At 41.8% G+C, this 62,667-nt stretch overlaps 2 protein-coding genes across 3 annotated transcripts; one reads left to right on the forward strand and one right to left on the reverse strand.

The window, feature by feature from the left end:
* The first annotated feature begins 9,059 nt into the window (after positions 1-9,059).
* On the forward strand, positions 9,060-23,555 carry NEMP2 (nuclear envelope integral membrane protein 2). The gene is made up of 9 exons (XM_084209802.1): positions 9,060-9,317; positions 11,629-11,744; positions 13,191-13,419; positions 13,593-13,665; positions 14,670-14,763; positions 15,452-15,566; positions 16,216-16,441; positions 18,650-18,826; positions 20,885-23,555. Exons 1-9 carry the CDS (start codon positions 9,188-9,190, stop codon positions 21,108-21,110), a joined length of 1,386 nt encoding a protein of 461 aa, XP_084065928.1. The 5' UTR covers positions 9,060-9,187; the 3' UTR covers positions 21,111-23,555.
* Positions 23,556-23,739: 184 nt separating this feature from the next.
* On the reverse strand, positions 23,740-52,605 carry MFSD6 (major facilitator superfamily domain containing 6). 2 transcript variants are annotated; one of them, XM_084209801.1, is made up of 7 exons: positions 52,560-52,605; positions 42,475-44,071; positions 37,337-37,434; positions 31,792-31,953; positions 31,112-31,210; positions 29,056-29,336; positions 23,740-26,708 (listed from the first exon to the last, which is right to left on the reverse strand). In XM_084209801.1, exons 2-7 carry the CDS (start codon positions 44,016-44,018, stop codon positions 26,526-26,528), a joined length of 2,367 nt encoding a protein of 788 aa, XP_084065927.1. In that variant the 5' UTR covers positions 44,019-44,071; positions 52,560-52,605; the 3' UTR covers positions 23,740-26,525. The 2 variants fall into 2 exon arrangements, with proteins under 2 accessions (XP_084065927.1, XP_084065926.1); XM_084209800.1 differs by lacking the exon at positions 52,560-52,605 and adding an exon at positions 52,116-52,244.
* Between the last annotated feature and the right edge of the window lie 10,062 nt (positions 52,606-62,667).

Consider the following 62,667-nt stretch of genomic DNA (forward strand, 5'->3'; position numbering starts at 1 on the left):
CCATTTAGGGCTCTCAGGATCTCTCCTTGCCCCTAATGCAAAAAAGTCCTGCAGATCCAAGTGCCATGCCCCACACAATACCAGTCTGACATTCTGTTCCCAATACACTGAAAACATACAGCTGAAAACGACTGGGGAGGAATTATTTCAGCCTGAAACTGAAGAATTTCTTTCCTGCAAATGCCAGCAGTGAACAAAGGAGGAATGCTGCCTTTGGACTGGGAAGGGCATGGTGTTTTGCAGCATCAGGGAACAAGGGACCTGACTGAAGAACATCTGCTTCTGAGGAACACCAAACAATCCACAGCAAGGTTTGCACTGGCTACCTGTTAGCCACACTGGAAGTATAAATTCTACTAAATCAGAAACAGCACAGTAGCTGTAACACCATTGCTTTGCATCAAAACAATTTAAATGTCATCCATATTTCTCATGAGGGAGCAAATTCCATTTATGAGTGCTCAGAACAAGAGCAGCAGCAGCAGCAGCTGGTCTGGTTCTCCACTGAAAGCTGGTCCCAGCTGCAGCACAACAGTGGAGACCCAGAGGGTTGTGTTCCACAACAGTGGAAACCCAGTGTGGAACATCTCAGCACTCAGCCCCACTGCTGGGCATCCTAATCACTCATTAGCCACCTAGGTAAGACTTCAAAGCTCAACAGCTAGTTATCCTTCAAATAAAGGGAGTCAGTGGACCCAAATGTTTTCCACCTTTCTGCTTGGAAGGGCTGAGGAACACCCCAGCCATTGCTCCCCCACAGTTTCCCTGTTCCCCCATTTTTAAGTTCTGTGACGGGTCACCCTTCCACAACCTTTCCATTTTTCTTCTTCAAAGGTTTGAAGCCTCCATTTTCAGTGGATGTAGCAATGGTCTCTCTCAGGGCTGTGGTGCTATGACTCACAGCAAAAGAAACTAATATAGCACCTGGCTTGGACGCACAGCTTGGAAGCAAAACCAACAACAGGGAACATTTGCAGGGCAATACATGCCTACAGAACATTGGACAACGATTTAGAGCACAGCAAGTCTTGGCCACTTAGAGATGTTTTAGAAGTTTCTTAATACTCAGCAAGTGGCAATAGTCTGTCTTAAGGCATCCTGTGGCCACACACGATCAGCTTAGTGAAGATGGGTGTTTTGGGCTGGGAGATGCTGTTGCTGACAACAGGCAGTGTGGATTGGAAGGGCAGGACCAGAGCTGTGCCACAGGCTGTGGCCACCTGCCTGTGGAGTAGGATGTTTCTGCCCTGGCCTGGTGCCAGCAGGACCTGCTTTTTCCCTGCTGTCTTTGAACACAACAGTGGATATTTTTATCCCTGTCCTTTCTAGGTGTGGAAAAGCATCAGCCAGCATCTTATCTCCCTACAAGGATTATAGACACTTAGATAACAGCAAATTAAGAAACGGACAAGTATTAGCTGTGTGATTCCAGCCTGCTGAGTTTATTTGGGCATACAAGCTGCTGAAGCCACACCTGCCTGGCCCAGACATCATCTGAATGTTTGCAGAGCTGCTGGACACCTTGAGCAATAATGATGAGGCCCAAGGGCTTTATGAGTATTTCCAGGTGTGTCTAAGTTGTTTCTGACCTCTTCAGACTGCAGCCTGCTTGGTTTATGGAGCTGGCAGGATCACCTGGTGTGTTTGCTGTTGGAGCTCCTTTGAAGCAGGGAATGGTGTTTGCAAGCTCACTCTGGCATGTCTCCACACCGAGGAAGCTTGCTCAGAGCTGGGACGTGCCAAAGGTCCAAATCAGCTGGCAAATAACACCTGCCTAGGGATGCTTTCCTTTGGACATGCAGTTCTGGGAACAGACTTAAAGCTTAATGACACAGAAGAAAAGCTCTTTTTTCCAGACCATGCTGTTTTTTAAATTAATAGCTTAAAATGTTTCAGGAGTGAAAGAAGAAATCCAAGCCTGAAGCTCAGTCCCCAGTTAACTTTAACACTTTGCCATAAGTATTTTATATCTTTGTGCATTCATATCCATAGTATAGAACTGGAAAGGCCAGAGGAATGATATGCAATTAAAAAAGCTGGAAGTGCTTGGTAAAGGAGTTTTGACTTTCAGCCTGGAGTCACTCTTGTCCCTGCATCTTTTGTGTATTTTCACCATTATATACATACATAATCCAGCATCCTAATCCTGAGCCAGGCTCCTCCAGTCACCTGTGCCTCAGAGGAGCCTGGTACTGATGCCACAATCTTTGGCAGATTTATAACAACACTGAACGTGGCTCCACATCCAGATGAGAATTGGAGCATGAGAAAAGGCTGGTCATGAGGAGATGGTAGGAACCACAAGGGCCAGCCCAGCATCACCCCTCATTTTCAGAAGGTGTTCTCACTCCACACTGTGGTAAACTGGACAGTAGATAAACCAGGCTGTCTCCCTGCTCAGCAGGAAGGACGTGTCCTTCCCCCATCCCAAACAGCCCAGAAGAACTTACAGCTCTCTCAGAACTTACACCTTGCCCTGCTAATGACATGAACTGGGCTCTCCCACCCTTTCACACTCTAGAGATGCACCCTACAGCCAGGAAAAGTCAGATTTTCACACAGGCTCAGCACCAGAGGAATCCCACTGACTCCAACAGAATCAGAGCAGCAGGACATCAAGAGAGAGAGGTGCAAAGCTGTAAAGCCCGTGGACAAGTCCTACTGCAAGGGCATTTGGCAAGTACCTTTGTTGCATTTGGCACCAGATCAGAAAACTAAACCCTCCTAGTACTTTGAAGAGTAAGCCTCTCTCCTCACCTTGACACACTATTTCTTTGTTATCCCTTCTCATCCTGTCAGAATAGATGCCAGAGCTGGAAATACTCACTTTGTGAAGAGGATGAATCAGGGAAAAGTGCCTGTTTTCTTCTGTGATTTTCTTGAAGATTCTCTGGCCACTGTCAGAGGCAGGAGCCCAGGCTTGTTCAACCTTTCCTCTGAGTCAGCATAGCAAGTCTTTACCTTCACTGGCTGTCTGGCACGAAAGAAGAAAAGCATTTGTACTCTGCTGCAGTCACCATCACAAAGATCCTGTTGTTGTCATCAAGAGCCAGTACGGATGTCAGGAGAGGCTGAAATAACTCCATCAGGGAATATTTGTTAAAATCTATTTGGGGCACATCCTGCATTCCTCAAGTACCTGCAGGAATGGCTGTGACTAGCAGGGGCAAAATGACTGTACATCCTATCCTGGTTCTCCCTGCCTACATGTCCATACATGCACCAAGCATGGCTGGCTTATCAGCATTTTACAAAAAGATAGCCCTTTAAACAAATTACCTTGTTCTGGAGAAAGACATTGGAAAGCTGCCTGTGAGTAATGTACAATGTAAATCCATTAATCAGGCAAAACCACTGGCATATCTCTACCTAATCATTCCATAGCACTTATTTCTTTGTCTCTCCCATGTTTGTATTCAAATAGAACAAATGCAGCAGTCAAAAAATTCTGAACTGGTGAGGGGGAAAAAAGAGTCATTAAGCAGCCTGTTCAGAAGTGCACAGAAAATGTGTAATGACAGAGGACTGTAACTGAAAGCAGGAAAAGTAGGAATTTAAAAAGGCCAGACATCCTGGGAAGGGAGGGAAGCATGCCAAGGCAGTGTGCTCTGCCAGCCACAGGAACTGCGCACCGGCGGGTTCCACACGGGTGCAGGCGTTCAGCGGTGTGGCGGTGAGGAACAGTGAAAAGAAACCATCAATAACCCTGACCAGACAGGCTCTGAGAGAGCAAGGAGCTATTTCAGGTAGGTTGGAGGTGCCTGGTTATGGCTGTGCCAGTGGCCACCTGCCTGAGCTGGACCTGGCAGAGCTCACACAAAGAAAATAGGAAGCAGCAAGACACTCAAAAACTTAACAGGTCAAACAGCAGTGGGGAGCCACAGGTTGCCTTTGTGTTGTACGCAAGAGCTGGAAAACATCATCAGAACCTTCTTAACAGAAAACAGCCTCCTTTGATCTAAAAGGGCTTGACAGGCTCCTTTGACAATACAGAGATTAATCCTGAAGGTAGTTGAGCACACCAGGGCTAAAATTTAATTTCAAGAAACGCTGGAAAGAGAATAATTCTTTTCACGTTTGTTTAACAGTACTAGCAATTCATTCTTCCAAGAGTGATTGGTCAAATCCCAGGACAATTACTAAAGGCTACTGTATAAATGTGGAAACAAGAATCAACAGTCAGTATAAAGATAAATCTGAAGGCACAAGACAGACAGACACGCACTTATCCATAAATAAAACATTGCTCCCATGGCCTCCTTACAAAACCATACCACCTTCGGTGGTTTCTCATAGCAAACACAGGGAGCTGACTACTTCTGTTAGTTCTCTTTCCTTCCCAGGCTCTCAAGGTTTGTTTTTAAATGAAATACAGAAGGATGTTTTGAATTTCATGACAGTGGGCAAGCCCTCTTTCTCCACAGGAGGGATGCAGCAATAAAACTGGTCCTGCCAGGTGCTGACCCGCCTGTCTGTATGGGGTGAGGGATGTTCAGCTGCACTGAACCCCAGGAGTCTGAGATTTAGTCAGGATGTCAACATCAGTGGATTCCAAACCATCTGGGATCAAAAGGTTTAGGTAAATCAAAAGATTTAGGTAACTACTAAGCTAAGCCACACATCAACCAGTGGCCCAAGAGCCAAAAGTGCTGATTTCTGAGTCAGCACATACTACTGGCATCCTCTCTTCTGGCATCTCCATCCACCAGCCTAGTTTTGCTTTCCAGAGGGAATGTCCCTCCCAGCACACTGGCACAGACACAGGCTCACTCACAGCAACACCCCCATCCACCCATCCCACATCCAGCACAGCCTCCCACAGGAGAACATGTTCCATCCTGGGGTTTTATGGGCAAGCAGTGACCCACCATAAGTGTGTTTTCCCTTGGGACCATTCCCCACAGAAAAATCCATGTAAGGTATTAGTGCTGCACAGCAGCACAGGGCACTCTCACAGCTGCACTTAGGCTGCATCAAGGCTTCTTTACAGAGGTAACAAGATCCCTGATGCTTGTAAGCAGGGCTTCAGAGGCTCTTGAAAAATGAAGCCTATCACCTATTAATCAGTGCAAATTTAACATAATAAATAAGAGCTCATGGTCAAAAAGCCCCAACTGCTTCTCTCTCACAGATTCACAGCAAAGAAGGAATCCAGTCAGATTTGTATCACTGCTTCCTTGCTCTATAAATAGCTGCAACTGCCATTCTAAAAATAAACCAGATAAATATTTAAGGCCCACTGCTACTTAACTTACTGTTATGCTTACATACTGCTTACTGTTGTGTAAATCAGGAGAAATACCAATGAGATCCATAAATTTACACCACAATGCTTTGCTGAAGGCAGAGGGAAGGACTGTTTTTCCAGTGATTACAGAAAAGTCCTTCCATGAACACTTCACCATCAGCTTTCCTTCCTCTGACCTACAGATCCCTTTGACAGCCATGGGAAAATGAGCATAAGGGGAAATGCCAAGGAAGCTGCTACAGTCCTTTTGCCTAATGCATAAGATGGATAAATAATTTTTTTTAAAGGGCACTTCTGTCCAATTTAATTTTTAAGCTTAGCCTGAACAAGGACTGCAAGAGATACCTGTTCCCTAGAGCAGTTTAGGAGAAAGCACTCTGCTGGAATTTTCTATCTAGCTTGGTATCTATACTTGTCAAATAAAAGAGTGATTACCATAAAACTACTGTAAAAATAAGCAGCTATACTTTTCTTTTGTAGACAATTTGTCTGTCCCCAAAATAACTCAGTATTTTGCCCATGAAATACTTCAGACTAATGCACTTCTGAAAAAAAACAGTTGGAGATGAACAAAATAGTCTCAAATAGCTCTTCTATCTAAATTTAACTCAAAGACACCATTTTACATCAAATAAAAAGACAACATAATGTACCTGATAATGAATCGCACTATTTGTGAGGGCACTAACAGAACACAAATTATTTGTGTTACTGGAATAAACATTCAACAGAATCCACCAAAACATGTGAAACTATTTCAAGGAAAATACAGTCATTCTCCATCCTGAATAAACCAAGGGGAAAAAACCAACCCAACCCAACCAAACCAAAACCAACCCAAACTGTTCTTGAGCACGCACAGGTATTGTGTTAATCTGATTACATGGGAAAACTAAAGACTCAAAGGCTGCCTGTTTTGCTATTTTTCCTTGCTTTTCCAGGAAACCCAATATTAAGTACCTGGCTTACAAACCTCCAGCAGTTGATCCCGCTTCCTTTGACGTTCACCTCCTACGAATGACACAATCCAACACCCACATACCAGCTCTAAGAAATCAAGAGTGCTGTTGCTTCAACAAACCCCCATGCACTTGGGGCTAGCCAAAGAAAGATGAGACACCCTGGAACTCTGCAAACAAATTATGCCCACTGCTGACGTAAGGAGAGGGAAGAGAGGGCAAAGGGGAAAAAAGAAAAATTAAATAAACCAGAGGAAGCATCCTTAGTCATCCAGAGCAACGTGCTGAGATTTTAACAGCACACCTGGAAATGGAAAGCCTCTATTAGATCTAGGTAGAAAGTAAGGAGCAGGCTGCAAGTGGGCAGTGAGCATTACCTCATGGGGTGGGAATGGGACTCAAGTGCCTTCTCCTCAGCCTGGTTTGCAGGTGCTGCAGGGAAGTGGGGCTGCCTCCAAGAGCATGAGAGCCCAAGGCAGGTGGGGCTTTGGGGAGCATGGAGGAGCTCCCTCCTCACCTCACACAGCTGTTGCCTATTCCTGCTGCACAGGCCAACTAAATCATCAGCAGGGAGCACCTGGGGCCTTTGTGGAAAAACATGGATTAACAGCATCGAGAGGATTTGGTATCCTATCTAATACTGCAGCCAGCTTTTACACACCTAGATGAGGGCATTGTGGATGATGTTGAATGTTTAAGGGCTCAGAATGCATGGGGTGGCAGGACCCCAAAAGCCTGGGAGGAAAACACATGTTGTGGACATGGCTCTGCACTGCTTCCCTTCCTCCTTCCCTGTTATTGAAGTGTCAATTTGTCATGCATGGAGTTTGAGAGCTCTGCATGCTGCATCCCAGGAATGTCCCCCATCTCTGGGACCAACAGCATTGCTGCTTGCCACGGCCAAGTCTTCCCTTGAGTGCTCCCAGCCAAAAGCAGTTCTCACTCAATTTTCCACAGCTGAAAACACCTGGGAAGGGCAGAGCTGGCCTGCACCTATAAGTGACCTCCTCCTTCTCCCCCTATTTTGAATTATATTTGTGAGCAAACAGGTAAAAATACCACCTTTAAGCTCAGAACCCCAGCTTTGGCCTAAGCACCACCACCACCATTTAGTAAACCAGACAAACAAACAGGAAGAAAGGAAAATGCTGCCTAATTACTCAGAGCCACCCTGAAAGGAGGGCTGTTACCAAAACCACTGAGTCTCTTTTACTGAGGATTTCTTAGTGCAGTAGAACGCTGCCTAATAGCTGCTATATCCTGCTTGAGCGAGTATATTCTCTTCGGAAATCAAGCAAAGGTTTCTAATAGTTTTTGACAGAGTGTGGTCCCCTAAAGCTACATTTTCTGTCTGATTCATGCTGACTAACTGTAACCCTACGACAGTTATTGAAAGTTAATTAGCAGTGAAGTGCTAAGAGCTCTAAAAATGAAAATACAAGCGAGAACTGAATGCAGAGTGTCTCCCTTCCCAGAAAAAATACTGTCAAGAAGGTTAACATAACCAAAAAAATATTGCAAGTTGAAAATGTGAGAGGGATTCCTCTAATAACTTGGCCGTGATGGTCCCTTGTTGTATAGACACACAGCTGAGAGGTAACACATTCCTAAGGGTTTATCAGGGATCCAAGGAACAAACCCCAGTATTTCTTTATTAAATTTGCTAGAGGAAGTGCCTGGAAAGTTACATAGAGACAACACCCAAGTTACATAAAGACAAAGATATAAATCAATTACTGCTTCCTTTGGGGACTCAAGTTTGTCAGATGTTGCACACGCTATCAAATCCCAACTATTTTTGCCCTTATCCTTCACTTCCTCAGTGTTTGCAAGGAAAAATCCACAGTTAGATGTGAGCCCAGCCAGCACTAAGCGGGCGTAGGAGGTGAGGCGAGGAGAGCCACAGCCCTGCACCACCCACTCCCTGCAGATGTAAGCGCCGAGACAAGGTGTGAGGCAGTGGGCAGCACCCTTCAGGTGTTAAAAAAGCCCATCCTGGCAACCCCAGAAGTTGAATACTGCCCTAAACAATAAAAAAATAAAACTAAAAGGAACCTTCACGCAGAGAAGGGGCATTGTTTTAAGAACAAGGAAGGGAACGCATTGGAGCAAAGCAAGTAGGTTGGAAAAGCCAAATGTAGGGCTCAGTATAAAAATAGACAACAGTGATGCCAGAATGCCTTGGCAAAACTGTGTTTATTGATTTTCACAGAATAGGGAAAAAAGCTCCAGCCCTTTCCACCCCTGACTGGTGACTGTGACTCACAAGCGATCTAAAATGACTGCAGTGAGCAAGCGGGGTCTGAGCTGAGCTGGACCTCGCTCACAGGGTTGACAGGGGAACGGTGTCCTGCTCCTGGCTCTCCCTTGTGGCTGCCCAGGAAATACAGAATAGCTGAGGATGTTCGCCTCCATCACAACATCCAACATCACTCCGTTCAGGCAGGTCCTCTGGGCGGACAGAGGGGCTGATTAATGTGTGGTTCAGTGTCTGGCTCAGACACTGCTGCTTGCTGGCACCCTGGTGACCTTTCCCTGGGGCTGGCAACTGGCTGTGTAAGGACAACATCCACCGTCCCCGTTCAGCTGGGTCACCGCCTGGGCTGAGGTCTGCAAGTGTCACAAGCTGTCCACCTTTGGTTTGGGAGGGATTTTATACCTTTACTGGGCGGCCAACGCTCTCACTCTGGGAGGATCACAATACGAGGACACGCTTGGGTTCAGCAGTTACCTTCGCTGATTTTCCTCCTCCTTTCCAAGCGCACCCTCTCACCCCCACGGAAGGCGGAAGAGGAGCGGAGGGCGGGGTGTCACCCTCCGGACGGGTCCCTCAGCCTCCGCACAAGCTCTGGGTGTTGCGGGTGGAGCCCCGGCCCCGGGCGGCCGGCGGCCCCGCGGGGGGAGCGGGCAGCGGGGCCGCATCGCCCCTGCCCCGCCCTTCACGGCCGCGAGGGCCGAGCCTGGAGCCGGCGGCGGCCGCATGGGTCCGGCGTGGCCGCCCCGCCGCTGGCAGCGCCCGCGGGCCCGCCCGGGGCCGGGGCTGCTCCTGCTGCTAGTCCGGCTGGCGCTGCCCGGGGCGGCCGCGGGCAGCGGGGAGGCGCCGCCAGCAGGTACTGCCCGTCCCCTGCCAGCCCCGGGGGAGGGCGGGTGCTCACAGGCCGGGGGTTCCTCAGCCCATCCCTACGGGAGCGGGGACTCGCTTCGCTCCCGCTGTCCCTGGGCCCCGCGGCCCCCGCTGCCGCCCAACATGGCGCTGCCCGGTTGACGGGCCGGGGCCCCTCGCCCCGCCGGCAGCTGCGGCGGAGCCGGGGCAGCCGCGGCCTAGGCGCTTTGCCGTGTGCCCCTGTTCTCCCTCGCAGCTGGGGTCCCGGAGGACGGCCCCGCACGGTGGCCGGGGGGGCAGGGGCGCTGGGAGGCGGCCCGGACGAGCCCGCACACGGACAAAGGGACCGCGGCGCACAGAGGGCGGGCGCGTCCCGCCCGCTCCAGCGGCGGGGCCGGGAGCTGCCTCGGGTGTGCGACTCCCTCTGGCTTCCTCAGGAGCTCGGGCCAGGGGAATCGGGTGCAGAACAGGTCTTTTATTAACATATTTGAGGGCAGGCAAACCCCTAAAGGCTGTGCTCAGTTGTAGTAGCAATAAGGAACTCGAGAACCGGCTTTGACGTACTCGAGTCATCCTCCGGATTCTGCAGCAGATGCTGATGGCTCATAATTTCGAATTTCTTTGCTTGCAGTCTCAGAATTGGAGAGTCATTCTATGTGTGTGTCCTCCCAATAGCTAAACACAGCACCACCTCAGAGATACCTGTTCAGAAGCATCTCTCCTTTTGGAACACCATTGCTTCACTCTGTGGAGCTGATGCAACATCTCAAGCAGCTGTTTTTTTCTCAAGAAAAATGTCTTAAAACTACGGGTAGTAAGAAAATACTTGCCAGCCTTGCACGTGGATGACATTGCCGTTGACACGGATGGATACTTTATCCATAGTGGAAGGAAATCCTAAGATGCCCTTCAGGGGAGGTGTGGACACTCTGGGCTGTGGTTTGGCCCTGCCATTTCCTGTTGCTGGATTATCCTGGTTTTAGGCCTGGGTAGTGCCCTGCCTCACCTCCCTGCTGCATCAGTGACAAATAATCCTTCTGCAGCCCGTGCAATGACTTTTGTGAAAGTGCCTGTCTAAAGGAACAGCCAGTGCTTGTCTGAGTGGCTGTGCTCCCTCCCACTGGATTTGCCACTGATGAAAATTAATCTGATGTGTAATTTTTCCTCAAGAAAAAATGCCCAAGTTTTAAGGTTGAACCAGTTTAGTAGGATCATGTGTGGACAATAATTCTGCAATGCTATAATAGACCTAAGTAAAAACTATAATAAATCTGAGTAAGAACATCCACACAGTATTTTTCATTGGCTTAACTAAATTTGTTAAAATATAATTTAGCTTAATTTCATCTTTCTTATAGAGACACAGCAGGTTTTTACCTGCAAACAGCATCTCCTTGTCTGGGCTGAGATGACACATACCCATTTTGCTGCTCTGAGTGCATGACAGTGTGTTAGCAGTTATTACTGAGCTTGGCTGAGACCTACATTTTCTATTCAGTAAGCCATATGAGTCCCTCTGTTCGGATGTGTAATTATTTCCTCTATGCTTCTCTTTAATTATGTTCTTGAAACACTGTGGTAATGCACTATAGGGTATATTTTACACACGTCTATAGATCAGAATGTATCTAAAACTGTGCTCCATTAATCTTTTAGGTCCATTTCTGCTCAAAAGTGCAATCCTAATTCTGAAGATCATAGGGGCTCACTAACATTTCAGGAGGGTTAGACCAATTCACATCTCTAATTCAGTGGTTTATAGTGAGCTGTCAGTGTAGTACATGCCATGGCTGGACTGGGACAGGAGAAAAAATGTTCTAAAAAGAAGAGTTGTGTGATTTAATATCAGAAACATTTCCGAGGGAGAGGAGTATGACTTTTGTGATCAGCAGCCGTGTCATGTGCTAAATGACTGTGTTAATATGTAAGTCTGTTTACCTGCTCAGACTCCCACAGTTGCATTCACCACTGGTACAGGGAACTCTGGTGGAGTTACACCCACTCATGCCAGCAGTGAATTTGGCCCAGAGGCCCTATTCCAGTGCCATCAAAACACTGACGCTGAAGCCAAGCTTTTCTGGATTACATTTTTTAAAAATACCACCCTGGTTTTTTTTTTTTTTGTTTTTTTTTTTTTTTCTCCCCAAAGGTGTTGCAGTTTACTTTGGAGCCTAAATGACTTGATTAAAAGTCCAATTTCAATTTTCATCTAAATCATATTGAACATGTTTCTGTCAGCATTTACAACAATGAAATGGACTATAATTAGACATTTGTATTTGACACATGCCTAAAATTAACTTTTTTGCTCCCCCCAGGTAAAAACTGCAGCTTATTGCAGGAAATGGATGTCATCCAGAAGCAGGATGAAAACTGTTACTGCTATGTGCAAAACAGAACCATTCGCTTACAGTACCTGTGGTCAACTATCCAGGTGAGAGGCTGTTCTGGGGGTCAGTCAGTACATTTCATGTGAGCTTTTCCCAGCCAGTTAGCAGGATCAGGGCAGTGTCTCTATGGAATTAAATAGCTGGGACCATGATAAAATGCAGCATTATGATTCTCCAGTTGGGATGCAGTGAGGTTGGGTCTCTGCCTTAGAGTATGATGCTCCCATAAAAACATTAATTTAGAATTGGGTATTATTTTCTTGCACACATTTTCTGTTGATAGATCACTGTTAACCTCTGCAACAAATGCTTCTGCCTATCACCAACTGCCTTTATGGCACATATAAATCTGAGGACTATATGCAGTTCTGTGGCTCTCTCACCACAGCACACCAAAGTGCTGGAACCAAAGGCTCGTTAGATTGTGACTAATGAACAAACAGCAGCAGCAGTGTGTTGTCCTGAGTAGCAGAGGGTCATCTTACAAGACACACACTCAGAAATTAGTTTGAAGCAAATAAAAATCCCTTCAAGAGTGGAAGCAGTAACAGCTAAAGGAGCTAACCATCTCTATGGCTCCTTTCCTTTCCTGAAAAGTATGTCTCCAGACAAATGTCTCCAGACCTTTTCATTTTGTCTCTGTTGGATGACTTTTCTCTCAGGTATAAGAAAGTGGAACATCTCTTTGTCTGTGCTTTTATGAATGGTAGCATCCTCCAGGTGGTAAAACCCTCCATCAGTCACACAAACTTTCCTGGAGTTAGTGTTTAAAAGCAGGAAGTTCAGATTTTTTCCACAATAAAATGCTTGCTGACACATTGTCTCCTTTCCCAGTACAAACCTGGTTTATTACCCATTGCATCACTTTTTTGCAGATAGGTCTGTGTTGTCTAGTAGGCCCTAAAGAATATATCAGAGTTCTCAGGAAAATTGCCTCAACTTAGAGGATGGACAAGATCTTTTACCAGTTTGGTGGAGGAAGGCACTGGGAGCCAGCAAAAAAACCCCAAAATACCCAACAGGAATGTGCTTCTATTTAAATTTCTTGTTATGCTATCTTTCATTTTCCTCATTGCTCTTATGTCTCCAACATGAAGATTGCATTATAAAGAAAAGCAAGTCAAATTTGTTACAGTTTAGGAGGGGAAGGAGGAGGGGTATGAACACTCACAAAACAAACTGTGGTCAGTCAGCTATTACTAGCTTTGTTAGAAATTTGTGTGTGGGCAAGTGTCACAGTAAAACCAAATCCACTGTGCCTTTGGATGGATCGAGGCCCCTCCAGTGAATTTCGCTGCCGGTGAGTTCTCTGAATTACCTTGTAAGGTATTAATTGTAAACAATTAATCTTTGCGTAATATAAATAACCAATACTAAACAATTAAGATTGATTGTCATTACCACATGCATGGCTGATATGCAGTATAGTCCACAGAAACCCACACTGATTCTGAGCTGCTTCTCTGTGTATTCTGTTTTTTTGTTTCTAGATAAAAGTTTACAGCAGAGAAAGGTTTCGGTTTGAGCCTATTTCAGAAAAAAACAACTGTTGGAATTCAGAAACTGTTTTTGAGTTTGTTGCATGTGCTGTTCAGATCCTCTGGAAGCCAGAGACATGTACAGAAACTTTTCTGAGCATAAAACAATATGGAGAGGACATTTGTTTCAAAATACAACCCTTCAAAAATGAAACATACATTATACGGGTGAAAAGAGAAAGTGAGTACCAAATCTTTGCATTCAGATTACAGATGGCTTGGTATTGCCAGTGCTACTGAATGTACCATCTCTTCTGTAAGAAGCTTGGGACTTTTCTGTTGATATTTTATATAATCAGCATTTCAGACTGAATTAGTCTAAAGTCAATTTCTATTTCTTTCCCCCTTTTTTAGTGCTAGATGGAAAGCTCTTGTTTTTGTTTGTAGCTGGAATTTTTCTGTTCCATTTTGCAAACAGCCTGAGCAGGTGAGTACTGGCTGCTTTTGACCTTCTTTCCCAGAGCCTGTGCATCTTTGGTCTGTTTTCTAAGCTAAAGAGGCAGTTCTTTGGGAAAGTGAAATAAGGAACTGAATATATATTTAAAACTTCCTCATACCATTTGTGTTTGGACAGATTATGACATATCTTGGAGTGCCTAACTCTGTTTATCAATCAGCTGTGTTTGGGTTTTTGTATCCAAGCTCCCTGCACTGGGGGACACCAAGACAATCAATCCTCAGTGGGCAAGTGTGTGGATCAGAAAAGCCCTTTTTCCCTTTTGTAGACCACTGAGGACAGCTGAATGTTAAATAATGCTGATTATTAATGATGCCTTTCCCTGGGGGAAAATATTTAGGACAAAGTCATCCGGGGCCTCTTCTGCCTCCACCTTTGTGCCAGTCTTTCTTCTGATGCACAGTTTTCATAGGATGTAAGGGAGGATTCTCACTTGTTACAGTAAAATATGTGCCCACAACTTCAAAGCAAAGTGAGTCACAAAATAATTGTGAGGAGGCACCTCTAAAACAAGCAGAGCAGCAATAGGTTTTATAGCATTAACTCTGAATTAAGAAGATGGAATTTATAAATGCATATGCTTAGGAAAAAAAACTTGTGGGTTTGTGGAGGGTTTTCTGCATTTTAAATTAAAATAAAACTTCTCTTGCAGTGCAGAACCATATTGGTTATTTCATTTTCTTCTGTGTACTAGAGACTAGAAGGTCAATGCAATCAGAAGTAGCGTGAGCTTTAAAAAAACCCCAGCACAGTCTCTTAACCTCTAACAACTCCAGTGACCTTAAGTATCGGCTGGGAATTTTTCCTTACACAGATTTAATACCCAAACTGGGCCTGCTTACCATAAAACTACAACTCTAACTTACAGCTGATTTAAGTTCTTATTGAACATCACTTCTGTTTTTACAAATGTTGGCATCTTAACCAATTACAAATTCTACATCTCACCATATTATCTCTTGTTCTCTTCACAGGAGTGCCAAGTTCTTTTACCTTTCTGGAGTAATACTGGGTATTCTTGCTCTGCTAGTCTTTGTCCTGTTGACATTTAAAAGGTTTATTCCAAGGGTAAATCTACATTTATAAATAAAATAATAGTAATCATCATAATACAAGAAGTGACAGTACAGAGCCAGATTCTGACCTTGTTCTGGTTTTGTGGCCAGGTAACTGCACTGAAATGACTGCAGGACTGCTTGAATCAAGTAAATAGAGTTAGGTCAGAGTCAAGTCCTATTTAGCTTCCTCCTGAGTTTAAACTGAATAGAAATGGGTGATGTACAAGAAGAGTTCATTCAGAAACATAAATTATTTTCACTGAACTGGAGCTAAGCTTACCTTTGAACCTGTGAATCAATCTAAATAAAAATACAGTGGCAACTGAGACAGATTCTCTTCCATTCACCAAAGACAATTCATTGTAAGGCAGATGTGAATTTCTCCTTTAGTTTTATAAAGCCTCTGCAGTTCCATAATGTTGCTGAGATATGTTAATTGGGAACACATGTCAGTTGGGTTATACTGTGACATTAGGACATGATACACAAATACAGGGATGCAGTTGCTCTGCTTGGAATTGATACTGTGTTGTTGTAGCATGCAGAGGACTGCAGTGGAAATCTCAAACCTTGTAGGTCTAAAGAATTTCATATTTGGTTTTGCCTGTGAGTTCCTTTGGAAACAATGGTCCTGATTCTGGCTTGAATTTTTTATGAAGTTTTTTTTACTTGTTTTTTTCTTTTTTTTTAATTTCTAGCACAGTACCTTCTGGATTTTAATGAGTGGCTCCTGGATGGTCTCTATCTATTTTATTTACTGCTTCAAAGAGAATATACAGTGGTTGTGGTTTGAACACAAAAACTACTTGTTGGGTAAGAAAATTACTAAGAAATGTGCTGCAGATTTTGGTTTAATTTAGTGGTCAGATGAATACCTGCCCATAAAAAAAGAAAATCAAGTGACTCATATAGAGTTCTATTTTCTCCTAAGCCATAGATGTTGAAATATTCTAAAGGTTCCTAATCCACTCAAACGAGTGTTTACTCACATTGTATCATTGTATAAAGAGTTTGATGTAGAGGACTAGTTCTAAGAGCAGATTTTGCTTGCATTATTTGTTCATTTATTTGCTGCTGTTACGTACTTTCCCTGTAAGAGCAAAAGGGCAGCTCCTCTGGTTTGCAGTTTGCTGGATGTGGGAAGTGGATGCACAGATTGGGAATGGGATGTGGCTGCAGGGGCTGACAAACCTATTGATCTCGCACCTGCCTCAACATGGTCACGTGAACAGAATTCATGTGCAGCTCACAGCATTGGCTAAAAGGTGTTCAGAGATAACCTTGTGAACTCTGGCACACTTTGGAAATAGAAAGCACATCATAAAACATCATGCAGTTGCCTGTAAGACAACACGAGAATTAGCAGGCTACACTTCACAGCAGCTGCCAGCTTTGTGAAGCAAAGTAAAGTTTATAGGGGTACTTTGCATCTTCTTCTCCATGTCGTTTTCTGTTCCTACAGGGTATTTTCTGGCTGTTGGGATTACCAGCTTTGCCATTTGCCATCAGCATGGGCCGCTGACCACGGAGCTCAGCATAACCTTGTTCACATGGACACTCCAGTTAACATCCTTTGTCCTGATCTACTTTGGTGTCACCATCCCTCAAGTTGCATATGCAGTCATAGCAGTCAGCCTCTGCTCCAAAGGCCTGTGTTACCCCCTGGGTGCTGCCTGTCACATTGCCAGGTCTGTGTCTGTTTGTGGATGTTCAAGTCCTGGGAGAACTAGGAAATACTGGAAACTGATCATGAAAATAACACTACACTTCAATTGTAGGAATTTCTAGTACTAGTTCAGAATTTTGCCAAATGTAAAACTGCCTTAGGAAAGGTTTAAGGTCCAGAGACACAAAAATTATTTTCCACTTGGCAGTTTTAAGCACGAGTTTTGTTCTGTGGATAATGGAGAAGTGTGACTGTGTTCTTAAGGACAAATGTAGCACCTTCTAGTCCACAGCATATGGCAAGCAGAACATTTCTGTTTGATTGATGAGACTGCAGCAATACTGCTTCGGTTTGACGTGTAGTGAGAGAAGCTGCAGGGAACCCATATGGAATCTTAGGGATAAAACACTGTACCAGCACCAAGGATGCAGCTGTTCAAAAGTGACTGTCCTTGGAGGTTGAAGAGAGTTCAGAGACTAAAATCACATGTCCACAAAACAGCATTCTCCATTATTTTAGTTTTTCTCCCTGTCATTCATAGAAGCAATCTATCAGAACTATGGAGATGTTCCTCAGTATTCCTAGAGGCCCATTTACGCTGTGGAATTGAAAGGAACTGATTGCAGTAGGTAAACCCTAACTTGCTAAGTGTTTGCAATAGTAATACAGGAACAACGTCTTTGCTCATCCTTGAATTTGAAGTATGTTTTAGCACAAGTGCAATGCTCAAATGAAGATTCTAAAAAGCCCTGCCAATTGACATCTGTTTTTTACCTTCAGTGATGGATGGCATCCAGCTTCAGAGTCTTTAGTACAGACTGTTCCATAGCTGTGGACTCTGCTGAACCGCAGAGAAGTAAGAAGAGGCAAAGGCTAGAACTGGCATAACCAAAATAATAAAAAACAAATAATTTGTTTTTTTTTTTTTATACACTGTTCTTACACTGTTTAGTTTTGAAGAACGTACTGCTTTAGTCTTGTCTTCTCTTTTTACATACTGAAGTATGAAGTGGTCTGGGTTGAAGCTTTTTTATTTTAGGTAGAATTTGTCATTTGTTGTAGACCAATTTTTGCCTGCAGCTGAGGAGCAACAGCTGTTTCAAAAGCAACATGTAAGATCAGCACCTGTTGTAAACAGGTTCAGAACACTGGAATCAGTATGATGTGGCCACAAGTTTTGTTTTTACTTTACTTTCAAGTTTTACTCTGAAACACTGTAGTTTATTCTTCATGTAGTTCTTTTTTTTTTTGTTTTCATGAACTGATGCTTCTATAAAGAAATACAGCTCTACAAGTAATCTCTCTTAGGAGAATGATAAGGACTTTAGGATTTTTCTGTTTCAAAATCCTTAAGCCACAGCACCAAACTGTGAGGCCACGATGCCAGATACACAGTTAGAGCAGCAAATATATCAAAATAATTTAGAGTCTTGCATTATTTCTTGTTAAGTACAGTGGATCTCACTGAGCCAGCAAGACCCTTCACCATTTGACCTAAACAATGACTACAGTTCTCTGCTTTAAAGGGATACAAGGAGGAAAGTTAAATGCTGCTGATGTTGGAGCAGGTGTTTTTATACAGAGCTGAAAGTTTTATGGGCATCCAGCCCTTGCTTATCTTAACTCATCACAACATTTAAATTGAAAGCAGTCGACAGAAGGAAACAGAACATGGCACACTTTTTAATTTATATGTAATTATATTATACATTGCTATGCAGACGCTAAAAAACCATCAGATTGTAAACATTTTGGCCTCAGACTACTCAGTTTTGTAATTCAGAGCAAGATTTAAGAGGAGCTAGCTAGTAAACAACATGAGCAACTCACAACAGGCTTAGAGCATTGCTTATCTTTGAAGTAACATATGCAGACTGAGTTTTGATTCAGCCCATGTCACTGCACAGACACATTTTGCATTTTGCACCTAAAAATGGCTGAGCAAGCAGCCATCTCTTTTAATTCTGTGAGATTTTAGTTCATGCATACACAATAAGGACCTGATCTAAAGCTCATTAAATATCATGTGAAATTCTACAGCTTTGGTTAAGACCTAGGGTAAACAGGCTAGCAAACATTACATACCTTGCCCTCAAATGTAAGAATGCAGCTTGTTCTCTTAAAAGAGTAGAGGTGACTAATGCATGTTAATAGCAGGTACAGAGAAAAAGGGCAGATAATTACATGGCAGAAGACTTTATAAATACTGGTTATTTTAATTTTGTTCTAGAAAAATGAAGCATCACTTTAAATCAAAAAAATTGGTGTTTAAATACCTTACTGAAGAGGAGTATCGAGAGCAAGGTGAAAGTGAAACGATCAGAGCTCTGGAGGAGCTGCGCTCATTCTGCAGGAGCCCTGACTTCCCATCATGGATAGCTGTATCCAAACTCCAGGCTCCACACAGGTAAGAAAACTTTGCTTCTCTAAAACAGGAAACACATTGCACACCTAAACACATTGCAGACTTAAATGCCACTTCAGGCACTGTTCCAGGTGTGTTTATCTTGCCTATCCCACTCAGGACCACAGCCACACCTCTTAAGGGTATTACTCTCTGGTGGCATTAAATTTCTGTTTGTTCCTCCCTGACCACAAATTACTCTTGGGAATTTGCAGACCTTCACAGCTGATTCATGTTCATAGAACTTAAAGGCTTCCTACTGTGCCTGTGTAAGCTCTTGCAGTGACCCTGGTGGCTCTCTAACCAGTGAAATTGCCCTGCTTCAGGTTTTAGAGCAGTGCATTTTTCTGTGGTGTAAAACTGGGGCACGGTGAAGATACAGACTCAAATATTACCTATATTAAGCTTTTCAACTGCAAATCTGCAGAGTCAGGGAATCCTATTATTGAAGTATCACTATCTGAGACCATATAAAGAGAAAGAAATCAATACCTACAATGAGCAAGTAGAACAGGTAGAAGAGCTGTGCCATGTATAGCTTAAGAGATAAACCTTAGACAAATATAGTTCAGGAAGGGTCAAGCAAGCAAAGCCAGAAAACCCTGCAGAATATAAAATTAATCATAACAGTGTATTCCCATCAAAACAAAAACTTGAAGAGATCAGAAGCAAAGTTTCATATGTTAGCCAGCCACAAAGACTTAGTCCTTGCCACAGAACCAAGTGTCATGATTTTAAAGGAACCCCAGTCAATTTGGAATTTATTCAGTAACAAGTTAAACCCAGTTTCAGAACCTTCATCTCCTTGGACTAGCACGCAGACAGCCTCTCTGCCAGGTTTTATAGATTTACTGTTAAACAGTCTTACTTTCTAAGCTGCTTGCCTTCTTTAGAATGATGGAGAGATAAAAAAGCTGCTTGCCTTCTTTAGAATGATGGAGAGATAAAAAAGTGAAAGCTTACTGTTGTATTGTAAAACTAAATACCACCATATGTATATAACAACGTGAGACACATATTTTCTAGCCATCATTTCATTAATAGAGGTGTTATAGAGTGTTCTCTGGTTGTGAAAAGGGAAATAAAAAGGAGAACCAACAGCAATCAGAATTGGAGAACCCCTCCCAGCTCCCATTAAGCATCAGACTGTGGTTCATCCCAAGGCAAACCTGTTCCCCATTTAGACTAACAGAGCTTCCAAGAACAGCGAGGTGACGACATTCATCTCACAGAAATGTTAAGTCTGAAATGTAAATTATTGATCAGTTTACCAGAACTCCAGAATGTAGTTGCATTTCCTTTTTCATACATTTCTCTGATGCTGTCGACACTTACCCAGGTGTCAGAACTGCCGTCTGTTCCCACACTCTTGCCAGAAACCTCCAGCTTTGTTCTCTCTCCTCAATGGAGTTGCCCACTGAAAGGAAGATTTGTGGGGGATTGCAGTATAGGGACAGTGCTAAGTTCGTGCTTTGTTCGGGCATTTACTTGGAGCAGCTGCAGAATTCCCAGTCTGCAGCTCCAGCTTCACTAGAGGCAGGAATTCTTTGGGAAGACTTGAGCTCAGCTTGCACACAGTTCAGGCACAGCACCAGCAACAAGGTCACTACATACAACGTAGGAGTGCAGAATTCTTGCCATTTTTTTCTTGCATTAGCAATATCAACACACCTGAATTTGTCTCAAATATGCTACAGCTTTAATTTATTTCTAGAAGCTAAAGTACCAACTACCCCACTGCACAAATGCTTAGTCTGGATTACCCTGCAAGTACTGACAAGATGCAAAAACGAAGTTAGATCTTCTTGCTTAGTCACAAGACCTTGCAGATGGTTTCCAGAAGAGTAAAAGTTACTTCTTCTACAGAAAATACTGAAAAAATGAGCTGGGAAAACCAATCCTTGCGGTCATTGCCATCCGTTATTGGTACTTCCCCTCATCTGCACTGCCTGTGGGGATGTCCTTACAACACTCCTTCCTAAATAGCAATACCCCTAGAATGTACAGTATTTCTTCTTTTAATTTCTCAGTTGATAACTTCTTCCTTTCAAAATTTGTCAGGTTTGCAGCTTTTGTTCTGGGATCTCCCCACGTCTCACCTGCAGAAACAAAGGCGCATGATGAGCAGTATGGCATTGGGAGCTTCTTCCTGGAAGAGCAGCTGTTTGAGACCAGGGCACAGTTTGAGGAAGATGAGCCAGCTAATTCTGTCCATGAAGAAGATGAGGAGAATGAAAATGAAATGCAGGCACAAATTCCATTTCCATATGCTACTGAGCTGCTCTGAGCTTTGAGAAATAACAACAACAACAACAAAAAGAGACAGAAAACAGACTTCTCCTAGAAAGGGAGGATACAGAATGAGAACACTCACACTTAGCCTTTTCTTGTGGTTGTTGGTGGACAAAGAAGGATTTTTGAAAAAAACTCTTGCCTGTATCACCAATGTTACCTGATTACCATAGGGGCTGTTCAAGTGAAGAGGAATCTCATGCTATGGGTATTTTCATTAGGGAAACAAACATTGTGTATTTCCAAGGCAAGTACTGGAGACAGTCTGTCCATCAGGATGCCTTCTTTTACCAAGAACACTACCTCCAGTAAACAGAGAATCTGTTTTGGCCCTTTCCATCATCAAGTCCTCTGTGCTGAGCACTAGAGGGAGGAAAAGCCATTTTTAATACTCTCCTTTTACTAAGTACCCTCTGTGTCAAGACTTCTGATAATGCTTTTAGAGTGTCGATAAACTGTGTTCGTTGTTTGTGAGACTTTTATAGAGAGTTGATGCAGCTGAACGAGGTTTGTTTCCTCTTCTGGCTGGGCTGGTCTGTTAGCTTCATCCTGCCTCTGCCTTGAGTTTTAAGCTCCCCTTGCTCCTCAAAATGTTGTCTAATTTTTCACCCTCTTCCCATATTTTTCCATTCTTGACCTCTGCTGTAGTTACACTGCATTTTGTTCTTTCCAGGTCTTTGTTTAATTACAAACATTCTTCTCTCTTGTACAGATCTTCTGCTAACCTTTCTCTAGCTCTCTGCTTCTCCATCTCTTGACAATGGTTTAGGAGAGGTTTTCCATCCCTAAACATTTTTGCTACTGCCTTCAAGTTTCAGTGTTAGCTTACCTTAGGCGGGTGCTGCTGTCTATTCCAGGCCTCTACAGAGCTCCAGAAAGGCCACAAAGGCTGAGGCTGTTTCAGCTGCTTGGAGAAACTGCTATTAGCAGAGCCAGAATGCTGCTGTGAGCCTGGAACTGGGAATGCAGATAACCCATACAGAGCTCCACTGGCCTCAGAGTACTCAGTAGTTTCTTCACTGAGTTAAGAAGCAGAAAATCATTCCTGGGAATGAGGGAATGAAAACAATGAGGGAAGATACCTGACTTTTGCCTTCCCATTCTCAGCCGTCTGTGGGACTTCTCAGAGAAGTGGGGAGGACCAGAGAAAAATGCGGGCAGTCACATGTCTTTCAGCTTATGTATTACACAGTCCTAGGCTAGGGAGTAGTGTACCTCAGTTCACCCACCTGCAGATGTCATTTCTTTCTTTTGTTCTTTAGACTCTCCCTCCCTGTATTCTTCTGTTCTCACTATGCTGTTTCCCTTTACTGTCTTACAAACTGCAGAAAACAAGAGACCATTAATTCTGATTAATTCACCATCTGATCTCACAACCCCACCGGGAACTGTAAGCAATGGGGAGCAGTTGGTGCTCAAGAAAGGCATGTCAGACTGGGATCTGTCTGCTTTAAAAGGGCTGTCTGTTCTTTGTAGCATGCCTAATGGTGCAGCGTGACTTCAGCAGTGCAGGTGCTGTCCTGGGTTCTCCTTGTCCATCACTGCAGCAGGGACAAAACCCGTTACCTCCAATGGTGCTAAGAAGTGTGGCCATACCATAATCCAAGAGCTCCTCTGTGTAACAAAGGACTCAGAGTTGGTGCTTGAAAGCCTTATAGCCTTACTGATGTGGTCTCTTCTCCTTTATACTCCTTCAGCTTTGCTTCAGTTTAAAAGAAACACTTCCATTTTACAGTAAAGAGACACTTAACACCCTTTAGTGCCATAAAATTTTAAGTACCTATGCAGAATCTAAAGCATGTTTAGCAGAGAAAAGCCATATCAAGCAGGTGATCCAAAATGCACTTGTTGTTAAGTCAAGAACATTCAAAAACAGAGCAAGGGCTGTGTTTAGGAAAGCTACTAGCAGCAAGACTGTAGTAGCCCCTAAGAGAGGCTGGTGCTACCAAATCCACAGCTAAATTGCCACCCACACTTGGGAAGTTAGGTTTGGCTTGGGGGGCTCTGGCACTAGCAGCAAGCAGTTGTGGAAACAGAGGAAGGCCTCGTTGTCTTGGCTGCTTTGGGAGAAGGGAAAATTCCCACCTGAACAATGACCATAGACCAGATCAGATTTATTTTATCTTTGTGTCACCATCATGAAAATAGAGTACTTAAAATCATTACAGATTAGGCAAAGGATACTCAAAGAGATGTCTTATTGTTTTTCGCATGTTTTGAAGTACAGAGGTTTTTTTCAGTGTACTTTATAGTTAGCCAAGAACTCCCATCCAAGCAATTTGAGGCCAAGGAAGATTTGTCTGAGCTTAAATATAGTTTTCCTGGATGTCCTCTCTTTAGTAAGGTAGTGATGATTACCCTTCTATAATATGGAGGCATATAAATACATAACATGTATTTACATACAGTAGCCCAGATTAGACATTACGGTAGTATTTTACCTAAGCAATATGTTAAATGGAAAAGCCCTCCTCCCTCCTCCCCCCCCCCGCTTTAGTTTAGGTAATTACATGTTTTAGAAGAATACCAGGTACATCTGCTTCAAGAAGGAAAAAAGTTAAAAAGCAATAAAAATTAAACCCCCCCCCCTTTAGTTTAGGTAATTACATGTTTTAGAAGAATACCAGGTACATCTGCTTCAAGAAGGAAAAAAGTTAAAAAGCAATAAAAATTAAATAAAGATGAACTCACGCTGTATGTAGTTGTGAGATCCACTGTTTGGCAGGGATGGGGAAATACTATCCGAAGCAGAGCAGGAAACTATTAAATACATGCAAAACAGAATGGCAGCAACAGGAGAAAGATGATGGCTACCTTAGTGGGTAGCTTATAGTGACCTTAAAAACCCTCCCAAGCCTGTTCCAACACTGAAAGGGTTTCATAAACAAAACCCACCAAAACCAGCTGCTGTCACTGGAGCCCTGTTCACTTGCACAGTGCTCCTGTGATATGTGGAGATGACACAGCCTTACTGAAACACAATTGTTAAGTACAATTGTTTTGGTTTTCAGCTAGAAAATCTAGGCATTAATCCATTGCCCTAACTCTTACAAAAGCCTTTCTCCCTTAACAAAGGATGTTACATTTTTCTCTGGTCTCTGCAGTGTTCACAGTGATGCCCTGCACTCCTTCACACTGACCAGTTTACAACACACATTGATTTGTGTCCCTTACAGTCCCTGCACCCCACAGAAGGGAACTGGTGCCTACAGTCAGATTTTATTATCAAATACTATTTTAACCCAGTGCAAGAGTAGTTCCCAGGCTCTTAGTTCAGCATCCTCCATTGACTTTAGTATAAGGTCATTATCACTGAATTATTTTCACTTCAGGTTGGTTATGTTCACTGCTGACACTAATATGAACAAATAAAATAAAAGTTCATGTTGATACTATTAAATATGTTATGGATATTTTATATTTCTTACCACAGTTTTTACAGTTTCACAAATATCAAAATCCAGGTGTACATGTCCATTTTGCAACATAGAATGACTATACAATTCCAAAAAGAGCAGGCATTTCAAATACACAATTCTGAAGTGTAAACACAGTGTACAAGCTCTTCACTTCACAATCCAGGTGCTATGCAGTAGCAGCTGAGGTAACACCATACAGCATGAACTCAACAAATGGTTGGTTAGCCTCAAGATGATTTTTAGCATCCTTCTGTACTGTCACCTGTTCAGTCTTTAGTTCTCCCCCAAGTTATACAAACATACAATAAATACATTTCTGATTTTAAAGGACACTTAGACAAGTCATGAGGATTTATGTGAGTACAGTACATTTAAGTTCAAGTGCAAAAAAAGTAACTAGTGGCTAGTCATTGATGTTTCTTTTTATTGTCTATGGTGTTGGTCCCAGGCACTGCCAGAACGTGGGTTGTTCTAAAAGCACAGCTAAAGCACAGCTACGGGACACCCCTTCAGTCAAGCTAACAGATGTCAAAGTGGGTAAACCTGTGCACCCCCTTTCCTGCTCAGCTGCTGCCACCTTCCTCTCCCTGACTCTGGGCTCCTGCTGGCCTTGCCTCTGGCTCAGCTCAGTCCCCCAGACCTTCCCCACGGAAGGCCTCGTACCTCACGCACATCTCACTTCCAGGAGGGCAGCTGAGCAGTGCTCCCTCAGTCCCATGGGAGCAGAGTGCTCAGGATCTCCCAGGAACAAGCTGCTTGTCTAAGAAAATGGGCCAAAACACTGTCCTGACTAAACCCCCCCGACTCTTCCCTGAGCCTGAGGATTTCCCTCCAGCAGCAATTTTCACTATGCACCAGCACAAGCTGGCTGCAGACAGTATTAAGAAGCATAACAAAACATAATCCAAAGTCCTCCAGTGTCTTGACATTGGGCAAAGTAACTTCCTAAACATACTGCAATTGAGTTACATTTGCTTCCTCCTGAGAATCTCTCATTCTACTTGATTTCTGCATCCACTACTTTGCCCCTATAATCCTAAACATTTAAGATTTTTAGGTGATTCCTCCCTACCCCCCCACCTTCCCTAGGCACTTAAAGCTTACTGTTTTCTTAATAAATAACCGTAATAACTACACTGCATTAAATAAACCCCTGTATAGATGATGAAATAAAAAACCCAAAAAGATCACTGATCAATCTCAGGCTGTGCAATCTGGATCAAAGATTCTTGTCTCAATATAACATCAAACTTAAAATTACCCAAATGCACACAACCTTATGCCCACCTGCGAGGCTGCAAGCACAGAGGGTAAATTCTTCAGAAGCCTTCCTCCAGCTTTTGTGTTGCACTAAAACGCCAGTTCAAAACCTGTGCTTTGCAGAACTAAACTTCTATCTCAAACAACTGAACATTAGCTTCAAAAACATATTCTTTGAATATGCATGCAGTTTACTTCATCCCTTACCATAATATTAAGATACTCTTTCTTAAGCTACTCTGAGAAATCCTTCCAGAGACACTTTCATAACATTGCTAGAATTATTAGATCTGGTATTTTCTGATAGAATATTCAGGGAAATTCCGTGTCTCTCTTAAAAAGTCATTTAATTTTGATTTGGGAATAAACTTAAAGAAAAAATCCAATCAAATCAGACACACTGTGCCTCAACAAATGAGGAGTGAACTCCCTTTCTTCCACAGATGGTAAAGAAATTTCAGAACCCTTGACTCAGCTTTAGCAAAGCAGCTGAGAATCCTTCCTACCATTATATCTGGCCACATCACTTCCCTCGAGAATCCGACCTTTTGGCTTCCCTGCTCAATGTTGCTCTGTGTAGTCATATGAATATTCTTTATATAGTTAAAAGCTTGCACTGCATCACGTTATGATTGTTAAGATGAAGAAGTCCTACTTTTGAGCTCCTACTCCAGCGTTTCCCAGGTGAGAAGCAGAATTCCATGCACTGGATTTGGTAAGATGAGCACATCTCAGGGCCCTGCAGCAGCAGGCTGAGCATCACGATCCGACACCACACGGCTGCCATCTGCTTGGGAATCTGATGGTGCTGCAGGTGTTGGTGCCGAACAATTTCTGGGCTGCTCAGAATCTGTTGGATTTTGGGGCTGTCTTGCTGAGCTGGCTGATGAAGCACTGCAATTCTCATTGGTTTTCTAAACAGAGGGGAAAGAATTGCATTCCAAAAGTCAACATAAATACTCAGGACACTGTCCCCACTGGCACCCCCCAGATGCATTCAGGCACTGCTGGAACATCACAAGGCACTTGCTTTGAATGCCCACAACATAACGAGTCAAATTTAAAGCAGCAAAGCAAAAGTACTACATTTAAATCCAGATGACACTAATAGCAAGCAGACAGCAGCTTACCTTCCATATCTTTTCCTAACTGCACTTTCCCAAGAAGCATGCAAAAAACAAACTTGTGTTTCAAGGGGAAAAAAACAATTAACTGGTCTTCAAAGTGTTTAGACAAGATAATTCTTATGGCTAAGCAAGTCTATAACTTTTTTTTCATGCTTCTTAAATACAGTTTTTCTCAGTTGATCCCCGCCCTTCCCAAGATATTGCTCAGACTCTCTGACTGGCAGAATTTTTGCTGTGTTGATGTACAAATTTATCCAGTCTTCTTAAACAAGCCTTATCAGGGAACATAAGAGCACATTTAAACACCATTTACATTCCCAGGGCTGAAAGAGCAAATCTCCACACTAACACATTTCATTAGAAGGTGATGCATTGCCTATAATTATTTGTTTTGCACTGAAGCATAGAGAATAAGGCTAGTATGTCCTTTTGTTTGAAGGACTATGAGCAAGCAGAAGCAAAACTAATCCAAAATCTTAATGAAATAAGAAGGAATCATTTTTGTCACTAATTCTCTGTGCACTGACCCTCCTTCCAAATGATCTATTTTCATTTTAAGGAAGCTATTTACCAAATTCAGTAAGAGAGCTTGACAGCCTTTTCCTGGTTTCAGTATTTTAGTATCATCAGCCTAAAATAAATGACTGAGCGCAAAACCTGAAATATTTTGAAGCAAGTTTGTCCTATTGGAGCACTGAAGGAGGGATGAGAAATTTTGGAGAATAGACACGATGAAGAAAATGATACAATTTCCTTGGTGCATTGAGTTTTGGCACATTAACAAGAAGTACTCTTGTATCAGCACTGTATTTTTAAAGGAATAAAAGCATTGTGAAGAGAACATGTGCCATAGAGAATAGGCACAAAAGCCCTTCTGGCACTTCACAGTGCTCAGTGAAGCAGCTGGGTTGTGTCTGGCAGTGCTGGACAAGTCACTCTCAGACACCACACACCTGCAAAACATTATTTATGTCCATTGCCTGAGTTCTGTGTAACTTCTTTGCTCTGATTTAACAGAGGGCAGCTTACACTAATCAAGATCCTGAGTACCTTTGCAATGGGAAGCTGAGCAGTTTGTCTGGACATATTACTTCGATGTAATGTGTAAGAGACCTTGTGATATCTTCAGCTCACATTCTTTGACTTTGGAAAGGTCAAAAGCAAACAAAAACCCCAGCCAACCTTAAGCACACCTCTAACACAGTTCCAAGAATAAAGTCAAGTAAGAAAGGCAGGAGATCACTGACCAGGTGAAATTCCTACACCCAGCTCTGCTGATTCACACTCATATCCCAAATTACCCATTTCTAAAGACAGCACTTGTGGAAAAAGCATTTCTGTGTTTACGCCTACTGGGTTCAAGAAGGAACCTCACCCACCCTGAACTTCAGACAGGTAAACACAGGGCTGAGACTGACCATGCTGTTCCAAACCCTGACTGACAGCACCTCCCAACTTGGCTTAGCAGTGTGCACCAGCTCCAGTTGGAAAGGCATGGCCAGAGCATTACAAGTTCACATCCAAGCCCATCCAACCACTGAGGCAGCTATTACAAGTGGCTCTGTGGGGAGACTTAACAGAAGGGTAATGGTGCAGAATGGCTCTTATTTGGTGTAACTCTAGGTAAAAAAGAGATTAACTTCACTTGAAAAGAAAGTTCTGTATCCAATCAGCAGCTGTCTGGCCCACAGCAGCCATGTATATGTCTGACAGCATCATCTAAGGAAGCAAAACTAAATAAAATTAATTTTACAGTCTGTTAAGCAGCTGTGCATCTTCACGTTCAATTACCACCTTGTAAATTTTACAAAACACATAACCTGCAGATTCCAACTAATATGAAAAGAAATGTAAACTTAAAGGGAATACAAATATATCCAAGTCTGTTAAATACAGTCCCTTTCTATGTTTCTTCTCCTACCATCTTCAGGAAGATACAACTTGCAAAGTTATTCCTGCTACATTATACATAGAAAACAACTCTATTTCATAGTATTTCAACTAGTGTGTCACAAGTCCAGTTTTACTACAAGCTGACAGAAAATACCTACCAGGTACAAACAGATTTATCGAGCTATAAAGGTTTTAAAGCTTGTAAAATTACATAAGAGCTTCCTGAACATTAGAAGATTACCTGTAACGGCTGATTCTCAGGAGTGGGATTGGTTTTGGATAGTTTAACCATCTCTTTTATCTGGTAGACAGCATAAGCTAAGGTGACCCATGGAGAAGAACTGATGCCCCAAGCAGGCTTGTTCACATCCTCTTGCTCTTCCTGGTGTTTAGTTTTCTTTGGAGGGAGTCTGGGCTCAGTCCGAGGCATGATATCTTCCGACTGCTGTTGCACAAGGTCAATAGTTGCTATGGGAACAGGACTGGAAGGCACTGGAATCCTTTCCGCCAGCATTGTCTTTTCTGAAGTTTAAAACAAAAGCATCACTGGCAAAGCCAACAAGCTTAAAAAAGGACAACCCTGAAGCAGACAATGATCATGAAGTGTTCCTTGCTTTCACACTGTGGTTATCACTGCCCTGAAAGCAGAGCACTGGCACGAGCCACCAGGAGCCAGACATGGCACAGTCTGGTTGGGGAAACGTGGCTGCTGCCTGACGAGCATGGCTGTTGTGCCACTGCATGGGGGCTGAGGAGCATGAAAAACTCCACTTGCTCCCAGCAAAGAGTTCCTGTGGAGTTATGCAGGCAGTGAGACAAGAATTAAGGATGGTGACACACTGGAAGGCACAAAGTATCTGTCAAAGAGTTTCAGGTAAAGGAAGAAATTGTCCCAAGAGACCTTTACATCTCAGGTCTTCCAAAACTGTAATAGTTTTTGTAACTATCTTGAAATGTCATGGATAAAATGACTGCCATGACCCAACCCAGCATGCCTTACAATCTTGAAGAGCCAGAGTATTCATACAAAAAATAATTAAACAGATTTTTAGTAACTGGGAGTTATTTTCAGTAATATCTCTGTGCTCTCTGTAAAAAACACATTCTGTAAACTTTGAAAAAAATTTTTTCCAAAGAAAATATTTTACAGATTAACAAGATCTTTCTTTTGAAATTATAAAATTCCTTTTACACATTTGGTTTACAAACTCCTAGATAATACTGGATATTTTAAGCAAGAGCTGGATGTTCTCAAGGAGTGAAGAAACGAGGAGACTAATCCTGCACACGCTTGACCACATGCTTCATTTTACTGTTCCAACTGGTCTGCTGAAAGCAGCCTAATTACTGTCATGTTTTAAATTAACACACACACTGTTAAAATGGGTAGTGTGTATTAAATGAAAACCAAAGACAGAAACAAAGAGAACAAGGCCACTATGGACAAACTGGCCTTTTGTAGATTCGTGTGTAATTAACTGAATGCTGATAGGAAAGTGAAGCAGCAAATAGCCTTTTCACCTTTCCATTTTTTACCATTATCATTTGAACACTAGCAAAAGGTATATTTGAACACGTCAGTACAGGCAGCTTGATAACTAGTTAATTTAATATTCCAGCAAAAGAAAACTAACTTTCATTTTATATTCAAAACTCATACTAGAAAATATTTGGGTAAAAAGCAGCTCAAAAATTCATGACTTTTCACAGTTAGCCAGAGTTTTATTGTCTTTGTAAAAATTATAGTCACAGTAAATCCCTAACGTTGCTCCAAGTATTTAGTTTCTGGTTAACCTTTATCAATATAAAGATAGAGATTAAAAAGTTCAAGTTCCCCCAGAGGGGAGATACCTCAGGTTTAAAAAAAAATCTATAAAATTTTTTGTCCCCTGAAGCCACCTCTATAATTTCTAGCAGGTGGCTTCGACTGGCAGAATATGAGAGAACAAAGTGGGATTGAGGTGACCTTAACGAATTGATGCAACTGAAATGACTCACTACAGCTGTGAAGACTAACCTAAGGATTCTCAGAACTCAGAGGACATACAGGCAGCAAAATGTATCATGCTTTCCTTCTATGGACACTCAAGAGCTCAATGCTGCCCTTCTTGCAGCAGCATACCACTTCAATTTCTTCACTGCACAGGACAAAAGCTTCCCACTTGAAAATGAACTGTTTTGTCAAAATACAAGTTAAGACACCAAACATACAAAAGTAAAGGTGCAGGAGCAGCTACAGAGAGATCTTTTTTCCACTGCTTCTAATTCTGTAATGTCTCTGTGACATGAGTATTTACCTTCTTCTTCATCAGGAACCAACATCCACTGGATCAGTGCAAACAGAAGCAGAATCACTAAACAAGCCATCCCTATTCCTCTGAATGTGGCAGCAGGACCTGTAATGAGATTTTTTTTTCCTAAATTAAGAACCTACTTACTTAAAATAAAATGAGTCAGCATGATATGCTTCTTGTCTATATATTGCCCATGTAGACTCTTATTAGCTTGTTTCATTACATTTACCTCCCCCATCACTTCTTCAACAGGCTTTGTAAAAGATTTTTAAGCAAGTAATTAGATTCTCATTTGTTCATCAAGAGGCTTTATAGTATCAACCTATTCTTTCACAAAGGATTCATTCATCTTACAGATGAGGTCAGGTATTCGACACAATAATGGAAATATCTAGGTGGAACATATTGAATCAATCTGGACACTGACAGAACAAAGCCATGAGCAATTTGGTCTGAATGCAGTGCTGACCTTGATCAAATTGACCTTTGATCAGGGGCCTGGACTGGAGATTCTAGGGCCCTCCCCAGCCTGAAAAGTTCTATGATCCTGTGATCCATACAAAGTGTATTACTCTTTAACGCATAACAATACCTACAATATATCTACAGCATAAATAAGTTTAAAGCAGACAGGTAAAACCAGAATAAATAAAACTAAAATTTTCAATATTACTTTTACTTACCAAAGTAATTGACCAAAACTCCTCCAACCATGGCTCCACATCCTCTGCCCAGCCCCAGGTGCAGACCTTGCAGTATTCCCTGTGCCGACGTCCTCAGCTCCGGAGGCACAGCCGCGCTCAGGTACGAGATGCAGGCTGCCCAGATAGCTGCATGTGTGACACCTGCAGAAACAGACACCAGAGGAGCACCAGGGCCACAGGGTGCCAACACAACATCTGAGCAACTGCACTCACCAGCTGGAGCACATGGAGAGGAAAACAACAAAAACCTTCCAGTGACAAATGGCTGTGAAGTACAAATCGGCTTTTGGTAAAGTGATACTGGCAACCAAGCCACAGAGAGACAGGACAACTCCTCCTGCAGAGCCTGTCTCCCTCAGCTCTTTCTCCCTCCAAGATGACCTCAGTTCTCTTCTGGAGACACAGTCCCTAGGGAGACAAGTCTCTCTGCCAGATTCATTGTGCCTTCCTAGTGACACAGAGCCTTTGGAATACAGTCCCAATTTCACAACCTGCAGGCAATTAAAGCATTGATGCCTCTCAGCAGTCTCCTTACCACCACAGTGAAGGCAGCACTAAGGTCATAAAATCCAGACAGTATCACAGACATCCATGCCATTCCAGAGGCAAGAAATAATCCCCTCGTGCCCTTCTCACTCCCCCAAAAAATGCAGCACCTCCCAGCAAACTCTTGCTGAACTCAATACCAACACATTCTGCATTTAGCATGGAATGGTTCAGATGAGAACAGCACACAAGCTCCTCAGGGTAAGCCAAAGACATCACTTTCCATGGCTGCTGTTGAGAGGCAGTGCCTCCCTCCTGCTGCAGCTGCATCCTGCCCTGCACCTGATCCTGTGTGGGTGCTGCCACCACTTCACGCACTCCTGCAGCAGCCATCCTCAGTGCCACCAACCACGGCCCCACGACAGCCCCAGTCCTCAGTGCCACCAACCACGGCCCCACGACAGCCCCAGTCCTCAGTGCCACCAACCACGGCGCCATGGCCACCCCAGCCCCCAGCAGAGACCACGCAAGTGTCTCTCCAGCCCATGCCCAGCAGGTTTGGGGTTGGGAACACTTTTTCCTCCTCCAGGAGAGCTAAGGGACAGCCAGCACACGACCCTCAGCGTGGGAAGCTGGTTACAGGTGGAGCCCTCCCCTTGGGCCTGTGTGGAGTGGGGAAGGACAGGAAAAGGCAGGATTGTAGAGAAGTTAGAAAAACAAAACAGTTTTGTACTTCATCACACATTAAATAAGACTGAACTATTTTGCCACCCTCAGATTGAGTGGGAATTTTTTTCCCTTATTTTAGAGGTATTAAAAATAGTCATCACAGTTTACCAATTCCTAAGCTCTACTGCCTCAGTTTTAAACAAATATTGGCACAACTGATGATTCAGTCAACATGTTTCTGTCCTCTACACTTGACTTAGTAATGAACAGTTGGACAATCAATAATTACTTAGGCATTTAGGCTGAAGACTACTATGAGCAAGAAAACACATTCTCATAACATATGGAATAATGTGGATTTTGCTTAGGTAAAATGAGAAACAGCACTCTATGAAATTGATATAGTGCAGGTACACACCTGCATGTCCACCAGGCTATCCAGGTCAAATTCACTCAAAATCAAACCCAAAACTCCTCAAGCTTTGTGTATTACACATATATATGTGCATGTATCTCTCTCTCAAGGTTTTGGTACTAGTACATCCCTGTATTGAAAAAGAAAAAGCTTGCATCAAAATGAGTCTGTATTACCTTACCATTTAGAGTTTAAGGCTTTAAAACTCACAGATTTTCTATGCAAAAAGCTTAAGAGTTTTAAAACTCACTGAGTCTCTTACTTTCTTTAATGCAGATCCATGGATGCATTGCAAATAGCAACTAAGAGCTGTCCCAATAAGAAAGCAGAGCTAATTTAAAATAGGTAAAGTGGTTTTGGTTTAGAAAATACATCAATTAACATAAAACATGCAGTTTTACTGGCTGTTAGGAGCAATTCCTAAAGCCAGACAAATAAAAAACACATCTGAAATTATTTGAACTGAGTTTGTTTGAACACAAAAGGCCATAACTTAACCAACAGGTTCTTGGATGTTTTCATCTTCAGCAGTGCAAGCCCCACTAGAACACAGTGTTCTCTGTTTCTCTGAAAACAAATCCATACCTTTAAATCAGCTCACTACACTTGCCTTTAAAGGCACAGCCTTTTTATTTTAGTATGTGTATACATTATTAATGTGATTTTTATTATTTATACAACAATAACTATTTGAAACAGTTTTTACCACAACTCACATAAGAAGTCTGGTCTGGATTACTGTTACTGCTAACCACAATTCTTTTTAAAAGAAGTTGCTCACTATATATATTGTGACATTATTTGCTAAAACCACTAACCACCATTTCATCATCTGCACAACAGTTCCAACAAGTGCAGCAACCCTAGAGTGATGCTTGTAATTTTAGTGAATTTAGGATAATTCATATGCAAACTGTGAGCTGAAGATTTGGAGATCCAAATTTATTTCAAGAGAAATATGCATCATAATTATTGTCAGCCAAAGGCCAAACTCTTTGCTCTCTAGACAGAACTGTGTTGCTGGAACATCAGTAGGAGTCACTTCTTAGAATAGTACTTGTTTTGGAGTTTGCTGAGTAACTGCCAAGTGAAAACAGCTCATTTTCAGGTTAACAAGATGGTTTTGTAATTTAGAAAAAATTCCTGTCATGCAAATTGGTGAGCTAGCATAGCTGTTATCAGAGAACCTGGACCAGTGCCCTGGAACAATAAATTGCAGCTAACTAGCATAGCAAAACTTTATCTGCTAAGTGCCAAATGAACAAGATTGCTTGTGTGCAATATATATAGACGTGTATGCTTTACAAGGATGTCTTGAAATCTTCAGTTATTACAGATCCAGCCTTAGCTCTTATTTTCATACACTGCCTGTGCAAGTCAATACAGCATAGTGGTCAAAAACTTTGGATTGAGAAGTGAGTTGTTTAAATCTCCTCATTTATTCCTTTGAGAGTGCAATGCAATGAGAGCTGTCCTCATCCCATCTACAAACAACAGCTGGAACACAGCATGGTTCTTATTACAATCAATAGATGCAGTCTGCAGTCATCTTCCAGAAAGGTCTCCATGCCCTTCAGCAACAGCACATGGGGATAATCCTGCTTGTATTGCAGAAACATAATAAACAGAAAAATAAATTTTTTACAGAAGTCAACTAAAACTTCTGTTAGCCTTAAAACCCCTCAAGCTGAGGAGTTTAGATAGAATGTGACAGCTTCCTGGAAAAAAGTTCTGCACAATTAGAGCAAGGACTTCACCGAGGGGTTTCAAAGACCTGTCAACTTGATGGCCCACATGGTACCCACATGTTGTACACAACCTACTCTTTTTTTGGTTTTCAATACTTCCAATCCTTACATAGAGAAAACAGCTACAACTCTTGCTTCCCTCTGTCAACAAGCTCACTTAAAAATAAGAGCTTCCACCTCACCAAATTTCATTAAGGTATCACTTCTTACTGCCACTGACAATACAGTGGTTATGTAGGAGAGAAAGCAGAGCCCAAAGAAACAGGACTTGGAATTGCTGCAGAAAAAAAACACAACTCTAGAAAAGATGAAAACTGGTAAGAGCAGGAAGGGAATGAATAAAGAAGGGAGGTGGGGGGGAAGTCAGCAGTACTTCTAAGGTGACAACCTTGATCCCCCATTTGTCAACACTGAATGAGATGACCGGAATCCCACAAATGCAGTGGCAGTGGTTAGACACACACGGGGCACCCACGGACATCAGGGACCAACAAATGATGTCTGACAAGGGCACACAGAACACAGAGACCTGGGGCTGGGTGGGGGAGCTGTGCGTGGGTTTGGTTTGGGTTTAGCCTTCTCATTTGCTGACTATAAATAACTGCAAATAGCCAGATTAACCAAGGAGCCCATGATTCAGCAGTGGCTAAATATAGTAACATCTGGCAGATACATTTATGACAAAGTAATATTTTGAAGGTCCTTAATTTTTTTTTCAAATCTCAATTACTGAGGATTTGTGTACTGTGTACTCTTGTTGTATGTAAAGGCAAACCTATGTATTGTGCAATTCATACTGAAATTTCAGCAGAAAAGCTACATTCAAAGTACAAGAAACTTCCTTTTCAGCCATGACTTACAGGATACTTCCAGGCACAAATTTATGGCTGTATAGGTGAAACCAAAAAGGTTTTTTCCTGTATTTTGATATGGGATATCTTTAAAATAGGATTACCTAAAAGGCAGCATCCAAAGCTTTGTATTTATCATTTGTTTTCCCTAGATGTTTGAGCAGGTGGGAGCATAACACATACTCATTCTTCAGGTTCTTTCTAACACGTTCCTATTTTAACATTTGGTATGAACCAAGCATAAATGAAGCATCAATTCAATAGTTGTGGTTTGGGGGCTTTTTTTAATAACAAAATTCAGAAGCTTGCTGTTGTGGCAATTATAATATGATAAACTGTTTTGTTAGCTCAGAACGTTAAGGAACCAGCACACAAATGGATCTCTCAGTGCTCTCTAATGGCATTTTGTAACTCAAAGTCTACCTTACAAAGATTTCTGTAAGTATAGCAGAAAAAGTTAAATTCAAGTTATGCTGCACACAGAATAATAAAACTTCTAAGTATAATCTGAGGAAAAAAATCAAAATATTATTGTATAAAGCCAAAATACTGGCTTTAAAAAGATGGTAAAAAATGGTACTCTTCAAATATTGAAGAAATAGAAAGTAAAACAGTTCCACTTTTTCATGGTTTTCAGAAGTGATACCCACCACAAAAAAAGGTCACAAAAAAGACAACAAAAAGGTCATAAAAACCACACTAGAACAATGTATACTTTAACATTGCAAGGAAGTTCTTACAGGCTTCTACAACAGGATTTGAAAACAGGACTCAAGTTACTCGTCAATAGACCACACCTCTGTCCTTGTAAATAAGTTTGAGAAAGGGCATAGCTCTTAAAGAAGTTCTCTTAGCATTGAGAAAGCATTGAGAGAACTTCTGCTCTAGCTATTAAAACAAAAATTCTATAATCTAAAAGTATTGATGGAAGTGAAAAACTGAAATATTTAACAGAGAATGACCCAGGTTATTTTTTGAAGTTTTTTGTGGCATCCTTTCAAGGACTGCAACCTCTGGCATTTAATGACGTTCACATTTATCACCAAACAGGATCTGCAGTAGGTGTGTACCCTTGTAGCTCATGCTTCTGTCTCTTTGTTTATTTAGAGGGTGTGCTGGTCTCACACAGTTCTGTTTGAATAAATAGAGAACTGTGCACAATCAAATGCACACCCACCCTTTGATGTCAAATATTTCCCAGGATAAACATTAATGGTTTATGTGTTTTATGAACCTGCATCTTCTGGGGTATTTGTGGTCAAAACAACAGAGAAAGACCAGATTTTTTACTTAATCACAGCTCACTTGAAAGCAAGATAAATGGGAGCACCTGATCTTGTGCTGGAAGGCCTTACCTTGAAGCACTTCCATGGGAAGAACGGTCCAGGCATTTTCCAGGTACGAGATGTAGATGTATCGCGCTGTGTTACAGGCAAGGCCAATATAAAGCACTCTAAAGGAAATAGAGAAAGGACAAGTCAGGATGGTCTGCACTTTCCCTTTCTGGTATGTTACAATACAGCTTACTGATTTAGAAGTTATTTACAGGCATACTGTTTGCCAGTCTAAAGCATTTGCTCAACAAAAAAATATATCCTTCAAGTTCTACACCCAAACATAAACCCTCCTCCTGCCCATTCAACACATTCAAAATCCTAATAGAAAAAAAATAAATCAAAGAGACAGCAAACCCATTGAGCTTTTAATTGAGCTCTGTAGTTCTTTGCCACACTCTAAACAGGATTGTGTTTCAGAGAGAGAATTTCTGAGTGCATTCAACATCCTTTCCAAACAACCTGCTTTTCTAATCATCCAGAGATTCATTCTGCCATTTCAATGAAAGCCTGGAGCAGGTTTGTATTAAAGGAATTAATTTTAACCCAATTAATATAAGTTTATAGTCCCAGTATCTGCAAACTGCTCAGAACTACTCTAAAACACATCCCACAGAAGCAATATGGTTTATAACAACATGCCTCAGGATAAAACTTAGCCATCCTGCTGAAAAGCAGCAGATGCTGCATCTCAGAATTTAGAGGAAAAAAAAACCAAAACAACAAAAACTCTTACAACAGCTTTTAAACAATGAAATACAAAGACTATTTGTGAAGTGCATTTCCCATTGCACATTTAACCTGATGACTCTTCCTTTCCAGTTTTTAGATTTAGCATAGCTTCCCTTTGGGGTGCTCATTCATCCAGCTATCTTCCTCTTATTTTAGATGGATCTTGGGAAACAAAGACTTAATTGAAAACATGTTTACAGCTTGAAAAAGGGTACTATTGCAACCTTTAAAGATTTTTTCAGGGATGAGGATAATTTGTTGTCCCAATAGGGCTTGTTGTTTGAACCCTGGTCTGGCATAAGTGAAATAAATTGATAGTTAAGGTGAAGCACTGACCTTGTGAAAGGGCTCTTTATTCTTTGTGCTGCTTTTTCAGTTAGTTTTTTTACAAATGCACACTGAGAATTAATTAAATAGTACAGAGCCACTGGAAAATCTAGAGTGAGACACCATCACAAAAACACAACATCTTGTCAACATCTGAGGTCTCCAAATACACATGTTGACAGTGAAAAATTCAGTTCCAGAGTTTTATCATGTCAGTGATATCAAAAAAGGCCTGTGCATTTCATAACAACATGAATTTACTTTCAACAAGTAGGGCAAGCTGGCAGGAAGTCATCCCCCCTCAGTCATAGATCAAACCAAGCTGTGCTGCTTCCAGATACATGTGAGGTCCATGAATAGCTGGTTTAAGCTGCCTTTAGGCAACAAAAGCCCAAGCACTCAAGGAAGAAAACATGGGAAGCCATGAAAAAGTTCACTGTTATACAATAATGAGAACAAACTTGTTCCTTGTGCTGTGAATCATAAATTTCATCTCATCCTTTAATTAATGCCTTCTGTTCCAAACAAATAACTTGGTTCCTTTCATAGCCACAACTTAATGTAGCTCTTATGTACAACCACATTTCTGAAATGTATTAGGACACATCAGCCTCAAAAGGTAACCAAACTCACAAGGTCTGCAGGCTCCTGTCTTCATTCCCCTACCAGAAAGGCCCAGGGTGATGCATACTCTCAGGAATACAAAGGAAGGGCATTATACATTTGCACCTCTCTGTTTAGGTGTATAGTACATCTGTTTAGTACAGATGCACCTCTCTGTTTAGGATGAGTTCTAGACAGCTTAATTTCACTTTTGTCTTGCAAAAACTTTGTCTGTTCACCAAGAACTGTCTTCCTATCTCAGCTGTTCCCCTAGTACAGCCAGACCAGAGTCGTGACCTCCTGCTGCTTCAGAGCTCTTCCATCATCACTAACCACCTACCTGTTACATTTGCAGAAAGATTTGGATTTGGAGTTTAAGAGCAGCAATTTAGTCAGGTTCTACCTCTTAATTTGTTAGAATATATGTACAGAATTTTAGGTAAATTACAGTTTATGAAGATTTCTATAAATATGGTTTTGGAGGGGTATGTCACACAAAAACTTTTGTATATTTACAGAGTCTTTTCAAAAATGCATTTATAAAAATCACTTAGGCTCCTTATCAGACCTACATGGAAAATGTAAACAGATGTTCCTTATGAACCCTACGTGCAGCACCCACACTGACACCATACTCATTTCACAGGTTAAACATTTAAAGCACTGAATCTATATTTGTGACAAGGAGTCTAAGCTGTTTACAGCCATGACTACCAGTCTCTGCTTCCCATAAAAGCTCACATGCTGGAACTGTGGTCAGACAAACACATTCTAGCTTAACCTCAAGTAGGAAGTTATTTTCAGAGCTTGACATCATCTTCTTAAGTGACTAGCAGTTTTGAATGTTTCTACACCAAGTGGGGTCTAAATATTTCATAGCCAGTTTTGTACATTTTTTTGCTCATAGCATCATAGGATGGTTTGGGTTGGAAGGGACCATAAAGATCATCTAGTTCCAACCCCTCTGCCCTAGGCAGGGACACCATTCATTAGGCCAGGTTGTTCAAAGCCCCATCCAGCCTGGTCTTGAACACTTTCAGGGATGGGGCAGCCACAGCTTCTGTGGGCAACCTGTGCCAGGGCCTCACCCCTCACAGTAAAGAGCTTCTTCCTAATATCCTCTCAAAGAAACACTAGAAGCACACATGCACTGCACAAGTGTATGAACAGTAGAGCTAATGAAGTCAGAAACTGGGCATTTTAATCAGCAGGTATTTAATATGGTAATGGGCAAAACACTTGGACAATAATTTGAACATTAGTTTTTAAAAAACTGTGAAAACATAAGAGGTTTCAAACTGTGGTAAGAGTTTTATATGCCACCACATACAATGGTAGAAACAGAAAGATTTATAAACTTGAAAAGGGAAACTGAGCTTCTATCTGATAAGGTGTAAAGCCTATTTCCTTGCAGTTCTACTAAGGACATTCAATAGCATTTTTTCCTGCTACTATGACAATGTGTGCAATTCTGGTACTCATGCCTGCCTTCAAACAGCACAGAAAGAAAAATTGAATAATATTCAAATACTGCAGAAAGAATGTCTACATCTAGAAGTCAAACAACCCATATAAAGGAATTTTGAGCTATTAAAAATAGATAAAACATCAACACCAAATGATTCTGGCTAAGGATATGGAGTTGGAGGCTATTGGAATTTTATTCCTAATAGAAAAATTATTATTTGCACTAGAAGGCAGCAGACAACACACATACAGACCTCTAAAAGAAGGTCAGCTATGAACTCCTATCCATATTTCTTTGGGGAAGAACAAATAAAGGTTGCTTCCTCTCAAACACACAAAGTTCAGAAAGGACAAGGCAGCAGGCAACCCGGAGGAGTCATCTCAAACTGTGATGACTAAACACAAGTAACCATTAGATAACACTAAAATATGACTAATGTGCATTTCCCAGGTGTAGGTATGTAGAATGTTGTTTCATAGCAAACAGGGACTAGTGTTTAAACAATTCAATCTTGATCCAATCTTGGCTTCACAGGTTTAGCTGTGCCAAAAAAAAAAATTTAAAAAAAGGGAGCTAATCCCCTATATCATCCTTCTTTTCATTGGCCAATGCTCCCATCCCCTCCATTTAATCTTATTCACAATCCTACCACTCTTTGGTTTTCATTCTTTAGTTGAAGTCTAAGCCTGAATTTTGTACTATAATATACAGTGAAAGAGCATACCCAAGCTATCTTTAGCTATGAAGACTGTGATGTGTTCTCACCACTCCTCATCATCATATCCTTCCTCCAGGCTTTGCATGCAAGGTGTCATTTTCTCTTACTAATTATTGTCAAATTCAGAGATTAAGACTGACTCTAAGTAAAGAGATCTTCCTCAGTTTCAAGTAAGAAAGAACTTCATCTTTTAAGTAATCTCTCAAATTATTGTGCTAAACATCTCAAACATTTTTAGTAGAGGGCAAATGAATAAAAATATTCATCCCAATAAAAGCAAACAAAGAGCAAGACCTTGGAACAGAATACACAAAAAGAACAGTGCAAACAGTTTAAAAATACTTACATCTCAATGACTGTATGATTATAAACTGGGTATTTGGAAAGGATATGATGCTAACAACACATAGCTCTGAACTTACATGCACAGAATACCTGAGTAAATATGAAAAAACCACCTTTGCAGCTTTATTAACTCAGATTTTCCTCATCTTTCCTCCCCTGTGCTTTTTTTAAAGAGTAGAAGAGGGATTTAGAACATGTGGCTATTAAATCAATTTAGTGAATTTACTGGAAACCAATGCTCACGAATATGCTGGAAGCAGTCGCTTTCACTTACACAAGGCAAAAACAACAGGACAAGCCCTGCAGCCATCTCACTTCATAGCTGACACACACTGCTGAAGGAGGAGAGCAAGCCCTGAACTAGTAAGTGACACTGCCAGGCTGCAACCTCATTCTGCCAACACCCAGAGTCTGATTACAAGGCCATGTACACAGGAGGTGCTCAACTCGTTTCCTCAGCTCAGCTTCTCCCCTCTCAGCCTGCAGCTGACACCTTTCCAGGCTACTGTGGGGGCAACAAACTGCCCTGCAAGGGGAACTAGGCTAAAGCAGGAGGTTTGCAGAATACTGCTACTCACAGGAAAAAAACTGAAAAGCTAATGGCATTTGTATGTCAAAACATACAACCCTTGAGTAGGTGGCAAATTGTAAAGATCTCAGAGCGATGCATCAGGGAACAAGGATATCTTCTGGAACCTTCTGCAAAAGGCATGTTAGTATGTGCTTTATGCCAGGCATAAAGCACATACTAAAATGCAACTCATATGCAAAGCAAGCATTTCAGACCATTTTCAACTCTTAGAATAACAAAAAAAAAAAAAAAAAAATCTATCACATGAGCCACATAACTGAGCAGTAATTAAAAAAAAAAAAAAAAATTAGCTTGAGTTTCACTTTGTAGCACAAGGCCTGAGCCTGAGAGTCACCATTTTTTGTATAGCTCTTTAATGATTGCTGCCATCTTACCTGATGTGACCAACCAATTCAATGAGTTTGTGGCTGAAGAAATAGGCAGTCAGCTCAGACACGTGACTGAGCACAGAACAAACTCCAAAGAGAGTGGTGGTGCCATTCAGGTCTTCCAAGTGCCAGTACAGAAAGGTGAACACAAAGCCATATCCAAACCCCATGAACCAGGCCACGAAGAGCACGGAGCCATACTGGATACTGCACAGCAGTTTAATTAGGTCCCAAAAACTGAAAGACTGTGACTGGCTCATACTGGTAGGAGTGTTATCTGAAGATTCATTGGAGGCATTTCTGTCCACCTGTGAGATCTCGACCTCTTTTCTCTTATTTTCATCTTGCTTGAAGTGCGCGTAATGAAATCGGAACTGGGTGGCCACAATCAGAGCCATCGTCATGAGGACACCAAAAACAATGAAAACGATCCTGTAGTTCTTGTACTCTGGAGCTTTACATCCTTGACCTTCAATGGCAACTTCTGTGTGAGTATAGTCAATGCCAATTCCCACAGAGAGCATGGCCAGCCCCCAGCCCAGAGACCCCCACATACGCTGCAATCCATAGCGGTCCCTGTGTTTGCCGAGGTACTGCAGAGTTATGGTGTCCACAATGGTAACAGAGGAAGCACTGAAAAATTCTCCTATTATGACAACCAGCAGAATGAGTAGAAAGATGGCCTCTACTTCTTGTTGATCATAAACGAGCACAGCTTGGTCAGAAGGCACCGGCTTTGTGCTGATGGAAGCTGAGGTGGTGCTCAGAGTTGTGTTCCCTAGTGAGGCTGGGCTAGTGGTGGTGCTTTGCAAAATCAGATGGGTACTGTTCTCCAAGGTAAAATCCTCACCATTGCTCTGTGTAGGTACCAGGAATGTTATTTCAGGATTAGGTGTCCCTGTTGCTTCCAAAGTGACTGAACTGGAAGTGACCACGTCTCTCCTCCCACGAACTTTCGGGGATGCAGCACTCACTGTGGTTAGTGGAGAAGACACGGAGGAGTTTTGCAGGATTGTTGTTAAAAGGCTGCTTGCGTTAGTGGGATGTGCAGGGGGAAGGCCCTTCGGTACACATCTTAAGGTGGCTGGTCTCACAAATCCAATGCCCAGGTTGAACAAAACCCAGCATAAAAGCGAAAACAGGAGGACAATCTTGCCTTTCTTGAAACGATCTGCCACCACTCCCCAGAAGGGAGCACTGCAAAACTCAATGAAGTACCTGATGCCCACCAGAAGTCCACTCTGACTGGGGGTCATACCCAGCTGCTTGTAGTACACGGGCAGCAAGGGGTAGAGAGAGCCATATGCAGAATAGAAGAAAAAATAAAAGACCTTTGAGATCAGAAGATCGTTGTTTATTTTGACACAGTGCTTTTCTAACCAATCCAGCTCTTCATCTGGGGCAGTGGTTGTCTCTGTCGAAGGGGATTCATTATTGGGTGGCAAGTCTTGATCCTTGGAAATGCCATTGAAAGGATCAGCAAGCACATACTTTCTCTTCTGTTCTTCTTCGTCGTCGGTTAGAATGGCCACCTTATCATCCGCTGCCATGGTTTACCACAAGCATCCAGGATCTGGTGGACTCTCAAGGAACTAGGGCTACCCTGTGAACAAATAAAACATAGGCTGGTTAAGGTACCACAGGGGAGCAGACCTGCAATGGCAGCCATCAAGGACAAAGACAGTTTCTCTCTTGTAAGTAACATTCCTGAGCAATAAATGCAGTATTCAGGGTGGAGAAAGCCATTTGTCTAGACTAGTGGTACATGGTAGCATCAATAAAAATGTGTTTAATGACCAATTCTGTGAAGTTCTCCCAGCATCAGCTTTTATACTGTGCAATAAAACATCTTTCATGTTTAGGAGAGAGAATAACTTATATATTCAGAGTTACTGTGGCAATTAAGTGCTAGCATTTGCAAGTTCTCTTCTTTCAAGTTGGCTTTTCTCCCCCAAGGCTAACTGCTTTATTTCCAGTATTCCCTCCTATGCCATAGGATAGTAATGATTTTGTAATTAAGCAATGCAGCCACATATACCCAGGTTATTTTGATCATCAAAACATATTATCCAATGCCTCATGATGGCCTTCAAAAGGCTCATCAGTTTCCTCTTGGAAAACATTTTTCCAAGCACTCCACAACTATAGCAGAAATTGATGGGAGGCTTGAGCTTCTACGCTGAATGGGAAGAGGAGGGAATTAGGATCAAAACTAGGGTAACAATCTCAAAGACATCAAAGACCTGGGAACAAAGAAACAGACAGAGGCCCTGTAAAGGCATCTTCAAGTCAAATTCTGAAATGGAAAAGAGGTGGACTGGAAGGTAACAGCACTGCAGCTGCCTGCACTTATCTTCTGCAGAAGTGCCTGCAAAATTGATAAGCAACACTAAAAAATAAACACTCCTTAGACTTTGAGTGACCAGCCAGCTTTCACATTTAAAAACAACCCATTCCAATAAACTAGCCGAGCTAAGAAACGCTTCCTTTTCAAAGAACAAAAACCAGCTCTGCCAGCAGGCTATCAGCTCCAAATCATTATTAAAAAACTGATTTTGCTCTACTGGTACCTTTAAATTTAACCTAATAAGATTAGCTCACGTTCACTGTGAGAAAGTTAAACATTTTATATATTTTGGGCTTGTAATCCTTTGCTGTTTGGATTAGTATTACTATCACAGAGGAACTTTTTCAAGGGCCAGTATTTGAAAGGAGAACGAGAAGAACCTGAAATTTCTTGAAGAGCATTCCCTTTATGATCCTGACCTGCTCAAGGAATTTGAAGTTGGACAGGATGATCCTACTCAGTTCATTCCAACTCAGGATATTATATCATTCTATGATAAGTATTTTTTTGCAGTTCTGTACTTTATTTCAAGTAGAAGAGGACAATGAAATAAGTCTTCCATTACTCATCTGAAAGCACAATATCATCCTCTTAAAATTAGTCATGCAACAGTATATTCAGTACCTTTAAATAATTATAATTCATCATTATTTAATACTGACAAAGAATTTGGAATGGATTATTTAATACTGACAAAGGCTAATAAGAGAGACTAACATTCACTAGTATGTTAAATTAATTGTTCCTTATTGATTCAACATATATGTAACAGCTGACAACAAGCCACGGGTATTTCTAAAAGCAACAGTTCATGAGAATAATCTAAACCTTACACAGTTCAGTGAAAGACATGTCTAAAAATACCATCATTAAAATCCCAAACACTCACAAGGTTTGTCTGTTTTTTACTTTCAAATGTCATTTCTATGGGATACTATCTATGAGGATCTCTGGTTCCACTTAGAGAGAAAAGGCTACATACAAATCTTGGAACCTTAAATATTCATGTATTCAAGGTCAGAAGTAAATGAAAACCATGCCAGCACATACACAGAGATTCAAGTTTTTTCTTCCAGTTTCTTCAGAGCCAATTCAAATTAAATTTTAAAAAAAGTATTTCAACTGTCAAAAGATTAGACAGTCCTAATTAAGTTGTTAGAACAGTCAAATATGGAAGCACATTTTCTTGCTCTTACCTGTTACCATCAAAAGCCACATGAACCAAAACCCAGCAGCTGTCTAGTGAGCTCCTGCAATTTCTGGTTCAGCCAACCACATCCACCTGACAGGTGGAAGAACTGTGGGGTTTTTGCTCATTTCTATATCCCTAAAACAAGCCCTTCTAATGAGTAAATTAGATCAGTCATCATCTGCACTCTTATTTTCTTTATGCCTTCTCTTTCTTTGACAACAAAGACTCCAGATCTTGTGCAGGGCCCCACTTATGTCAAGGGGATGTAACTGAGCTTTCAGTATATGCTCATCTGTTTACAGCAACTTGCTTGCTTGCTGCATCAGAGCTTTACAGCTTTTACTTCTGAAGAATAGATTTCCTGTTCCCCAGACATGACAAGATAGAACTCACATTTTAACCACGTGGATATTTTAGGACAACTTCTTTGTAAGTATGGCTTGAAATCATCCTCATTTAAACAAGTTTATTCCTGTATATGAGTTCTGAACCATCTGGTTTCATATAAATAATACTGAAGGCTTTTAGAGCAATTCCTATTAATTTTGTTTCCCTTTTCTCTTGAAGTGCAATTTCAATTCCATATGCTGTATGAATAGTGAGTACGTAACAAATTATGATACTGTTAATCTTTAAACTCTTCAGTTGCTGCATATTCTCCCCCCCTCCATAATTTATTTCAGCTTCAGCATCCATCCTCTAATGCATTGCATTTGCATAATTCCAAAAGATCCACTCCTGCTATTCTGACTAGAACATCCTGGGTTAGAATGCTATGAAAAGTGCATTTCATAATAATTTCAGTAAATATTTTTTCACACCAAGAGCTTCATTGAATGTTATTAATAATACAAAATATACTCTTCAGAAATATAACAGCATCAAGAGTGGTAGGAGCCATATGGCATTCTTTATTGTTTTGATCACTAGTTTGTTTAGGAGTCAGGTTTTTGAAAATCATATTAAGCAATATTTTAAATTCTAAAAATAAATGACTGAGAACAAGAAAATGAACAGAGTATTGTTACTGAAAAAAATCTACAAAAACCCTGAACCAATGGGGATTTCCTTCTATGACAAAACCCTGTGCCAGTCAGAGATTGAACATGCAGCATACTAGACAGATGGAAAAACCAATATACTTCTCACTGATAAGAGACTAGTTATCTATTGGTTATTTTAACCATTGCCTTCAAATACTGTATCTTTACTTTGCAAATACTTTTCTAGTGCACAAGACAATAAGAGGACAGAAGAAAAGCACAACTCAGAACAAACAACAGAGGAGTAAGGAAGAAAGTTAACAGATGGACTTCAGAGTGAATATAAATTTTAACTCATTTGAAGTTGAAGAGAACACAACATTCTGGTAGAGGCCTGCTGAATGTAATCAGCTCTGCCAGGACAAATGAGATCAGAAAGGTTGCAGAGTGGTACCCTCACTCTAAAAACAGCAATAATGGTTTGGAGGTGTAACCCCCAAACTTAGGGTTCAGAAACACAGAAGAAAGCCCCAGGATGTAAATTGGAAAGAATTCCTCCAACAACCCTGAGAAAGCCCTGTAAAGAGAAAGGGGAAGAGGCATAGCAAGGGCACAGCACAGCAGCACATGTGTCACAAGACAGCACTTTAGTCCTCCAACTAACAGAGAGCTTTTATCCCGACAGAGGTTTACATTTCCAAACCACTACAGAACTCAGAACTGGGAACCAAGCCCTTGTTTCCTCACCATGCCATCACCCCTACAAGGCTACAACGGGAAGAGAGCTCAGTGAGCCCTGAAGTGCCGATTTCCCCCCCAAGCCGCGATGCCAGCGTGCCGGGCTGCGAGCGCACATGCCTCGCTCGCAGCTGCACGGGCAGCGCGGCAGACCCTGCGCTCTCAGAGCGGGCATTATTCTGTGAGATCCCCCCTCCTCTGAATCTCTTTATGCACAAGTGCGTGTGCTTCTCCTCATGTACAAAGAATGCACTTGTTAACCACAAGGATCTTCTCCCTTCAAGATTTCCACAGATAATATATTTTTTAACCTAAGTAGAGACTATTATTTCTTCTGAGTTTCCTGCTGCAGATTGCTGTCACCTGCTTTAATACCTGTTCTTCCAGCAAGTCAAAATCCACTTTCAAACTCTTACATCCAGAACATGTTTTTTATCCAGTCATCTCCTGCAAACACATACAACTTCCCAGCAGACTTGCACCTTTGAGCAGCTATCTTGGGAATAGAGGAAGAACTATTTGTCCCAAGAAATTCAGTGATGACAGTGCAGTGGTCATTTTAAAAACTGTAATGACCATCTTTGGCAGGTAGCTAGAAAGAGGGTATTCTACATTTAGTTAAGTATCTTCTTGGCATTCTTGCTTTTATTTCTTAAATTGATCCTCATTTAGTCTGCCTCTCCTAATAATTAACAGGATTTCAAGATCAGAAAGGATAAAAAGCTAATCTACTCAAGACAACCTGACATTAAAAGAATAAAACATAACAAAAGAAACAAAGAAAAATAATAATACAGTGTACTAAAAACTCAGCTCACCCCTTGGAGTCACTCTTCCCAAAACTTTGGACAAAAAAACCCCTCGCTTTGAACTATATCTCAAATTTAAAAAAAAAGGAAAAAAAAAGTCAATCAAGAGATCAGCCTGGGGTAGCAAATCCCTAAACCTCTCAGGGAAAATACCATGGTATTTACAGAACCAGGCATTGAAACTTCATTTGCAGACCAACAGAAAGTTAGATTTGAGGTGAAAGTGTACTGCGGTTCTAAAATAAAGTTTAATTCAGCATAAATATTCCATTCACTAAGCTTTGAGAATTAAAATATAATTAAGACTCACAAAGCAGAGACTGAAAATCTGGGTTTGAATGTATGTGAATGTTAAAAGACAAACCACCAAAAAAACCTATGACAGTCACGAGAACACAGTTCAAATGATCAAGAGAAGCTTAACCCATTAAATACCTAAAAAAATGACTCATTGTACAAGATTTATATTTATACAGCCTCAGAAAACATGCTCAGAACAGGAATGATCAATTAATCTCTCAAACAACATTCAGCTGTAGGAACAGAGCAGGCCAGCTTGCTGTTTGCATTGTGCAGACAAATCAAAGCCAGCCAGAATGGCATCACATTTTAGTTGACCCCTTCCAGCCTTTCACTGACTAGAAAACTCATTTTTTAGCAAATACATTAAAGTCCACATAAAATTTTCATACAAACATTTTAAAATTTGTTAATAGAAAACACGTTTCTTCAAAACACCCTAAGTCACTAAGTATTGTTTGATCAAGAACCGGTCTGCTAGAGAAGGAGACTTGAAAACTACACAGAGGCTCACCTCACTCATCCCCCAGCTGGTGAAACTGCCACGAGTGCATCCATCACACAGCTCATGTACACCACCTCCTCCTCAGCCCCCCTGCCCCATCAATCCAAGCTCCAAAACCTTTGGGTCAAATACTTTCTGCTACAGTATCTGTGCAGCAGCTCCAGAAGGAAGCCCTGCATCCAGCAGGCCTACAAGGCACTGCTGCAGTAGCCATAAATAATAGACCATGTTTTCCATTTTCAAGCAAGTTTCACCCCTAAGGAGCAGCCTGGTGCTGTCGCCTGCTGCATCCATGCCAAAAAGGAGGAGAATGTTATGCAAACAACTTACGTCATGACAGAGAAGTGCCTAGACTTCTTCATTCACTCTTGCATCACCAAGAGTTCCCAAGCCTCTCCCAGATAAGCCAACCTCCAGGCGGAGCCCTTGGATGGGCTGTTCCCTGCCAAGCCATCCAGAACAATGCCCACAGGTTGCCCCACCTGTCCCACATCATCCCCTGCTCTCTAAAGGTAAACAGTTCCTCCTGTGAGACTCCAGCATGAACACCTGACTGAATTTATAATAGCAGAAATAAGTCACACAGAGTGAATTTGTGCTGGGAAATGTGCTTGTTTCAACTGTAAAGCAAGACACAAGTGTTGTAACATTAACCAACGTAATTAGGGTTTCCATGAAAGTGAAACCACCTTGTTTACAGCACTTCAAACTGCTTTATTTTGTGTTGCTGATATGCACTTTGTTAATGTGTTGGGCTATAGGTTTTTCTGCTTCTTCAATATAGATATAAAAACTCTACACATTGAGACATTCAGTCAATTAGATTGGGAGGTAATAGTATGCCTGAAATATGTCAAGATCAGGTTTATAACAGGTTTAACGCACTTAAGATACGTCTGAAGTTGCTACAATAGTGCTAGTATTAACATTAAACTGAAGAATACTATGAATCCTCATCTATTAAAGAAAAACCATTAAACTCACATCTTAGGACTCCTGTATTCCAATCTTGTTTTCCATTTAATATATGCACATCAAGATCCCTGAGTAGACTCTATTTGTTAAAGAGCTTGTTTATAGCTGGTATCAGCCTACAGTTTTTTAAACCAGTTTTCCAGTCGTCAGCTGCCTCCAAGGTTTACACTTGATTAATGATGGTAATTTCCAAGTGTGCTTTCAGCTCCAAACCAGGCAAGTGCCCAGGGCATTCCAGGAGCACAGTGCTGCCAGCACTGGGGAGGGACAAGGGCACCCAGCTGCCCCACCAAGCCTGGCAGCAGCAGCAGTCCTGGTCTGCTGCAGGACAGCAAGGCCTTCCTGGCCATTCCAGCCTCTGGGACCAAGTGCCACATCTGCAGGTGGATCATGGCACCAGCTCACAATTTCCCTCACCGCTATATAAACTCAGGCCCATTGTACTGTAGCTGACGATTATGATGAATTTTAGGTTGCATTCAAGCTGTGACCTAGTACCAGCTCTGTTACTGATAAATCACAGCTTCCTCCCATTAGCTCCTCACATCATCAGCTTCTACTCTCATATTCTCACTCCACCTGTTTGATAATTTTTTAAAATCTTACGATTTTTACTGTACTTATGACTACTAATGCTACCCTTAGTACAAATACTACCCTTAAGGGGATGATTGTTTTTCTCCTATTCCTTGGTGGGTCTTCAGAGAATACAAACAACAGAATATGTTACCTTTGTCCACTATTTCTACCCAGTGGAACAAAAAACACACACAAAATAACCTAGCTACAAAACTAGCATTTTGTAATCTCCTTCCTTGGACGTTACCAACTAGTGGACAACAAGACATAATATATCTTAGTAATGTAATAATGTTTGGAGAAGTTTTTACTGAAATACTTCAGCACTATGTTTATTCAGTTGTTCTCTTCTGCACTAGTTTATCCAACTAAATTTACCACTCCTCAACACTGCACTTTTTTATTAACACAACATTTAAAAAGAGCCTGCTGCTAAAACTTTAGAGCTGCCGAACAGACATGGATTTTAAACTCCATCTAACTTAGAACATCGCAGGCATCCGTAGCAGCTATGGCACCCTCAGGGCTGACTTCCTAAATAAGTACCTGTTCCTACGCTTGTTCCAATAAACAGACGAGCAACCGACAACTCGCTTACTAAACCCCACGGTATTTTAAGGATGTGAGGGCTCTGGATCCGAGTGACAGCCACACGTAACGCCACGCCTGGATGCTGGCGGCAAGGAGAAGTGCGGAGATGCCTGTGCAGGAGCTCCCTCGGGACACGGCCCGGCCATCGGCCACCTCCGGGACTACGACTCTGTCACCGGGGAGGCCAGGGGGTATTATACGGCTCGGCCGCAGCACGCTTCAACCACGATGCCGAGCTTCAGGAGAAGCGGGCCGGCACCCCACCGAGGTCGGCACCCACCACAGCGGCCGCCAAGGCTGACACAACCGGCCGGCTCCGGGAAAGCGCAGCTGACCGGCCCCGGCGCGGCAGGAAACGCCGCCGGGGAGAAGCTGCGGCGCGGGCCCACGGGCAGCAGCATCCCGGGCGGCCGCGGGGACGAGGCCCGCCGCCCCGGTGGGAGGGCGCCGGAGCCGGTGCAGACACCAGGGGGGAACGGCCTCCCCATCCCGGTGCGCCACAGCCGGCCCCGGCCGCCCCGCGGGGCCGGTCCCCGCAGAGCGCGGGCAGGGGAGGCGGCGGCGCCGCGCCGGGCGGCCCCGGCTGCCGGCCCGGCCCCCCGCGCACCGCGGGGCCGCGCTGACTCACCTCGCCCGGGGGCGGCTCCGGGGGGGCGCTCGGCCGGGAGCATCGCAGCCCCTTCCCTGCCGCCGCGGCTGCTGCGGGCGGCGGCTCCGCGCACCTCCCGCCCCCCCGGCCGGGCCGCGCCGCCGCCGCCGCGCAGGGGCGCTGCGGGGAGGGACGGAGCCGCCCCCCGCCCCGCCGCGGGGGGGCCGCGCAGCGCCCGGCAACGCCTCCGCGGGCCCCGCGCCACGGCCCGGCCCGGGCGGGCCCTCCCTGCGCGGCCCGGGCGGTCCGCTCACGGACCGCGGACGGCTGCCGGGTCCGCACCTCTGCTGGGACACTGCAGGGCCTTGGGCTTAAGAACACTGCCTGGGCAGCGTCCTGGGCCCCAAGAGGCGAATGACATTGACAGCGCTTCCTGCTCGTCACAAGTTCCAAACGCGTATCACAGCATAAAGAATTAATTACCTTAGTGCCTTTCACAGCCACTGGCATCGCCTCTTCGGGAACACCGCTTCTAGACTTGCACACAAACAAAATTCCCTAAATGTTTAAAATAACAACATAAACTTCCCCACACACTATTTACTGAAGCAGAAAAAGGGAGGGAGGGTAACTCCTGAGCAACAGCTGAGTCGTGCTGCAATATCAAAAGGTCAGCGATGTTAAACTAAAGTAGGGGAATAGTCACGAAGTGAAAGGCCAGCCAGAGATTTGGGGGGTTTATCATCCCTGAACCGAACAGGAGGTCCTGAAGCTGAGGATTAAGCTCAAATGATGGTGCTCTTTACACAAGAGTTCACATTGGGCCCTAGTCCAAGCAGATTGATAAAATGAACAAGCTCCACTGGCCAGCTCTCCCAGTGGCACAGCACGGCAGCTTTTGCCCAGGACAGTGACCTGACTGCAGACATCATTAACTGGGATACCACAGAACAAACACATGACTGCTTGCATCTTATTTTGCACCTCCCTTTTCTGAGGGAGGATCCCCCTTTTTTCAAAGAATCAAACATAATTTGCATTATTTTGCCCAAGGGAAGAAATTGAGAGAAAACTACAAGCTTGCACCATTAAGGCAGACAAACAGGAACAGAGGCACGACAGGCATTCGACCCACTTAATTTACTTCTCACCGAAGTGCAAGGGATTCCAGGTGGAAGGCAATGCTCTCTCCAGCTGTTCCCCTGCCACGGCGACACACCAATGGGGCACAGACTCTGTGTGTGGATTCACCCACCACTGTGGACAGCGTCCCATTAACATCCTGCCTACCTCTACAGTAAAGGCTTCTCCTGAAGGAGACAGGAGACAAAAGCTGAATTTCCTATGGGAGATGACCTGGGGCAGGAGAAGGCTTGTTTATCATCTGTCTCTGGAAGGATTTTCAGAACTCATCATCTCTGAGAATCTCCCCCACGGCTAATTAACCACAAAGAGAAACCACATCTGGGACCAGGAGTGCAGGCCTCCTGTAATCTTGCAGAATTCAGAGACAGACACGTAGGGGGGCTTTTACTACAAAATGGCACTGTAAATAAACCAGATCTAAGCTCCAAACAAAATTATTTCATCTTGATGGAGACTATTCTGGCAAATTACTAGAAAAGCTTTTAGGGAGAACACATAATTCAAATAATTTGCAGTCATTGTTTGTCAACTGAAAAGGAAAAGCAGATCTTTGTAGTCAAAGACTACATTTACTGAAGTCTTAAAAGCAGTTTTTCTCTAATCTCTGATAACTGCACTGTTGCCCATCACACTAGGAATGTGACCATCTTCTGCAGCCTTGTTTGCAGCTGTGTTTTTCCTTCTCTTGTAGCTGTGTTTTTAAATACTTGCATTGTAATCATCCCCCTTCCTTCCACTCGGTCTCATATGTGCCTGGGTCATTTCCTAAATAAAATTTTTAAACCATTAAATACTTAAACACTCTTTGAATAGAATCATGACCAAACACATAACATTTCTTTGTAGGCTGCTGCACAACCCGGTATGTGAACAAGATATTACAGCTGAGGACCAGAGAATAGAATATGACCAATAAAGAGTGATGCACAATGTTTTTATACATATATATATATATATATATATATATATATATATATATAAAAAATGGTTTCTTACTGAGTTTAAAAGCCCAATCTGTCCCCAACTGAATGTGGTGAGGTGAGTGTTGTGAAAAGCCTGAGCACAGAATAGCATTATTCCAGCCTGACAAGCTGCTCTAGCCTGGGCAGAACTGAAGGTAACACGGGCTCTGCATGGTTATTTCTTTCAACCAGGCTGTGTGTAAACAGCTGGATTACAGCCTGTTACAAATTACTATACTTGCTCAGAGATTTTTTTAAGCTATGAAAATGAGGATTAGGAAAAATGGACAAACTGCTGCACTGCTCATAAATTGTCCTAATGCATCTGTCACAAATATTGCTAGTCAAAGCACTCCTCAGAGAAAAGGAAATGTTGTTTTAAGTTACTTAAGTATAAAGTTGGGTTTTTTCTTTAAACAGTTGCTAGTATGAAACAAAACAAAAAGCTGAGTAAGGTGTAAAATACATTCAAATTCTTGAAATACCTCTTTTTCACACACCTCAAGCTCTGAATGACAGTAAAATGGGATATATAAATGTGATATACCAAAAATCAATCTTTTTCTCTTAGCTAAGGCAGTGACACTAATAAATATGTACATGACCACTGGATATTCTAAAATTCAGAAGTCATACTTTCTAAAATGAATATAAATCATACATAAACATGCCATATAAAAACCTCTGTACTATAAACACCTGGGTTAATTAATCCATGCCTTTGGATTTCTGTGGGATTTTGTTTCAATGCATACATTATTTTAGAAAGATTTTGATTTGTGTTCTCCATACAACTGTACCATATATTATGGTGAGAATGCTTACCAGAAATAGTTACAAATGTCTAATAGCTTAAAAACTAAAGAACCAAATTTAATGTCTAAAAGAAAGCACCATATAAGCTGAAAAATTAAAGCAAAGTAGTTCTCTTTTAAAAGTAAAATAAAATTAATTACAAATACCTGCCAGACTGCACAGAGCTAACCAGTAGACTATGTAGACTGATGATAGACTTTGCTTGAAAAGGACAAGGTGGTGTCAGCTGACTCAATGATTTGTTCCTTAGATTAGAGGGGAAATAAAGCAAATATAGTTTCTAGGAGCTTAAATTTTCACATTTAGAAAAACTTACTGGTTTCTTTAATGAGCTGGAACTGTACTTTGAAATCAAGAATTTCTGGTTGGTATAAAATATTCTCCTGTTCTTTGGCAGCTTTTAACTCTGAGCCAAAAAACAAACAATCATTTACATCAGTCAGATTAGAAAGATAAATTGAAGGTGAGATTTATGCTGCTAGGACTTGCTCCAGTATACAATGAAGTCAACAGAAAAGCCTTCCCTTCCATGAGACCTATATTTTGCCTAAGATAAAAACTACTTTTTATAGTCAATCCTTTGCTAGGAGAGGCATTGTATTAAGGCAGCTATGACATTCATTTCTTCCTCTTGTGTAAGTTCTTTATAATACAACACTTTGTACATATCCCAGGGTAAATCTGAGAAGACTTTAAATTAGTATGAGGAACAGTGTGACTTTTCCTTATTTCTTCAAAGACTAAAAGCAGTTATGTTAGCAGTTAGAGAAAAAGCCCAACAGAGGAACTGAGAAACAGTCACCCAGTGAATCAGCAAATCAGGCACAGCTGCAGCAATGTTAATGGTAACCAAGGACAAAATATTCACAGCCACCAAGACAACCAGTACAGTGGTCCGTCTGGTTTGGCAGGCAAACAGAGTATTCACTTCCTCTGAATTTTAATCTAACACTTTTAGAAGTGTTACATTCATTAGCTAAGGGAGAGCAATGCACAAAAGCAAAGACAGAAACTGTGCATACTGTGACTATCTTTACTGTGTGTGTATACACCGACTTTTTCCTACTAGATAGGCCTTTTTTCCCCCCTGAATTCAGATTTGTCTTTGCATGGTGTCTGCTTATACAGTAATCAGCCTTTCCTCACCTCAAGACCTTTGAACCCACTGGCAGATAATAAATTTGGTGGGCACAAATATTAAGTTCCTCCAACATAGTGCAGGAAAGAAAGGCAGGACAGTGCCCTCCATGGGAGGAAATCCCAGGGCAGGAACTCCACAGTGTCCAGTGCCCATTTGTCCAGTAACTCTTTATGAATCACTCTGTGTGCCTGAGCAGCAGTGAAGAACTTGGAGGCAGGTAAGGGACTAGAGGAGGGAACTGGAGAAAAAGGGGAGGAAACAGGTGAAACATTTAAAGTGGTGACACAAGGGAGTGCAAGGAATTTGCATTTGTAAAAATACAAATACACAAACCTGTAGGAAATACAACTTCATTGGTTTTGATGATCACAGAGTAAATCTTTAAGTTGGGCTGCTGATGACATTAATGCCATTGAATAGGTGCAAAAATATGATGTCCTTGATCCTGTCATGACCCTCCAGACTGGGAAACATGAAAAGCCCTGCTGACCCTGTAGCCCAGGCAGAAGCTAGAGACAATTTATGCAATTTATCCACTGAACCTGCAATGAATTCTGCATTGGCCTGTATTCACAGAGGGAAGGAAGCTTAACTGAGAGCTTCCTTAGAAGCTTAGAGATGTATGTATTTAGACCCTCTGGAGTTCCCAGTGAGGGGGGGGGTCCCAAGAAAAAAATCCAACTTTTAAAACTTTAAAGGATAGCTCCCATCTGCTTGTACATTTTATTCTAAATAAACACTAGAAATGTTAAAATTAAAATGCAAAATGAGTAGGGCAGGCAAAGCAGTTAAAAATGTGACACATCCTCCTACCTCCTCTGCCCACTATGTCCTTGCACAATGAGTCCTTACTTCTACATGACTTTAGTAAAACAAGTGTATGGTTGTTATGCTGTGTTCTGAGTGTACCAAGTACCTCCTGAACCTCATGTGTTTGATGACTGCAGGTATGTGACCAAGGGACAGCAAACTGACTGCTTCTCTCTGATCCCTAGGAGCTCCCTTCTATCCCCTCCGAGAGCAAGGGGTTGAACACCAGCATTCCAGCAAGAAATTCTTTACTATTACTGCCCTTTACATCCACAAAAGAAATGCATAGAGGGTCAGATATCCCTGCTTTCCTAATTACTAGGCAATGACTGAGGTCAATGGGAATTTCAGTTCTCAGCTCTTAAAAACATTATATTTCTGACAATAACTTTTAAAAGAAATACCATAGCATTGCATGGCAAAATATTCCCTGACCAAAAGAAATTTAAATTGAGGTTCCATATTCTACATATGGAAAGACTATTTGATTTTATACAGCACTACATATTCTTCTCTTTTAATAAAAGGACTAGCTCTCACAAAAAATGGTGATAACTCAGAGCACTTTTCATTTGAACTGGTTTTTGTTTCTTTGTTTTAATCAGACGCAAGTGCAGCCATGTAGTCTTATCTCCCTGCTTAAATTCCTATTTTCTACAATGTAGCTTTGTAAACCTGAACCAAGACTAAGGCATTTTTGCTTAGTACCTGTAAATTTAAGTGACAAAAGCAGTGAAATAATCTTTTGTACTGAGGAACACATTGCACCAAATTCAGACCAAGTCTAGCTGCTGATTTCAGAGGCCTCACATCTGACTCTCTCTAGAGCTGAATTTGCCTCATTATAAATAAAAGCAGTAAATAGCACTTTTCTTACAAAAGGGAGTCACAGCCAAGCCATCTAGCCTCTTTTCTCAGAAAGCATATTGATCTTTTTATTCTGTATTTCCTCTCAGGACCTCCAACATAACTGATGGGTTGATCTTTTAATTTCTTGGTTAATAGGAGAACCTTCAAGCAATACCAGTAGTTGAATTGAGTTTCTAGATGAATTTCAAATGGATCCCTCCCCTCAAAGTGTAAAAACAATGAGCAATTTACTGATGCCCTTCTCAAATTCGAGATGATATCCTCACTGTAAAGAACAAAGGACCTCAGTACTTAAGTCTCAGTAAGAGGATTGCCACAGACTTCAGTTACTGCTTTGAGTCCCAGTGTATCTCTAATCAAAAGTGATTGTGAAATAAATAGAAACTTTTTTGACAAATTGAAGAACTCAGCTATTGAAAATGTGCTTAGGACAGGTAAACTATATTGCCAGTCATGCCATGGAATAATAATAGCAGATTTAATGCTCTCTGATAATATTAGAGGACAAAGTTACGTATTTTTTTCAATTTTTGTATTCTCTTTTCTGGTTGCAAAGAAAAATCTTTAATAACATCCAAGAAATATTTTAGACGTTTTCTTTTTAGGGCTATAAGTGAGATAAAGTAAATTGTTTCAGAAATAATGTACACAGCTATTTACTTGTTTCATACAATATCCAGTTATCACAATGTATTTAAGACAGCATATTGTAGTATTCTCAGTGGAAAGCTTCAGAACATCTGTTTATTTCAGAGTCTGGAACTGAAGATAAAAATAAGACAAACAAAATCTCAGAAGATATTAATAGTTACATACTTACCAAGCTCATTAATAAATTCATTGGATTCTTCCACAGCAATGTTTCTTTTCCTAACCTGGAAACAAAATTATTGACAGTAAAAAAACCCAACATATGTTTAGTTTTTCAACAGAATGCTAATTTAGGTCTGAAGGACCTGATTCTGCAGTCTGTACTGGCCTAAAGTTCTATTACAACAACTGGGGTCAGACTTCATGCAAAGACCAGGTGCTACATTAGTGGTTTGTGTTTAGCAAGGATTGAGAATGGACAGCTTATTTCAGCTAGTTGCCATGATATAGCTACTGTGATTTAGCCTGGTTTCAGGAAGCAGCTCCTCTTTAAGGGTGAAACATATCTTTGAGAAAGTTTGCTCCTTCCATTTAATGTCTTCATTTACCCACAGTTACCAAAGCATCTTCCTCAGTTTTTTTCCAACAGAATTTTATAGTCAAGTATAAGAAAATGGACCTTAGGTATTTGTATATGGCTGGGGGAACACCACTCCCAGGTATCAGGTTTCAGTGCAGGACAGCTACTAGTTTTCCCGAAGTCTGATGGAAGTGTTGGCAGAAACTAAATGACCTTACAAAGGAATTTCTCAAACAGAAACAAAGGGATATTGAACTGCTTCCCAGTTCTGAATTTTTCGCTGCCTTATTAGACAAGGTCAAGCTTTGAACCATATGCTATGGCACCTCACTAAAGGTGTTTTGGAGGCAAAATGGAAAAAGGAAGCAAACTTGATGAATGCTATCAATTCAGAGCACACAAGTACTGCCAGAAAAACCGTGGGGGAAAAGTTAAACATTCTGATTTAGTGTCTCTACAGTGTATAAAAGAGTAACTGCCTCTGGTGTTTTAGCTTGGCAGTGAGGAACAGCAAAGCGCCTCCTTCTCATGTCTGAGAGCTCCCAGGGACCGGGCTGGACGTCGCTCTGTGCTTGGCACTGTGACCAAAAGTGCCACCTGATTCCACCTGGCTGTTCCCCTCTGCTGCACAAAGAGCACGGGTTCCTCTGCAGTGGCTAATAAAGCATTTCAAACGGAGCACTTCTACTCTAGGAGACAGCTGGAATCTCAATCCACCTCTAAATTTTTCAGTGAAGCTTTTAGAGTATTTCCATTGTCTTAGTCTCTTGCAGATTGTGATCTATTTATAACAGCTCAGCTATTTCTAAACCTCAAGCAGACAGAAAACTGATGCATCACTGCAAGGATATGCCTTTGAAATGGCTGGGTGGGAAAAGAAAAAAAAATCCAAAACACAGGAAGGCAACAAAAGTAGGAAAAAATAGTCTTTGTCTATGTAACACTATTAACATTCTTACCCTTTTGTATCTCCTGACTTCCTAAATCAGAGCATCAACTATGAATTCTAAGTACCTGTGCTTTTTAAAGTCATTTACTAATTCCTTTTTTTCTTTCCCTTCTCTTCCCCTATAAATAGCTCTATAAATAGTTGAGTAAAGGCCTGTTGCCTGCAGAGTTAGACGATTTTATCTGCTTTTCAGATGCACAACCTAGCTCCCTGAGGACTTCTTGTATTGCTACAGCATGCTGTTAACTCTTTGTTACCAGAAGGTTCAAAACTGTCAAAGCACCTGTGAGGGAGGAAAAAACATTAATTATATGAGCAAAACCAATTGCAAAGTAAGGAATAATTCTATTTTAGCATAATATGTAGCTTTATTTTTTCCACATGTAGAGAAATTCAGACAGAGATTTTGTTAATATTTACAGGGAAAAAAATCAGGATGTTCTCCTTTCAATAAGAATATGTTAGTGTTAGAAAGGTTCCAGGAAGGATGCTCAGAAGTTTGGACTGACTTCTCTGCCTGGAACAAGTGAGTAGTCTAGTATTCACCAGTCAAATAAAGAGGCTCATTAGCAGGGATATAACAGATCTAAAAGTCCCGAATTGGAGAAGGCAAATTCATTTAATCTTTCTTCTCATACGTGGAAAATGAATAATCAAATGAAGCTATGAGGACACCTGTCCAAAACTTGCAAAGATACTGTGGATGCTAAAGGTTTGTTAAGTGCCAGCAAAGGAACATGCACAGAAGAGAAATCCCCAGGTTACTGGATTTTTTTGTTTCCAAGACCTGTAATCTTCTGGGGAGCAACTAAAAGATCCTAGAATAACAATAAATTAATATTTCTCAAAAATTTTGTATCACAATTTATTTCCCTTTCAGTTTTTCAAAATATCTTACATTCTTATAATGAAATGTTTCAAGGTTTTGCAGCTCTCCTTTGGGCTGCAGGTGGTTTCATGAGCCCTGCAGTTCCCTGGGCCACCATGTAGTAAGTATCACTAATCCTCATGCTTTGCCTTAAAAATTGTTTACAGATGTACTGAGTTGGGAAAGAATTTTCCTTTTCCAGAATGGCAGAGCCATTCTTATTTATTTAAAGTAGCAGCATTTCCTATCTGAGTGACAGAAGGAGAAGCAAGAGCAAGCTATCAGCAGCTGGCCCCTCCTTGTCCTCAGCTGTATCTAAGTCACAAAAGCTGTAGTCAAATGTTCCTCGTGTCTTCCATAGCCTTGGCCACTGATAGCAGGAACAGCAGGGAATTTTAAGGAAAGCCTAAGGTCTCAGTTCCTTCTTTCTTTGTAGTATGTGTGCTGAATAACATAACTACAGAGAGTGCAAATGCCATCAGCTCTGAACTGTAGGGGGGTTTTGTCGTTCAGGTTGAAGTGGAATAAAAAAGTTAAACAATTAAACTAAACATTGTAGAGTACAATTGTGAATCAGCCCTCCTGATGCCTAAAAAACCCTTCAGACAGCACTCTCACAAGTAAGACTTCTAATCTTGAAAATTCTCCAGGAAACTGTGTTATTTATAATTTTCATTGGCAAAAATGAAAATGTGGATAGACACAAATGTACATGACACATAGGTTGTCTCTCTACCTCATATGTTTCACTTCCTAAATTAGTACCTTAAGCATAAACTGGCATTCCAAATACTAATACTGGAAAAGAATTTCAAAGACTTCAGACTGCAATCCATTTTAAATTTTGGTTCATCAGCAACAAATTTTAAGTCAATGTAGTATCACTAAAATAGAATGCAGTAATTAGTTTACAAAACCTGTCTTATCTTACTCATCTTTAAGTTTATAAGCTAAACAAAACTGGTAAACCTTTGGACTTAAGCAGGGTGGGGGTGATCTTGCAACAACAGTGGCTGAACAAATATACACAGTTCATACAGAAAAGGTGCAAGAGGAGGAAATGGATATTGGAAGGCTGGTTACTAATTAACCCAGGCCTATTTGGGAAAGGGAGAGAGAAATTGAACAAAACTACAGTTTCAATTTAGCTATTTCCTGAGCTAAAGCTCTTTAGAAACACATCTGAATTATAGGGTTTTTTCCTGAGCTAAGTCCACAGTACTCACAGTCTAAGTATCAGATAGGTGTGAAAGATTCTAACAGATCTGCAAAGAGTTCCTCCTCTTGGAAGAGTGAAGGTCACACAGGGGGGTCACTGCAGTCAAGTTTCTGGGTGCTGAAGTCACGTCTTGAAGGGAGAATGTCTTCCTTCACCTCCCAGAATGATGACACATATTCCAGAGAGAGCTGCTCTGGTTGTTACTCTGCAGTGACAAAGTCACAACCCCTTGTTGCAGTCATTCTGTGGTGAGTAATTATGGTACCTACAAGCACTATGACTGATTGCTGTGAATAACTAACAAAAGCAAATGAGTCCCTGGGAAAAAGACAGATGATTGCAAATACCCTACAACCACCTGAAATGACATACTGAGGAACATGATGGAGTTTGGGGCTTTTTACTTCTGTAAATATAAATAGCAAGCTTTTTTCTTTACTTAAAAAGTAAAGAAGGTGGGAAATTTCCTCAGAAAAAAAGGTAAATTGAGAGACTCCTGTGGAAAGGAGTGTGGCTGAGTGAGCACATTTTAGGACATGGAGTATTTGTTTGTCCTGTGCTAAAAAAATAGGCTCATTGCCTTCTGCAGAACTGGGTAACAGGTGGCAGAGTTACAGGCTCACATGTAAAGCCATGGTC

The sequence above is a fragment of the Fringilla coelebs genome (genome assembly GCF_963513975.1).
Source record: "Fringilla coelebs genome assembly, chromosome: 7".
In the NCBI taxonomy this organism is placed as follows: Eukaryota; Metazoa; Chordata; class Aves; order Passeriformes; family Fringillidae; genus Fringilla; species Fringilla coelebs.

Excerpts from the sequence above, each read along its gene's own strand:
- NEMP2 (XM_084209802.1), top strand. The coding sequence starts at position 9,188 with ATGGGTCCGGCGTGGCCGCCCCGCCGCTGGCAGCGCCCGCGGGCCCGC. Across the intron at positions 9,318-11,628 it reads CGGGGAGGCGCCGCCAGCAG|GTAAAAACTGCAGCTTATTG; the intron begins GTACTGCCCGTC and ends TGCTCCCCCCAG. Across the intron at positions 13,666-14,669 it reads TTTGCAAACAGCCTGAGCAG|GAGTGCCAAGTTCTTTTACC; the intron begins GTGAGTACTGGC and ends TTCTCTTCACAG.
- MFSD6 (XM_084209801.1), bottom strand. The coding sequence starts at position 44,018 with ATGGCAGCGGATGATAAGGTGGCCATTCTAACCGACGACGAAGAAGAA. Across the intron at positions 31,954-37,336 it reads TCCCATGGAAGTGCTTCAAG|GTGTCACACATGCAGCTATC; the intron begins GTAAGGCCTTCC and ends CTGTTTCTGCAG. Across the intron at positions 26,709-29,055 it reads CTGAGAATCAGCCGTTACAG|AAAACCAATGAGAATTGCAG; the intron begins GTAATCTTCTAA and ends CCCTCTGTTTAG.